General features: G+C 33.3%; 1 pseudogene; it reads left to right on the top strand.

Moving 5' to 3' along the window:
- The first annotated feature begins 27,770 nt into the window (after window positions 1–27,770).
- LOC138347950 (uncharacterized) lies at window positions 27,771–71,358 on the top strand (annotated as a pseudogene).
- Window positions 71,359–72,089: the final 731 nt, after the last annotated feature.

The following is a 72,089-nucleotide window of genomic DNA, read 5'->3' as shown; positions in this document are numbered from 1 at the left end:
TAATAGATGAGTGCAACGGAATAAAGTTATACTTTTTGGTTGGAGAAATCTTTTTTTGATACAACAATCAGTTACTTATAAATGGCTTACACACACTCAACAATCCTCTTTTTTTTCATAACCCGGCCCCCAATTCTCTCTTCTATGGTTCATCTTATCACTAAACAAAAAATTTCAACTTTCTATTATAGAAGGTAGCGATTTTCGCCCAGGTTGGACCAATGATGCTATGTTTTTTCTTGTTTGGTTTGTATAACATATTTCAATTAATAAAAATGACAATAATGTTTTAGGTCACTGAGTGCTAGAAGTGTTTGAAAATCTATATATGGTTCTTGATATTTCTTCATAATTTTGTGTCAAGAAAACATGTTTTTGTGTTGTGCTTTATTTACATGTATTTTATTCTTTGGGATAATCATCAAGCTTTGATTTTCTTTGTCTGTTTCATGAATACATTTTTCTACTATTTTATCTAAAAGGGAAAAAATAAAATCAACAATTTTCATATTGACATTTTATTGTTGATCATCTAAACTAACCACGAGAATTTTCTTAATTATAGTTGTTTAAGTCTTAAGTAATTCAATTTCAAAAGACTCATCTACTAGAAAGTACAATGGAGAGGGGCAGTAAGAGTTTCAACAAAAAAGAACTTGTAGAATATTGGTACTTTGAATGTAAAGATGGAGGAGAGAGCTCACAATTTGTGACAATGGGTAAGTCATTTTACTAAAAAACTAATTTTTTTTTGTTAATTGATGAAATAAAATAGAAATATGGTTGCCATTTTAGAAATATTTTTATGATAACTATGTTACTAGTTTATTGCATCAAATATACCAATTATAAAATTGATTTTCATAGCAAAAGGACTTGCTCATAGTGACAAATCATGACCTCTCCTGTATATTTACATTGAAAACACAAACCTTCAGCAAGTTTTTCTTTGTTGAAAATCTTTTTGATTCTTTTCATCGCAATTTGTAGTAATGAGTTTCTTTAAATTAAATTACCAAAGGCGAGTTCACTATAATCAAGAAAAATTCCTTATGTTCAATTTAGATGATAAAAATTAAAATGCAGATATGATAATTATTATTGTAATTTTTTTCCTTTTAGATGAGATCATAGATTGAAATACATATTAACAAGATACAATACAAAAATAGGTTCTCTTAATGCAAAATTCAAAAAACTCCCAACAATCATAACGAAATTATAGATTTTCAATCACTTCTAGCATCCATTGACGTAAAAAAATTATGAATGTCGTTTTGATTAACTGAAAGATATAATAAAGAATAAAACAAGAAAAATATCAGCAATATTGTCCAGCATAGACGCAATTCCCTAGATTCTTCAATAGAAAAATGAATATTTTTTATCATGCAATACCATCAACCATAGGAAAGAGAATTGGGGGTAATGAAAAAAAGAAAAAGAATTGGGGTTTACGAAAAACGAGAGTATTGAGTGTAAAGAAAAACGAAAGATTTTTCTATGCTTTTTTTTAATAGAAGGGTCCAACTGAACAAAGTTATACTTTTTGGATTGGAAGAATCTTTTCTTGGATACAACAACCAGTTACTTATGAATTGTGCACACACTCAACAATCCTCTCTTTTTTCATTACCCGACCCCTAATTCTCTGTTTTCTTCATTACCACCAACTCTCTCTTGTATGGTTCATGTTATCACTAAATGAAAATTTTCAACTTTTTATTATAGAAGGTAGAGATTTCCATCTAGGTTGGACGAATGATGCTGATTTATTTTCTAGTTTTGATTTGTATGACATATTTAGATTAATCTAATTACATTCATGTTTAAGGTCAATGGGTGTTACAAGTGTTTGAAATTATTTGTTATAATTCTTGCTATTTCTTTAGAATTTTGTGTTAAGAAAAACATGTCTTTTGATTATTCTTTGTTAGTAGGTATTTTATTCTTTGGTCTAATCATAAATATTGATTTTCTTTGTTTGTATCATGAATATTTTTTTCAACTATTTTTTCTAAAATTGAAAAAATTAAACCAACAGTTCTCATATCGACATTTTATATTTGATCATCTTAACTAACCATGAGAATCTTATTTATTATAGTGATGTGAGTCTCAAGTAATTCAATTTCAAGAGACTCATGTAGTGCAAAGTGCAACGAAGAGGGGCAATTAGATTTTCAACAAAGAAAAACTTGTAGAAGATTAGTGCTTTGAATGTGTAAATGGAGAAGAGCTCATGATTTTTGACTATGGGAAGTACTTTTTCTAGAATTTTTTTTTTTTGTTATAATTGAAGAAATAAATTAGAAACATAGTTGTCATTTTAGAAAAAAATTTATGATAACCATGTTACTTGTTTATTTCATCAAATACACCAAATATAAAATTGATCTTCTTAGCAAAAGGACTTTCTCATACTCACAAATCATAAGTTGTCCTTCATCTTTACATTGAAAACACCAATATCAGCAAGATCTTCTTTATTGAAAATCTTTTTGACCCTCTTCGTCGCAATTTGTAGTAATGACACTCTTGAAATTGAATTACCAAAGACCAGTTCACTATAATCAAGAAAATTCATATGTTCAGTTTATATGATGTAAACTAAAATGCATATATGATAATTATTAGGGTAATTATTTTTCCTTTTAGAAACAATATCAAAAAAATATATACATTAACAAATAACTAAATCAAAGCTATATGATTAGCCCGGTAACTGAAATACATATTAACCAAACACAATAGAAAAATAGGTTCTCCTAACAAAAACTTCTAAAGAACTCTCAGCAATTATAATAATATTATAGATTTCAAAGACTTCTATTACCCATTTTGTCACGCCCCAAGCTACCCCCGAGACGCGGACACGGAACGTTGGACCACAAGTCTCCGAGGATAACCTTGTTTGCATTATCATGAACATACTAAAGATAATAAATTATTGCGGAAACTAAATAAGAATTTATAATAAAAAGATATGGAACAAATGATGAGTTTAAAACAATGAAATTACTAACTGAACACTAAGCTGAAAAGGAGTATGTCTGAAATAAGCCTCAAAACTGAACTTGAAATACTGGGACAAGCCCCAGCTGAATCTAGCAAAAACTCACACATAGAGAACTTGGCATAAAGCTTTTTCTCCCTCAACATTTCCAATACCATTCTCAAATGCTCTTCATATTCCTTCTTGCTCTTTTAGTATATCAGTATATCATCAATAAATACGATCACAAAGATATCCAAATATGGCTTAAAAATCCCGTTCATCAAACTCATGAACGTAGCAGGGGCATTCGTAAGACCAAAAGACATTGTTACAAATTCGTAATGTCCATACCTGGTTCTAAAAGCGGTCTTTGGCACATTCGTTGCCCGTATTTTCAATTGATGATAACCGGATCTCAAGTCAATCTTAGAGAAGACACAAGCACCTTGTAACTGATCGAACAAGTCATCAATGCGAGGAAGAGGATACTTGTTCTTTATGGTTACCTTGTTTAGTTGTTTGTAGTCTATACACATTCGAAAACTCCTATCCTTCTTCTTCACAAACAAAACCGGAGCACCCCAAGGAGATGCACTTGGTCTAATAAAGCCTTTGTTTAACAACTCTTGAAGTTAGGCTTTCAACTCTCTTAACTCCGCAGGAGCCATTCTATAAGGGGGTATAGAAATGGGGCGAGTACCCGGTTCAAGATCAATACAGAAGTCAATATCCCTATCTTGTGGCATAGCAAGAAGATCTGCAGGGAACACATCCAGAAACTCACGGACCACCGAAACCGACTCAATCGAGGGTACTTGGGTAGTGTCATCCATGAGATGTGCCAAGAAAACTAAACACCCTTTACTAACCATTTTCTTAGCTTGAAGAAAGGAGATGATACGCACCGGATTGGAAGTGTAGTCACCCTCCCACACTAACGGATCTGTCCCAGGCTAGGCTAACGTCACCATTTTAGCATTACAATCCAAGATCGCAAATTGCGGAGAAAGCCAAGTCATACCCAGAATTACATCAAAATCATCCATTTCTAATATAACCAAATCTACATAAGTGTTGCTCCCTACAAAGTTCACCAAACAAGAAATATATACCTTTTCAACTACAACAGACTCACCCACCGGAGTAGAAAAACAAATAGGCATATCAAGTAATTCTTAATGTAAATTTAGACCATTAGCAAACGAGGAAGATACATAAGAAAATGTGGATCCAGGATCAAACAATACAGAAGCCATGCAATCACAAACCAAAAACTTACCTGTGATGACAGCATCAGACGCCTCCGCTTCATACCGCCCAGGGAAAGCGTAACAATGGGCCCTTTCGTTTGTTTGCCCATTGCCCCTACCATGTTTTGATGTAGGGGCTCCAGTTTGTCCATCACCTCTGCCGTTTTGGTGACCACCATTACTTCGACCACCGCGTCCTCCAGAATAACGACCTCTTCCATAACGACCCTAAAGCGAATGTTGTGGCAGATGCTTTAAGTAGAAAAGCGGGAAGCATGGGAAGTCTAGCTCACTTGCAATCTTCTAGAAGCCCATTGGCTAGAGACGTTCAGAGTCTTGCTAACGACCTTATGAGATTAGAAGTAAATGAGAAGGGAGGATTGTTGGCTAGTGTGGAGTCAAGATCTTTTTTTCTTGACAAAATTAAGGGTAAACAGTTTGATGATGAGAAACTAAGGCGAATCCAAGATAAAGTTTTGCGAGGGGAGGCTAAGGACGCACAAATCGATGAGGAAGGTGTTTTGAGAATTAAGGGAAGGGTATGTGTACCCCGCGTCGATGATTTGATCAACACTATTCTAAAAGAGGCTCATAGTTCAAGGTATTCTATACATCCGGGTGCAACCAAGATGTATCGTGACCTAAAGCAACACTTTTGGTGGAGTAGAATGAAGCGTGATATTGTTGACTTTATTGCCAAGTGTCCAAACTGTCCACAAGTAAAGTATGAACACCAAAGTCCCGGAGGAACACTTCAGAGAATGCCCATTCCGGAATGGAAGTGGGAAAGAATTGCAATGGACTTTGTGGTTGGTCTTCCAAGGACAATGGGTAAGTATGACTCCATTTGGGTGATTGTTGATAGGTTAACTAAATCTGCACATTTCATTCCGGTAAAGGTGACTTACAATGCAGAGAAGTTAGCCAAGATCTATATCTCAGAAATCGTTCGATTGCATGGGGTTCCACTATCCATCATATCAGATAGAGTTACGCAGTTTACTTCTAAGTTTTGGAAAACATTGCATGCGGAATTGGGTACTAGGTTTGACCTTAGTACTGCGTTCCATCCTCAGACCGATTGTCAGTCTGAGCGAAGGATTCAAGTGTTAAAGGATATGCTTCGTGCATGTGTGATAGAATTTGGTGGCCATTGGGATAGCTTCTTACACTTAGCAGAGTTCTCCTACAACAATAGTTATCACTCAAGTATTGATATGGCTCCATTTGAAGCATTGTATGGTAGGAGATGTAGGTCCCCCATTGGTTGGTTTGATGCGTTCGAGGTTAGACCTTGGGGTACTGATCTCTTGAGGGATTCTATGGAGAAGGTGAAATCAATTCAAGAAAAGCTTCTAGCGGCGCAAAGTAGACAAAAAGAATATGCAGATCGAAAGGTTAGAGACTTAGAGATCATGGAGGGAGAACAAGTCTTGCTGAAGGTTTTACCCATGAAAGGGGTGATGCGGTTTGGTAAAAGGGGTAAGCTAAGTCAAAGGTACATTGGTCCCTTTGAAGTACTTAAGCGAGTAGGGGAGGTGGCTTATGAGTTAGCCTTGCCTCCAGGGCTGTCCGGAGTACATCCGGTATTCCATGTGTCGATGTTGAAAAGATACCATGGGGATGGAAACTACATTATCCGTTGGGATTCAGTTTTGATTGATGAGAACTTGTCTTATGAGGAGGAACCTGTTGCCATTCTAGATAGAGAAATTCGCAAGTTGAGATCAAGGGAGATTGCATCCATCAAAGTTCAATGGAAGAATTGACCCGTTGAAGAAGCCACTTGGGAGAAGGAGGCGGATATGCGAGAAAAATACCCAAATCTGTTTACAGATTCAGGTACTCCTTTTCGCCCTTGTTTTCCTTCTTGTGATCGTTCGGGGACGAACGATGGGTAAATTGGTATCTATTGTAACGATCTGTTTAGTCGTTTTGAGCAGCAGATTTTAATTCTGGAAAAATTGGCAGAAGCGACGGACCCTACGATGGACCGTCATGGGCACGACGGACCGTCGCAGGGTCTCGTTTCAAAACACATAGAAAATCTGAAATTGGGTACTAAAAATTAACTCTCTGAACTTCGTAACGGAATGGCAGGACGGACCGTCACAGGTGTGACGAACCGTCACAGACCCTTCAGAGAAATTGAGTCTCTGAAGTCTGTGACGGAGCAGCAGGACGGACCGCCGCAGGCGCGACGGGCCGTCACAGCTTGCGTAATCCAAGTTGAAGTCGGATTTCTGGTTAAGTTTTAAAGGGGCATTTTGGACTATTCCTGCTATAATTATATATTTCATTGGTTTATATTAATAACTCAAATTCTTGGGGGTTAAAAGAGGTAACCTTAAGTTAACTAGTGGGTTATTATTACCATCTTTTACACTTAATTATATGTTAATTAGGGTAAAAGAAAGAGGGTTTGAATAAAAAAAATGGAAAGAACAAAGAGAGACAGAAAAAGAAAGAGAACGAGTAGAGAGAGAAAGAAACGAAGAGGATAGCAAGGATTCTGAGAAGATAGCTTGTTGATCGCAATACTTCGGTGGAGGTAGGTTATGGTTTTCATGCTATTCGTAGTAAACTCTTAATAGCGAATGATATGTGTTAGTAGTATTGTAAACCCTTCTATATGCTTAATTGTATGCTTGCATGAATGATGTGATTATGTAATTATGAATAAATAAGCATGATGAAGCTATTGAATCCCAAATCTTGAAAAGAAACCCTAATCTACTTTGTTAATGATGATGCCTTGGTATAAAAGAGGGCTTGATGAACGAAAGTAGTGAGATTAGGGGATCGGGTGTCACGTTCCGACACCAGGATAGAATATGGATCGGGTGCCAAGTTCCGGTACCAGGATAGTATATGAGGATCGAAGTGTCATGTTCCGACACCAGGATAGAATATGGATCGGGTGCCACGTTCCGGTACCAGGATAGTATATGAGGATCGGAGTGTCATGTTCCGACACCAGGATAGTATATGGATCGGGTGCCACGTTCCGGTACAAGGATAGAATATATGGATCGGGTGTCAAGTTCCGACACCAGGATAGAATGAGGATCGGAGTGTCATGTTCCGACACCAGGATAGTATATTGAGGAGCGGAGTGTCACGTACCGACACGAGGGGAATAAAGATAATGAATCTACAAAAATGTTAATATATTCAATCTAATGAACTGAATTCCCAAATGAGTATGATGAGGAGGCGTGAGTCCTCATTGATGTGCTTGGTGTTGTAACCAAGGGTTATGGTAACTGTAAATGCTGCATGCTAAGGATATTAGTTGATTTTATGATATTGCTTAATATATATTGTTTTCTATTTTGAGTTGGTCGATGATATCTACTCAGTACCCGTGTTTTGTACTGACCCCTACTTTTATTGTTTTCTTCCTGTTTATTTGTGGAGTGCAGCAGACGTGCCGTCATCTTCGACTCAACAGTAATTCGACCCAGTCTTACTACATCGGAAATTCAGGGTGAGCTAATGTCTCTAGCTTGGACTGGATCTTCTTCTTCAAGTCTTGATTCCTTGAACTTCCGGCATGGACTAGCTTCTTATGTATTTTTAGCTTTTTAGAATACTCTTAGTCTAGTAATTTTATTATAGATGTTCTTGTGGTAATGACTTCCAGATTTTGGGGATAATAATAGTTATTGATTTTATTAATGAGTTTAAGTATTCCGCATTACTTTCTGTTGATATTATATTGAAATGTTAAGGTTTAGATTGATTGGTTCGCTCACATTGGAGGGTAAGTGTGGGTGCCAGTCGCGGCCCGGATTTGGGTCGTGACAGAGTCTCAACGTAACTACAGTCTTCACTAGTTGGGGAGATCTTTTTCTTTAGAATTTTTGAGTTCCCCTCAAAAATTTTGTCCCAGTTTTTAATCTAAAGGAAAATAGAAATCTTAAGGGAGATATCACTGAGCCGTTGTGGTGCCTACCTATCCCGTTGAGGCAGCAATCAAGTCAAACGTAGTTACCCCTCAAAGGTTAACAACAGTAAGAAAGTTACTAAAAACCCGACCGAGGACGACATAGGCCGCCTACGTATCTCTTAATTGAGAATTCATGTCGAACGAAGTTTAAATACAAATGAAAAATATTGAGAATATATATAATGGAGTGACTGAAGATGATATATGATGCCTATGTATCTCGTTCTTGATAATTCAAGTCAGACATAGTTCATAACAAGAAATAATTTTTCTAACTACAGAACATAAGATGATTACAAACAAACGATGCAGTTACAAGGATAGAAATAAAAGAAACTGTAAATCTTCAAATATAACATCTTTTGATAGCATCTTAGTCGATTGACAACTTAAGATGAATGTCTATGTTTCACCACGATTTTGTGATCAAACAAATGTATTCAATGTATTTTCTAAGTAATTTGTTGAGTTCTCTTTTCTAAGCTCCTTTCTGATGGGCCTAAATCTGACTTTTTTGAAATAGTCATCCTTTTCCAGATTTACTGTTTTTGTCTCATCAAGATTAAACTTACCTTAAGTCTCAAGTTGTTTTAAATCGTCGGCTATGTGTTTGAATATTATGATCTCCTTGTCATACTCATCAAGCTCATCTTCATCTACCTCATCATATTCATTCAGCTTGTGACATGACTTGATATAGATAGGTTCTTTTAATAAAAAATTTATGTTTTTGTTTCACTGAAACAGATACAAAGATAGTGAGATAGGAGAATAAAAACAAGTAAATAAAAGTTTCGCAATAGATTGAAGGTAAGCAAATACGAACTTTGGTCATCACCATGAGTCATTTTGCCTTTTTAAAAACATCACAATGGATATCAAAACATAATTAGGTAAAACAACACAAAAGGTGGTTTCGATCTTCATTCAAACCACCACCGATTTTGCAAAAAACATACAATTCATTTTTGTCTATCAAGTTGAGGGAGAGATAAAGATCAGAATAGAAGTCAAGTTAAGAACTTTGTTCATTGTCTCAGCGTCTCCGATGTCTGGTGCCTCGATTATCTTCTTAGGTGCATAACCACATTCTTAAAAAAGACACCCAATTCCTTCTTTAAGACCATCATCATGAGCATATTCTTTTACAAGAATGGATTGGCGTAAATGAGGCAAATACTTTGGGGGAACATGATTAATCTCCCTCTTCTTCTTACCCTCTTTTGACACAGAAGCAAAAGTTTGACCGAGTGTCATACTCGTAAAATCGAGTTTCTCAATTATGCTCGGAGAACTTGCATGGACTAGTTTGAATTAACATCATTGCCATGTGGAACTCATCCTCCGTCTCTATCATATTGATAGTGGCGCCTCCATAGTTCAGCAAAAGATTAGTTTTGACGTTGGGTAGAACAGTCATGACCACATTCCGGTCGATCATTCTTTGGATCTTGTGCTTTAAATTGGTACTGTCTTCAGTATCATGCCCAACACATTTGGTATGATATGCACACTTCCGATTGGCTTGGTAAAATTGAGGGCTGGTATAAATGGGCTTTGGCCCAACTGGATGAATAATACATGCAACATTCAATTGCTCAAACAACTTCGCCTGACTTTCAATGAGAGGCGTAAAACTCCAAGTATGTTTCTTCTCGAATTTCGTATGAGGAGGATTAAAATGACCTTGTTGAGGCGGAGGAATTTAATGATTATTTGGGGCATTTGGACAAAGAGGTGCTTGAGACTTTGGGTCAATCATATTAACAGTGAATCCTCCATGATACGACGGTGAAACACCATTGCCTTGGAAGTGAAAGTTTGAAGAGTGACAATGCTTTTATAATTCAACTCTTCAATTTCATGATTAAAATTAATGCAAGCCTTAATGTTATGTCTAGAAGATCCTGAATGGTAATAACAATGAAGATTGGCCCTATATAGGCAGGGATTCACACTAATTATTTTTTGGTCAATAGTTTTTATAAGACCAGCTGCTTTCAACCTCTTAAAAAATTTATGACAAGAAAGATTATGATCATTTCGTACAGATTGAGATACTTTGCGGTAACTCAGAGGATTACGGTTAGTAGGTGCTGGTGTTTCGAGATTTGAGTATTGTGGAGCTCGGTAGCAATGGTGGGTCTTTGGGTAGTTTTGCAATGCAGCCTGGTAACTTAATTTATCATTTGGGTAATTTGGAGATGGAGCTAGGTAATTTGATTGAGCATTTGAGTAACTTAGAAATGGAGGTGGTAATTTGGATTATTTGATGGTGTAGATTGGAAACTTGGTTGGATGGGGTAACGATTTTGTCAATCTAAAGGGTAGGTTTTGGAAGGTAAATACTTTCGAACATTAAGACCAGCATGTCTTTTTGATTTGTGTCTTGATCAAAATGACACAGAAGAAACATAATCCATTTTCCTCCTTCAGTGTCCTAGGGATTCATTTCGGGGAATCATTCAAATGATTTTTCTAGTCCAAAGACCATATTCAATAACTTCACCAATTCTGACTATCGCACTGAACTTCCCCCCTAAAATGAGTAACATCATGTAGTAATACACAGGCTCTTGAATGTGCACGAAGATTTAAATATTCTTATTCTCGATCATGGGATTCCTAACCCTTCGGCCTCTCTTCTCCAACGGTAGGCATACACGCGATAGCTTTCAGTACAATTCTGTTTGAGTCTTCCCAAATAGTATTGATCGCGAATGATTTCTATATTATAGCCAAACCATTCAGGAAAGTCATTAACCAAAACATTCCAACTTGGCCATTGTTTGATTTCTTTAGAAATAAACCATTCCAAAGCTTCTTCTTTCAGAATTAGACTAAAGAGCCGCATCAGCAAAGCCTCATCTTTCCCAAATCTAATGAGTTGAGCATAATAAGACTAAAATGAGTCAAATGATTCTCAACTCTGGTAAATGCATTAAACTTTGGTACTTTTAAACCTTTGAGAAACTCCAAATGTGGATGAGCACACAAATCTTCATAATTGAACCCTACAATTTTTGGAGTGTGTCGAAAGTTCTTCATTGCATTCATGATTTCCTCTCTCATGCTTTGCTAAGTTTTAACTTTCCTGAACATCCGATCATTTTCCTTCGTCTCAAAATGTTCTTGTTCAAAATATGTGGTAAGATGAGTGTACAATTCAGGTAAAATTAGAAGATAAAATGTGGTTTTTAGAGGTTTTTGTTGAGTGATAGGTGGGCTTTGGACAATTTGAGTAGGAATATGATGATTGAGAGGAAAATTCTGAAGAATGTTCGTATCAAGATTTTGAGAAGCAAGTGACGTTTGATGTGAGGAACGAGAATGTAGTGGGTTAGGGGTGGTTGAGTCAATGATTGAAGGTTTTGGAGTTGTAGAGGTGGTTGAAGTTTTTGGGAAATGTTCATACGTTAGATCTGAAGAAGGAAAATGGAGCGGAGGCATCTCGTATTCCAGAGTAGGAGTTTTAGCAATGATAGCCAAAATTTTCTAATCTGGAGGCTTGTCCATTTGTGCTAAGAGTAGCCTAGCAATTCGAGGGATATATACGTCATTCGAAATATTTCATTGCCCCTGAAGTAAAATTTATAAAAATTTTGTTAACAAAATAAATGGGGATACATAATAAGGAAAAACGAATACAAAATAATCAGTCCCACGCAGGGGTACGGCCCTAAACTATGCCTCCACGAAACGTCTTGCTTTTTTCGTGATTTGTTGTCATCTTCGGGTGCCAACATCTTAGGATAGTCTAGTAGCGTGTGAAGCTCTTTCTTCAACCTAAAAAAACTATAATCTAATACTTACACTATTAGATAATGATTTTTCAAGCAACGTATACATCCTTCAAATTAAAACACATAAGTATGAGCATTCGTTTAGGCTGCGAGCCATTTTCGACTTAGGGTGGTCTTCTAATTGTCCCAACACACCTTAGGTGTTGGGTAATCTTAGTTCAAATGCTCCTTAATTTGGACTTGGTAAAGCTCTATCCTATTTGACTAAGAGTGACTTTGAAACGGCGGGGGACCCAAACAGACATTTGGGTTGGAACTAGCAACAACCATTGGATGCATGACGAACAAATAAATTACCTCTAATTCCGGAAAAGGTTGAGTATACAAAAATTTTGTTGTGGTTACACAAACCTTCCTTTAATATACTATACAATATATATCAGAATATGCCATGAAATGCAATGCTAATTTTATAATTAAAATACATTACTCACAAATAAGCAATTCAATAAATACAATTAGTCAAATAGTCAAATCCTTTTAGTTAGAACTTCATTAATCCCCAGTGGAGTCGCCATTTGTGTTTTACTTAATAAAATATAATAGGAAAAAAATGACTAAGTTTCGAAAAATCAATTAATCTTATAATTTAAGAGAAATTAATTTTCTTAATTGACAGAGTCGCCACTTGATTTTTTAGTAAAAATTGAGAAAACTTATATTCATTTTCAAAAGATAAAAATCAATTGAAAAGGGTTCGAAGTTCAAATATACATTCCGAGAAGGTGTTAGTCCCTCTGAATGGCCGCTAACTCATGGTTGATCGGCGATTTCACTAAATGACCTTTTAAAGTAATTTTTTTAGATTTTCACTATATAATGTAAATTCAATATTATATTTATGTATTGACCAATACTACTATTCTATTTTGATTGATTATTTTAAACAGAATGAACTTAGAAGGAATCCTCTAAAAGGGAAAGTCAAGTATTTGACAAATCTAATAGTGAAAAAAAAGTGAAATATAGAGTATAAAAATAAATAGTTTTTTATTTAAATACAAAAAAGACAAACAATTAACTTTAGCGAAATTAATTAAGTCAAATAAAAATTTAACAAATGAAACATAAGTTAACAAAATAGTAAAATAAAAAAAGAGAAGAGGAGAAAGGAGGAGTTTGAACTTGGGCTATTTGCCCACATTCAGCAAAAAAACAGACCCTTAGACCCAATTCATCCAAAAATCCTCCAACAACTTTGCATGGGGATTTTGGTCCATTTCTCTCTTAAAAATCTGGTATAAATTTTGATGCATACTCAAGAATATGACTTGTATACAATCCGTTTTAGTGTATATTGGGATGTATACGGAATGTATGCTGCGTCACATCAATTTTCCAGCACATGTATACTTTTTTCAACCTGTGTAACATATATTCATACTCTATATCGGTGTATATTTGCTGCTTTAGACCTGTTCATCAGTTTTGAGGGGGTATGGATGACTCTATAAAGATATTTTGCGCCGTTGTGGCTCAAAGAGAAAGTGCGAGGAGACGGATTAAAGCCCATGAGGACTCGAGAAGAGTTTTACATGCAATAACACAAAAATGAATTAGTACTTGAAGCGCTAAACTAATAAAATGTTTCGTAAATAAAACGGCAATAAAAGACGTGAACTACTTTAGAGATTCGTGTTAGAGGGAATATATGACACAAAAGGAAAACCCAAATGAACTAAGAAATACAAAAAATACAAGTCTAATAACAAGTATGACAGTAAGTAGTGGCACACATTGCATGTATGTGTACTTATGAACCCATCATATACATAGGAATACATCACTGGTAGTCAACAAATGAATTCAAAATATGCTGAGGAAACATGCTACATTCACTACACCATTTTCGGCCTACAACAACATTACGTAAGTGTAGCCTAAACTAGCAAAAAGTGTGGCTTTTGATAAAAGGCTACACTTCTGGACATTCAGCAGCACTTTTTAGGGGCTGCCCAAACGAAGCGTAACCTTTGACATTAAGCAACACTTTTTAAATGTTGCCATCTTTGGCTACACTTATAAACCCTAGCCAAATAGGTATAAGGGAACGCTTTGAAGACGTTCATTAGCAACGCCTATTTTTTGTTCGACTACACTTAAAAGCGTTGCCTTTTCAGATTTATTGGTCACACTTAAAAAATGTTGCCTTTTATTGGTCATCTATTACAACACTTTCAAAGTGTAACTTTTTATCTACCTAGAGCAACACTTACAAATTGAAACTTCAACATTAATAAGCCTACATGTAGCACAAATATATATAATATATTTACATACACAAGTGACCTAAAACACAAAATGAACTAATTAATCATTAAATTGAAGCTATATGTTTCAAATAAACTTCGAGAAATATTTCATGTACAACAAAAAGATAGTATGTGTTGTGTACATACCCATACTTATACATCAATATTGTAAATGTGTACACAATAAATCAAATATGTATTTAAACTGTTACAATAGTTCAAAAACTCTTCATCATCCACTTAAAATTTGATCACCTCCATTTCCCTACACAAATAAGATATTGGCATTATATAGAAGAGGTAAGAAGTTCAGATTGCAACAATATAGAGAGGCAAGAAATCCAGCTGTTACAGAAAATTAGATTGCATCTTTTGATTTTCAAAGTAGATGCCAACTTGTCTTTTAATGTTCAAAGTAGATGATCTTCGCTTAGGTGTCTAGAATTCCAAATGAGTTCAACAACAATGAATAACTGCATTAGGGTTCAAACTTCATATGAAACAATATAAAATATTTGGTGTTATACAATAACCATGATGCAAGCAAAGTAACATGAACACTAAAGAAAAAAGGAATTAATGAGGAGACACAAACAATTAGATCCTCCTAATAATTGTTTGTTTATTTGTTTGTAGTTATGGAAGCATGCCTTCTACTAGGATGTCAAAAGTTATGGTTATAACATGAATATTCTATATAATAATAAAGGAAATACACTATACTGACAGAAATATTTATATATAGAAGCAGCAGTTACACAAAACATTAACAACAAATCTGCATATTGCAGATTCCATACCATGCCAATGTTCTATAAAAATGCCAAAAAACAGTGAAACAATAGAAGCAAGACATTAGCTAAATTTAAACCAAATACATTAACAACAACTAAATAAAGAAAAGTCCAGATTGTAGATTACAGTTGCAGCAAAAATTAAAGAAAATTAGATTAGTTTGCTTGTGTAGTTAATATGTTCCACACGATCAAACAAGGAAACTAAATCTGACATAGCAAACCTACACTTCAACCATACCAAGCAAGCAAGATGAATGGTGGTCAAGAGAAAAAAAACTTTAGCTCAATTAAAACAAAAGCCACTAACAATAAATTACCAATGATGAAATAGCAAAATTAATATATAAGTCAATAAGCAAGGTCAAAGATCTATTATACATACCCTGTGCAAATACGTTTCTGAGTTCTTAGGAAAATCACAATTAATAACAACGTTAAATGCTTGAATATCAATTCCTCTAGTAAACAAATCTGTTCCATCATGAAAGAACACAAAATTAGGAAATTTAACAATTAATCAATTTGAAATTTCTGCTGTGACGGACCGTCGTAGCATGACGGTCTGTCTTGCATGTTCATCATCAAGATCAAAGAAGTAGCAGAAGAAACTTGCAAGTATGGGACGAAGGAGTCCATGACGGCCCGTCATGACCACGACTGCCCGTCATGACCACGATGATCCGTCATGACCACGTCGGCCCGTCATGACCACGGCCCGTCATGACCACGACGGCCTCTCATGACTACGACGGTCCATAGCGAGGTCCACGGTGGCCCGTCTCAAGGTCGACGACGGCACGTCGTGACCACGACGTCCTGTCACGAGGTTCGTCGACCCAGCCGCGTTTTGATAGATTTCCAGCAAATAGAGTTACTATCTATACTTATGGCCAAAACGACTGAATTAGCTAAAGTTACTATATATACTTGAAAATGCACTAGACAAACCAAGCATAAGATGATGAAACTATGAACTCAGGAAGAAAAAAATTGTTTATCAATGTAAAGTTTGCAGTAAAAGATTAGATAAACAATTGTGGGTTCTATGGCTACAAGTGACCAATTTGATCAGGGTGAAGTATAAAATTGAGTTACCATAATGCTTAATGTTATACCAATATAAAACATTTGACTTCACGTGATGTTAGAAAAGTGACCTTCCTCCCACTGCAAAATAAGTGATGCATATGGTTCAGTAATTGGCATGTGAACTGGAAGATCTCGAAACAAGCGATGGAGAGTATACGCTGCAATCTGTTTTGTGCATCCTTAGCAAATCACAGTTCAAAAAAGAAGAGAACCATGTTTTTGAATCAAATCTTAAAACAAAAATCATGGCAAACCTAAAAAAAAGTTAACAAGTGTTTTTAAAATAGAACTCTCCAAATTCAAGTAGATTAATAAGATCTCTGGTTCCTATAAAAACCATGCTTATGTATGCCCATTGATACGTAATACAACTATAAATTAAACTCCCAAATTTCGTCGCAACAACAGAAGAATATAAAAACCCTAACATCAATTTTTGACTGACATACAAGCATATAAAAATCTTAAAGCTATAATTTAGACTTTTAAAGGTAAAATCTCTTACCTGATAAACTCTATTCAAACAACCTAAAGCTTTAATACATGAGACATGTTGATTTGTGAAGCATTTTCTTTCAATTTTCAAAAGGAAATCTGATGGAACAACAGTTTACCCAGAAATCTTTGAAGAAAATCGTCTTCTTCATCTCTCCAATCTTGAACAATGAAGCTGAGAGGAAAATCGTATTCTTCATTTCATGTTCAGAGAAATCGCAGTGCTCTTTTATTTTTTAGCTGAAAATGGTGTTCTTCAGTTGAAGTTTAACATAAATGTGACAAATGGTGTTCTCCAATCTTGAACAACAGCTGATTTCTTCCGTTCTTCAATCCTTCTTCAGCTACCGCGAATGGTGTTGTTCAGCTGAAAATGGAAGCTTCAGCTGATGTTTTAGGAAATGTGGCCTTTTTTTATTTCTTTAATGTTTTATTCTTTTCAATTTTTCTTTAATGTGTTATTATTTTGGACAAATAAAAATGGGAGGTAGATGAAATTTTAATGTTAAAATGTTGGAGGGAATATAAAATTTTGGTGAAAACACTAAGGCCACATTTTTAATGTGTTGTATTTTCAATTATAAAAATAACACACTTTAAATGTGTGACCATTCATGTAAATAGTTGTTGCCAACTATAACAACACTTATAAAGTGTAGTATATCCCATTAAAGAGTACACTTTAGAAGTGTTGCCAAAATTAATGTAGCTAAAAGTCAAAATCATTGGCCACACTTTAAAAGTCTTCCCAAAAGTATTTTACGCAACACTTTATAAGCGTAGTCAAAATTAAGTGTTTCCGTAGACCTAAAATGGTGTAGTGATTTCATCAAATAAGCATACCCAAATTGGCGAGATTTTATTATGTTAAATTCCTATCTTTTAAACAAAAGATTGAGGAGCTACGGGGGTGTTTCCAAATCATCTAAGGGGGAGTGAAATATAATAGTATACAAGAAACAAGATTGTCCCCAAACTAACATATTGACATAAGCACAAATAGATATAATATGGAATGTAACAGAAGAGTTGGTTCTCTGTATATTTGTTTTTAAAACAGAACCACAAATGACACAAATCAAGTCGGCATAGCTCCGACTACACACATGAAATGATAATACTTAGTAGAAATCATGATTCAAACGATATAAAAGACTGAACCCTGATAAAACCAAGACTAAGAGAACTCATATTTAAAATCACTCGACTTGAAAGTGTAGGCCTTTGCGATTGATGTTCGAATATCAGGGAGACAATCTTGCTACGGGTGAATCTTATCAGGCAACAAAACAAATAAGAAAAATAATTCAAGAAGTGGACAAAATTAAAGGATTAGAACAAATAGAGAAATATATAATGTAGGCTAACCATATAAGTGGATTTGAGAGTTCATGCCTATATGGATACGAAAGTTAAACAGTTATCAAACTTCACCCAATGCTACCATACTTATAAATGGAATAGATCAGACCCCTCATGTCGCTAAGCAGTAGTCCAAAATAGAGAAATAACAAACAGAAATTCAAAGAATAATCTAGAATATCAACGCAGGATGCAAATCCACAAACTTTTGTTGTGACATAAATCTAGAAATTACAAAGGGACGAGTAAATCGTGTGGGAACAACAAAACGTCAAAAATGACTACCAACAAAAATCCACATAATAAAGCTTTTACTACACAAGTAATGTAACTTCTTGAAAAAGAACAGAAGGGGTTGAGAATTATTATAACAGGAGAAAAATTACCTTCTCCCGGGCAGCGTACGACGAGCAAAACGAGCTTGAAAGAGTAGGAGTTTCCACGCTGAATGAGAGACTCCAAGGAGACTGGGATGAATTAAATTGAGTGAACCGAAGCCAAGACAAAAGGAATATCTCCAAGAACTTTGAATTTCAATGATTTCTTCTTCTTAAAAGGTAAAATCTCAAGATATTTTTCTATACTTCATCAAATTTTAGTATCTCACTATTTCTATCAATAATTCTTATTGATATTTTTAGTGCTTGTTCACAAGAAATTTTTTCTAAAAAGATCACTTCTTCAACAGTGAACCATAAGGACTATAAATTAAAATAGGTACTAGGTTTTTTTTTTTGTGGGGAGGGGGGAGGGGGGGAACCCATCTAGAATTGAATGACAATATGCCATTTTTGAGTATTGAAATTCCAAAACTTTTACTATTTTGGGACGAAACCCTTTTTCCGAAGCATTCAACCTTATTTTGGATGGGGAAAGGTGGATGGACGATCTTGATCGATCTCCTGTCCTTGCATCCTGACGTGGAGCTAATCCACACGAGCAGGACGATTCGCGTGCCCTTTTTTTTCTATTGCCCTTGAAGGCCGTCGTTTGCTTTCCGCGAATTCATCCTGGCGTGGAGCGTGTCGGGTCAATTTTCTGGGCTGCTAAACTGTCCTGGACGTCATGTTCAATTTTCGTTTCTTGGTTTAAGCGATGAAGAAGAACAAACAGGGGTGTGTTGTGGAGTCTTTTGTATGGTATTCATGGGTAAGGGTTGATGTATTGTTAGTTATTGTTGCATAGTACTTCTAGGAATTGGGTCATTTTAATTGGATGAAAAGAAATGTTATTCGGCTTGAGGAATGTCAAATGAAGCTGAAGAAAGGCCCAAATTTGGTCTTATCACAAATGGATTTATGAATTTCATTAATAACTAAATAATAGGAATTAAAAAAAATTAGAAACTAATTCAACCTAAAATATAAGCTATTATTTAAGTTAATATTTTACTAATATTATAATCTTTTTTAGATGATTTTTGAATAATCATAAACTATATTAATTATATAAATAATATATAAAATATATATACATTATATAAAAATTATAAAAGTGACAACTAATTAAAATAAACTTTAAAAATATTTTTCATTTTATAGAACTAATTATTGTAAATCGTTATGGAATTAAGAAGCTCGATGATTGATTTATAGTGTGGATGGTAAAATGTGGGTTTCAACAATGTTTTGTTAGTCTTTATTCTTTTGATGTTATTGATTAATCAAGTTAGCCGCCATAAAAGTAGTGTTTACTTTCTCTTGTGCGTATTCGCAAGCATGTTAACTTGAGTACAAGTGTCGGTCATGTGTTTATTGTTTGAATACAATAATAATCCTCTTCAAAATAATTTAACGTACCTTTAATAATAATGTTCTTTCCTTTAGGATGAGAAACTAGTTAACCTTAGTTTCCCATGGTTAAGGTTAGATTTGGATTGTGACAAGAGATTTCTCATTTAATAATTATGTGGTAGTTTTGTTTTAGTAATGTGGTTACTGTTTGGTTTATGATTGCTGTTTTCCTGAGATTTAATGTGCTCACGCCTCCTTGGCTTGATAATCTATATTCAAAGGGTATACATCTTCTTATGTTGAGTGGGTGTGTTCTTTTATATTTATTTTCATTAATATATTATTTTTTAGCATGTAATTTCTTTTATTATATGTATATGAACAATTATCTGCTTTCATGCAATATGTATCCATGTGGATTATTTCATTTAGATTATATGTTATATTTATTTCATTTTGGTTGTTTTTTTATTATAATTGTTGTTATTATTATTTATTATTATTTTGTCTTGTATTTTGTCGAATTGGATGAGGTAGTACTAATTTCTCTTTCTTAATCTCATGTAAAATTCCCCCTCGAGTCCATTGTGGACTGTATTGGCCATCTCTCCCACCTTAATTTTAGCCAAGGGCTCAATCCTTCCATCGAGTCAACTCAAAAATTGGCGTACAGGTACGAAGTTTAAAGAATTGAAGATGATCAAAGAAGTTGAATTAGAAGGCCCCTTTTATTCATATATTGCATTTGGTTATCTTTGGGCTTAAGTCCTTGTTGTATCGCTTATTATTTTTGCTAGAATATTAGGACACGTACAATGAGCCTAAGGCATAAAAATGAAGTGTGTTGAAGGCCCAAAAAATCAAATGGGTTGAAAACCCAAAACAGGTTGGTCAAAATTTCTGGTCAAGGCGTATAGGAAACCTGAATTTAGACCCAATTATCATTCCCTCTCTCTTGTTTATTGTTTATCTACTTGTTTTATTTGTCAGTTGTTTTAAAGTTCGAAAACTACAAATCCCTGTAAAACAATGTAATGTTTTTAACAACATAAAATTGGGCACACTTCGAATATGTTTAACATAATAATTTTTTTAATTAGACGTTCACTTAGATAAAGTGCTAAGAATTCATTTTTCAAAAAGTTTTAATAGATGTTATTTCGAAAATTAAAAGTTGACATTTTAGCCAAATAGTTAGTTGCCGGAAAACCGCAAGTAGGTGGATTTTTTAGGTGCTTGACACCTTCCGAAAATATAATTGGAATCCCCGAACCCTTTTTATTTTGTTCAATTGATTCTTGTGTTAAGTCTTTTGAAAACAAAGTTTTCTTAATTTTTATTCAAAAATTAAGTGGCGGCTCTCTAAAAGGCCTCAAAACTAAAAAAATAATATTTTTCCTTTTTTCGATAAAACACGACCTGCAATCCATCATTTTGAATTTTTGAAGAATACTTTTAGTATATTTCTTTTGAGAAATGAAAATTTCTTATTTCACCCGAGAAACTTTGATGCCCATAAAATAATTTAGCAACCCAAGATCACTCATTTCATAATCTTGCATTATATCTTGCTTGAGTTTTTGCATCATCTGTACATCATTTCCTGTAAAGAGTAGATCATCCACATATAGATAAACAATGATCATACTGCCATGTTCTTTTTCACATAAAAAGTTACTTCACTTTTACTTCTCTTGAAATTACTTTTTCACATGCTCTCGGAGCTTGCTTCAGTCTCTAATGAGCTTTTTGGACCTCTACACCTTCTCTTCTCCTCTTTGAATAAAATATTCTTGATATTGCGCAACATAAATCTCTTCATCAAGTTTTCCATTCAGAAATACAGATTTAACATCAAGTTGAAATATCTTCCATTTCTTTTGTGCAGCAACAACAATTGCGCTTCTAGTTGTCTCAATACGAGCAACTGGAGACAAAGCTTCATAAAAATAAATATCTGTCTTTTGCGTGAAGCCTCTAGCAACCAACCTTGTTTTGTACTTTGGAATATCTCCTTCCTGATTGAGTTTTATTTTGTAAATCCGCTTTAGACTTACAATTTGTCATTCTCTGGGTATAGCCACAAGCTGCCAAGTATTATTTTTTTCAATCATCCGAATTTCTTCTTCCGTGGCTTTCTTCCAAACATCATGCTTTATTGCTTCTTCATAATTTTCTGGCTCAACACCGGCAAAGTTACATCTTTCATAAATGTCACACAACATTTTTGTTCCTCTTGGAGGTAGTTCTTCATTATTTGAATCTCGGATTTCTCCCCCTTGAGAGACATCTTCATCTTTCTCATCCTCTTCTTTATTTGAAGATATGATAGAAGTATTCTCTCTCTTTTTATCCTCGCAATTCCTTATTTTTTTAATAAAAATCGACATCTCTAGTAACAAGAAGTTTGTTAGTTTTGTCATCGAGAATCCTATATACTTTTGTCACACCACTATAACCAAGAATGATACATTTTTTAATTTTTTTATTCTATTTTTTTATTTTCTCGCACGTACATGAATATAAATACACCCAAAAATTATAAAATGACTTACAGAATGTTTTATTCCACTCCATTCATAAATGTCACACAACATTTTTGTTCCTCTTGGAGGTAGTTCTTCATTATTTGAATCTCGGATTTCTCCCCCTTGAGAGACATCTTCATCTTTCTCATCCTCTTCTTTATTTGAAGATATGATAGAAGTATTCTCTCTCTTTTTATCCTCGCAATTCCTTATTTTTTTAATAAAAATCGACATCTCTAGTAACAAGAAGTTTGTTAGTTTTGTCATCGAGAATCCTATATACTTTTGTCACACCACTATAACCAAGAATGATACATTTTTTAATTTTTTTATTCTATTTTTTTATTTTCTCGCACGTACATGAATATAAATACACCCAAAAATTATAAAATGACTTACAGAATGTTTTATTCCACTCCATGTTTCTACTAGTGTCTTGTCCTTTAGTGCGTTTGTTGTACAACCGTTAAGAATTTGAACAACTGTATGCACTACTTCTGCCCAAAAATTATTTTGGTAGTCCTTTCTCATTCATCATAGTTCAGGCAATTTCAACAATTGTTCTAATTCTTCTTTCAGATACACCATTTTGTTGAGGAGTATATCCTGTTGTAACTTGTTTGTGAATGCCTTCATTTTTGCAATATTCTTCAAAATCTCGACTTGTGTGTTCACCTCGCGAATGGTTTTGATGCTGCAACATTTTTTCTTCTCAACCAGGGCTTTATATTTCATGAATGTAGAAAATGCTTCTGAATTTTCTTTCAAGAAATAAACTTAAGAAATAAAACAAAGTAATTCTTGAGAAATAATCAATAAAGATTAGAAAATACCTTTGACTTCAAAAAGATGGAGTGTTCATTAGTACGCAAATATCATTTGAAATTTGTTCCAAAGTACACTTGCTCTACAAGACACCCCTTTTGGAAAAGACTTCCTATGTTGGTTTCCCATTATACAACATTTACATGGATCCACCTAAGTATGTATTTCAGGAAGACCTTGCACAATGTCCTTTTGTGCCAAAGCCATAAATCATCTACAATTTCATTTTTAATGCATTGTAATAATATTGCAAAGAAAAGTTTCTTTTTATCATCTTTACTTCAACAATGACTTGATTTGACTTAATTTTATCATAAATACTGCAATAATTTACTCTAAACACTAGAGAATAACCATTTTCCATGGGTTGACTAACACTAAGCAAATTTTCTTTCGTGTCAGGAACATAAAGAACATCATGAATTTGTTAACTACCCTTTAATGTTAACGGAAATAGTACCTTTACCTTTCGCATCTACTAAGGCTTCATTCCTCATTCTCACTTTTGTATTGATGCTATTATTAATTGAGATAAAAGTCTTTTCATCTCTAGTCATGTTATGATTACTACAACAACTATCAACATACCATTCGTTGCTTTGTGTTGAAGCATCAGATTTATATGCAAAGGAAAGGTTTTCTTCCCTTTCTTCCTCAAGTTTTTCACAAAACTGTTCTTGCTCCCGTTTCTTGTGCAAAACATATTTTTCAACGTGGCCAAACTGTTAACAAAAGTTACATTTGGGCTTGCCTTTGTGCCGATATTTTTCTGCATTGTGATTAGTCTTTTGGCAAAGTTTACAAAAAAAAGACTAAAGTTTTTCTCACCTTTTTCTTCAACATTCTTGGAAGAACCATCATGATCCCGCTTCTTTTTTGTCTTGTAATTCTTCTTCTGTTGATTTTCAGAATTCTCTTTTTTTAGACTGGAAAGTCGTCTGTTTGGGTTGATCTTCACGAAAAAATATTCGCTTCTCGTGTGCACGAAATGATCCAACTAGATCTTTGATGGAAAGCTTAGAAAAATATTTCATCTCCTCATTGATAGCAACAGTGTACTCATACTTTTCTGTGACACTAATTAGAATCTTTTCCACTACTTATTGGTCCAAAATTGTATCAATATGATTTCTCATTTCATTAACAATATTCACGACTCTTGTGCAATATTCATCAATTATTTCAGATTCTGTCATCTATAAATTTTGAAACTCTCTTTTAAGAGTTTGAAGATGTATAGTGCGTACCTTTTCATCACCACACACCACAGTTTTCAGAGAATCTCAAGCTTCCTTTGCGGTTTCAGAAGTACCAACTTTTACAAAATATGCTCTTGGGATACAGATTTTTATTTTTTTCAAGGCTTTTACTCCTTGACAATACTTAGCTTCAAGATATTTCATCTCTTCTGCTGTATGATGACCATCGGTGTCTGGCTCTTTAAAGCCATTTTCAACAATAGTCCACAAACCTTCAGCTTTTAAATGTTTCTCATTTTTATCTTCTAGTATTAAAAATCAGTTCCATCAAAAAATTAAGTAAGAACAACTGAAGATTAAACACCTTTATTTGTTTAGGATGCGATATTTTTTTCTTCACCTAACCCCAGATTAAGAAGAAAAACTTGTTCTTGATACCAATTTGAAGGAAATATGGAAGGAAAATAGTATCTTTAGAGAATGCTCAAGTTTATTATATGCTACTTAAGGCTACTTGAGATGACTACACTCATCAACTACATCACTATTTATACTACTAAAAATAGAAAACAAAATGTCTTGCACAAATAACTAAATACATGTAGCATAATTTACTAGAAACATGTACTACGAAATTGTAAAGAGACTTCTTAAAAATCTTAGAGACAATTTTGAAGACTAAACATTTATGCATTAATTCCAACACAGGTAGCTTCTCTTTTTAACATTTTGATAACCCATGTTATGGTCTATTTGAATAGTGAGAAGATGTACTTGAAATGTTTCACCTGCTCTTCTTTTTAAAAATGTATGGTCGTGACCATGATGAGGGTATGAAGAACTTAGCATTTGTTCATCCAAACAAATAATTTTAGGTAGTTCCTTTTACTGGAATCTATAATGTCATGCAAATGTGATTCTTCCAAAAAATTGAGCAAAGATGATCAATTTTTTTTTGATTAAAATAGGACCTAATCAAATGATTCTTTGTTTTGAAGGATATTACGCTCTTATGTACTCGAAAATATCACACATTTTTTCCGAAGGAAGAGAATCAGTTAAACAATGTACTTTCTTATTTGTCATTGTTAAGGAGAATACATAACAAGAATGGTACTCTACTTTTCGGGAAAAAAATTGCTGGATAGATTTAAAAAACTCCACTTAAAATAAGAAAATGAAGGAACTGATTGCTTCCATATGTGAAAGGCATGGCATGAACATTCTTACGTATGTGTAATTTTTTGCGCATATAGTGGCTTCTTTAATTACTTGTAAATTATGTGTTGCTCTATATTTTAAGCTTTTTAAAAAAAATTACTGTCACTACTATTTCATTGTTTTTAATAGCTAATATTTTTTTTGTTACTTCTCCTTTCGCTGAAAGTTATAGATACATCTCATTAATTTCAAGTTTTCTCTAAAATTATATATAAGGTTCAGTTAAAGAGGCCGAATTTACTCTTAATTTTAAGTATTCATGTCTGATGTTTTTGACTCCGTCATTCCCTCTTTCATGTAAATAATGTAGAGAGGTAGAAGGCGTAAAAGTATAAAAAGAAATGGTTATAACAAGGCTGAGACTAATTCATTTGATATGATTTGGATCTTTTGGTTGGCATAAAATCAGTACTGATATCATTAATTCTATTTACTCAATTGGAATCTGATCAAGTAAAGTGAGTGATGATGTTTATAATTCAAAACATAAAACATGTTCTTTTACAAGCCCCAAATAAACATTCAATGAAGTCATGCATATAATTAAATGAGTGAAGGGATAAGCAATCAGCGGCTGAAGTTGGTTTGCTATTTTATGTTGTATGGTTTTTACACAGTGTCGTTAAATTGTACAAGAAATACTGATGTACCAGCTTTCTAGAGAAAGAAGTCGTAGTTGATCTAGCTGCCAAGTTCATGGAATTTTAAAGAACTATGTAGTAATAGTTTTTGGGAATCACAAGAAGACACTATCATTTTACTTGTACTACTTGTGCATAATTTTTTTTAAAGATTTGTATTTTGTTTTCCTAACATTTCACATATATGATTTCCACTATCCCAATCATTTAAGCTTATGCAACTTCAACTGTATGATTTTCATGTGGTATTCCCCCCTCCCCTCCCCCTGCCCTTTTAGGTACTTTGGTTGCGATCATTTGGTTTGTCACCAAATGACTATGCAAACCATATCATTACATGAAATATCCAGTGCCAAAACGGGCGATGCATATCTAGTCTACTACTACTAGACACTTAGGGGAACAAGTAAAGTATGACAAGGCAACAATTACACAGATCTTATTCCTATTTTATGGATAGAGAAACTATTTTTGATTAATCCTCAAACATAATAAAGAGTATAAGAAAAATAAATTGTATACCTGTATTAAGAAAATACACTTCAACACTTATAGGATTTATAATGAAGGAATAGTACATGCCTTGCTTCCATAGTACATAATAAAAGTTATAGTGTCATATATTTGAGTACTCTAAATAAACAAACTAAAGACATATATTTACTTTAATTGAGAATCAATTTTTTTCTTATGGAATAAGATGTTATGTTAATCAACCAAATCATTTCTTTTAACTCTTTTTTCTTCTGGTGTTTTTTAAAAAATAAGAATAAAGTTTGAATAGAGTCTACCTTGATTTTGTCTCTAAAACAAAAAACAGGGGTTATTGATAACTACATATGTAATATGAAGAGATGATATGGTTTTTTGTCATTAGATATACTAGGTAATCTATCCGGGCTTCGTGCAATAATAAATGGTATGGTTTCATAATTATATATTTAATATGAACAGATGATATGATTTTTTGTCTTTAGATATACTAGGTAATCTATCTGGGCTTCGTGCGATTAAAAATGATATCGTCAAGCTTATATACTTCATTCAACTTAGCATATCTATATCATGCATGCTTAGTACATTCAAGTATTGATGCATTTTCATAGTGTAGGTTTAGGCACTCAACATATATATCACACTTAAATATATTGATTCTCGATTCAACCTCAAAAACTTCAGCTGTGAGTCCTAATACATCGAGTTTAAGAGACATTCTTTCTTGCTTATTCTTTATTTATAGTTATAAATTTTTTTAGGTTAGCGTGGGGCAAGTCTCAACAACTCAATTCGATAGATACTTCTTAGACAAAGTAGTACATTCAACTCGAGTTGTTAAGTGTTGTTTCAGTCATTACTAAACTCTTATTATTATATCATATCTATTCATACTAGATAGATTCCCCAGTACAAATATCTAATTTTTTTTAGCTTCCACATAGTACATATTTTAGATAATCATTTTCAGTATGCTTTATATATGCAAGACTCAGAGTTAACTTGGAATGACTCATGATATTAGGAACCGTGTGACGTCAAGGGGGTAGACTCAAGGCGTGACATGGTCTTTCCCGTTGAGATGAGGGAGGGAAAAGGTACATGAGTTCATTAATCTTCAACAAGATAATATGTGTGTGAAGGAGTATGCTTTGAAGTTTATCCTATTGTCCAAATATGCTCAAACTATGGTTGCTGATTCAAGGGCAATCGAGAGTAAGTGTGTGTCAGGTGCTTCTCACTTGGTGGTCAAAGAAATCCTAATTTCCAACTTGTTAAGGAGATGTATGTATCCCGTTTGACAGTTCAGGTAAAAAGAATAGAAGAAGAGAAGCTTAAGGATAAAACAAGGGAGTCAAAGAGGGAAATAAGGGATATTTGTAATTTCTTGCATTCAAGATCTGGTGGAGGTAATCGTTACTAAGGTAATAGTTCTAATGAGCTAATGGAACACATGTTTCAAAGTGGTGGAAAAGGCCCTAGAATTGAGTGTCTAGCAAATTCAAATTTATGTTTTGGTTGTGGAATAACGTATCATAAGGTAAGGGATTGTCCTTAAATTGCTAAGAATGAGGGAGATAATCATTTATGGGCTCCACCTTACCCTTCCTCAGGTTCAATGGTGGTTAGAAATAGAATAGGTCTTATGCACTAGGGATCAACAAGATCGTGAGGGTTCCCGGATCCAATGATTAGTAAGTTATGATATTTTACATAGTTGTTATGAAATACTTGATATTATGTATTTCATTGGCTATTGTAGGACTCCTAATGCAACTAAGACAAATCATTGGTTCATGTTTAAAAGCTGATTGTTACTCAAAGTAAAAACCTTTGTTTAAGGCAGTACATGCTTTCATTATTTGGTTCATTTATAAGAGAAGAAATTTTATTAGAAATTGTAATTGTATGTCTAAACATACTTTGATCCTAGGTGTTAATAGATGGATTTTATTTTTGTCTAAAGTTAGATATCTATGGTTGAATGAAATACCTAATACTTGGCCACTTATTGTTAAGAACTTCGAAAAGTATACTTATTTACTCTGATTGAGGTAGCAAAGAAAATCTTGGTCTTAGTGCATTGAAATTTTGTATTACGAATGATGAAGGTGTTTTTGTATATGTTGAATCATAGATAATAGGAGAAGTTTCAGCAATTGAAGCTGAAATAAGAGCAGTAAAAGAAGTTTCAAAATATTGTGTTCAAAAGGGTTGTTTACCATTAATTATAGAAATGGATTCATTGATTACAAAGAAAGTCATGGATGGGGTTTGGGAAGCAACATAAAGTTTTTAATGCACACTGGGAATGTGGAGGTGGTTCACACATTCAGAGAAGGGAATAAAGTAGCCAATTTTCTTGATTCATAAAGTTATTCAGTGTTGCAGACATAGATACACAGAGATATTAGCACATACATAAATTATCAGAACAAGCACAAGCCATCATTAAATTTGAAATTAATTAAATCCCACATTTGAGAATAAAAAAGATGCAAAATAAGGAATTTACCACATACGCACAAATCAAAAAGTTGATACGCAGGGCTATGACAGGAAGAGTTACATGAAATAATATAAAAAAAATTGAGACTACACTACAACAAGAAAGAAATAAAGTCACCAGCATAAGTATTGTGCATTTTAAATTTTTATATCAGATTAATATTAGGATGCTTACCTCTCTAGATCTGAAATCATCCATGGTGTTATTAAATACGACGGATCCAACCCGTGTAAGATCGATGCTTTACGGAGAATAATGCTCTAACATTGGTATGGACTTAAATAGAAGCACAACTGATTCCTTAAAAAAAGTAATTTCTGTGTGGTCGCATCCATCACGCAGCATGATCCCAGCTAATATGTTCACTCAGCTAATTATCGAGCCTTTTGACTTATAAGTGATTACACTTCCAAATTGGTTTATTGATTAAATTAGCTGGTCTATTGGAGTCGATGCTAGTGAAGGTAGACATTGGGGTGACATTCTATCGGAGAAGATGAAGCCTCATCTGATGTGATTTTGAGGACTGTCAGAAAAATCAATTATGAAAATTTTTTGAACCGTTTTCCAAATTGGTTACTTATTGCTTGTTTAATTTTCTTTAAATTATTTTTTGTTGTTTCATTCATGTTGGACACTTTTGGGTCTTTGATCATTTATTATCTCTTCGTTTTTATTTAAAACAATACATATGTTTGAATTAATAAAAAATCAAAAAGTAATGATATGATTATAAATTTTATTTACGTACGAAATAAATGGCTAGTAGATATAAATGTGGAGTTGTTTTAACATAAAACATACTCTGGGGTCAATATTTGAACTAATAGTGGGCATCAAATTTAGTGATCACGCCATAATCATGCCTCTTTATCCCTGGCAAGGAATATTGGGTCCTCTAGATGGGATGTATAGATCGGACTCCACATTTAGCTCACATGGTTTATATTGGTGAAAAGTAGTTCCCACAGTGAGACTCTTAATGCATTGACCGAGTTATCAGAATTTTCATTAGTATACAGTTCAACATGTTACCCTCATGATTAGTAACATGTTGAACTGTATACTAATGTAAATGCTGAAAACATGGTCAATGCACTAAGATTCTAATAGTGGGAGCTACTATTAATCGACATAGATCATGTGAGCTAAACGTGAAGTCCGATATATACAACCCCTCTAGAGGACCTAATATGCCTTGTAAGGGATATAGAGGCAGGACTATGGCGTGATCACTAAAACTGATGTCGAACAGAGGGAACTTATAAGCCTACTCGAGCGCATAATTCTAGGACTTTGAAGGTACGCTAATACTTAGTACAACTATTGACCCGCAACTTTATATTTTGTTTAAAACCCCCGACATATATATCTACTAACCATTTACTTCATATGTAGATAAAATTTATGATCATACCATTACATTTTATGAAAATTAATTCAAACATATGTCTTATTATTAAATAAAAACAAATGGATAATAAATGGCCCAAGACCCAAAAGTAGTCGGTAGGAAACAAGCAACTGTACAATAAAATAAAAAATTAAAGAAGCAGTAAGTAACTAATTTGGAAAATGGTTCCCAAAATTGGTGTGTCTGTGAGGCTTCATCTTCTCTGATTGAATGTCTTCCTAATGTCTGCATTTACTAAAATCAACTCCAATAGACTAGCTAAAATAATTAATGCACCCAATATCAGAGTGTAATCACTTATACGTCAAAAGGCTCGACTGACGCTATGATTCAACACCCAAGAAGTTTTCTAAAACTTGATGAGTTAACATCTAGCTGGGTTCAAGCTGCACGATGGGTGCGACCACACACAAATCACTCTTGATACGAAATATATTGGACTTCCATTTTAGTTCGAACCAATATTAGAGCATTATTCTCCGTATTTTATCTATATTACAAGGGATTAGATCCGTCGAAGCTAATACCACCATATATGATTTTAGATCCGGAGAGTTAAGAATTCTAATATTTATCTCATATCAAAATTGAAAACACACAATAGTTTTGATGGTTACTTTTTTTTTTTCTTGTTGGAGTGTAGTATCATTGTCTTGATGTTATTCCCTTGTAATTGTTTTTGTCATACCCTTGCGTATAAACTTGTAATATCTGCATCTGTTGTAAATACCCTATTTACTATCTTTTTATTCTCGAATTAGAGATTTGATTCTTTTCCAATTGAATGTCGAATTTGTGCTTTTTGTGGTAACTATTGTATGTTGAAGTATCTCTGTGTATCTATGCCTGCAAAATGAATATCAATCCCCTTCTTTTAATGCATGAAACACCTTCACATTCCTATCGTGCATTGAAAACGTTATGTTCCTCACATCCATAAAAAAAATCCAAGGAACCTCCATCAAAGTTTTTCTTTGTAATCAATGAAAGTTTTCCTATTTTCTCTGTTTTAGCATATAATAAATCACCATAATCATTCCTAATAATAATGTCAATGCACTAAGACAAGGATTTTCTAATGGGCTGCACCTACCGTATAACATTTGATACTCCCCAAGGAATGGAGTTTCCAAGTCTTCGTCCTGCAGCAATTTTAAATGACCATATTCTTCCATATGTTTAATAATTAGTGGACAAGTAATAGTTATTTCATTCAACAACAAATATCTAACTTTGGACAAAAAGAACATCATTCTATTCACACATAAAACCAAAACATGTTCAGACACAGAACCACCATTTCTAATAACACTAATTCTCTTACAAATAAACAAAATAATAACACCAGGGACTGCATTAAACAAAGGTTTTAGCTTTGAGAAACAATCAACTTTCAACCATGAATCAATGACTTGTGGTAGTTGCATTACGGGTACTACAATTGCCAATGATACAACTAATATCCAGTATTGCATAACTACTAGCTAAAATATCATTACTTACTAATAAATTGTATACGGGGAAGTCTCATGATCTTGTCGAGCCCAAAGTGCATACGATCGGAAACCATACCTTTACCTTAGATCTTTACCTCATGTAACCCTTATGCTTTACCTTGTTCAATGTGTGTATAGTGTCCCATATCACCATCCCCACAAAGGAACCACATTTTCATAAATTAGCAATTAAGACTAACACAACACTTTATAATCCTATCAAAGCATATTCGTCCAATGTGTGGATAGAATCACATACTAATACCCTCACTTGTAGACACTCTCAAGTAACTATAGTTCACATCTCACATGATGGGAATAAGATTTTTAATTGACATAGACCATGGATCTAGATCATGGAATCCGGTATCATAAAGCCCCACACCTTAAGAGATGGCTTACTTGTCTAAGGTAAACCGTATTTAGCTTAAGTGGATCAACTAGCTAGACCTATGTGGGCACACAATTTATGGGATAACGGAGTGCTACTAAATACCCTGCCTCAACCCATGTATTCTCACCCATCCCAAGATATTTCTACTAGATACCCCACCTCAACTCATGGATGAGCATTCATGTCATTCAATATCCACTCGATGCTTAGCCTACATTCCCATAGAGTACTTTATTCTTTAGTTCAATATTAGAACAAGATATTGATACTAGATACCCCGCCTCAACTCACGGATGAGTATCCATCAACATACAACATTTATTCATTGGAACCATCAAAGAAGATACAGAAATTTCTACTAGACACTTCGCCTCTACTTACGGATGAGCATCCATCTCAAACCCCACTTTTCATTCATTCGGAAGGAATGTAGAAATATTTATTAGATACTCCGCCTCAATTTACGATGTGAATCCATCTCCAATTCCACATTCATTCATTTTTCATTTATAGGTCCATTTCATTCTAGGCATTACACATTAATAGGGATCTCACACACATATAATACAATAGATATATACATTAAGTAAACAGCTCCATCTTTCAAGTGGATAAACATCAAGTTCACAATTCAAAATCAACAAGTTACTTCTCATATCTTTTCTTCAAGGTCATAATCTCCAATTCCAATACAACAAAAATTCACCACAGTTAATCACGGCTAATGACATACTTGAAAAATCTAAAGCCATTTAAATAAGTTCTATTCACATGTTTTCATTATAAACCAACCCAATTCTTAAAAACATAAATTATAAATATAGACAAATCATAGGTTCTGAGAGTATTTGCATATGAAATCATAAATTTAGCAAAAATATAAACATTATATGCCATTAGGAACCTATTAAAATCATTCGGTGAAGGAATCAATCAGATTGAGTAAAACCCTAAATTTTTCATAAGCTTGAAGAGTTTGAAATTGACTCTGGGGTGAAACTTAACCCAAAGTGAAGGATCACCATACCTTGCTTAAGATTCCCCAAGAATTTTGAAGAATAAAGCACCTAGAATCCAAACCCTATCTCCATCTTCTTCTTTTTCTTTGAGTTAGAGAGAAATATATATAGAGAAAGAATTTTTGTGTTTTGATTTGGGAGTTTGAAAATAATGAGTTAAAGGAATTATTCAATACCTAATAATAGATATATATATATATATATATATATAAATTTTAAAATTAAACTCACATAATAAAACCTTAAAATGAAATTACTAAAAAAACCCAAAATGAGGCAGCTCCTTCAGGCACCACGACAAACTCCAAGGCTCGTGAAGAGGGACCACGACCCCTGGTCGGCTAGGAAGTGAGTCACATTGCCTTGCCAAGCCCTAAAATTCTAAGGCATCTTCACGTAAAACTTTACGGGCCGTGGTCAAGACCACTGAACGTGTAGTGGTCTGTGAAGTTTGGGGCAGTAGCTTGACAAAAGTGCCTTACCTCACATGCCACAAAGTGACCTTCACGACAATTTCTATGGTCTTTTGTGAACACAAGTGACCGTGAAGTGGTTTGTGGAGCCGTGGGATAATGTGTAGCAAAGGGTGGAAACTTTTCCCTTTGGCATAGGGTTTTCCTTCCTAGGCTTGCCACAAGCCCTAGCACCCTTAAACAATATACAAAAGGCCTTTTAACACAGAGTCTAAAGGTTCCTCTATGGTGAATCATGAAACTCCTTAGCTCGGGACAATATTACAGATAAGAAACCTCATTACAAACTCAACACAAGGTCGTTAGGCTGTAGTTTCACTTATTGATTTTATGGGTCGTTATAGTTAGACTCATATGTGAAAACCCAACAAAACTTATTAACTTATTCTATTCTTTATTATTCATTTTGAGATCATTTCAAGATATGTAGGGGATTGTTGAAATAATAAGATAATATCTCAAATAGAAACGTTATATAAATAAATTATTAATTATTATCTTAAACATTATCATTATTTTTATCATATCTTTAATGGTATGTTATTATACTGTTTAATGGCGTAACCATTTTTTGTCATTAATATATTATAATGCAAGACCTTTGATGGATAAATGATGATTAGTATTTTACCATATTTTATGTTGGGAGGTTATTGTTTGAACGTGGAATTGATTTGACTATATATGTATATACATATCTCCTATTCCTAAGGAAATATATAGATATGAAAATAAGGAAAGGAACATATTTTCCTCCTACGTCAATATTTATTTTAGTTCTAGGTTTTCTTTAATTAAATCTTTAATTTGTTAGTTTCTGGAACCTGGTTTTATACTAGAAGAACTTGTTGAATCTTGGGGGATACACCTATACAGGGTTAAATATCCTTATGGAAAGTGTCTCTCAACATACCTCAATCTATGAGAAGTTCGTACAAAAATTCATGGTGAAGTGTATAGCTTAGTTAATTCAGTACAAGTGTTGGTGATGAAGGTATTTTCTATAAGACATTACAACAATTGTATTGTAAATTTTACGAAAAATACATTCACTACGAACGCTTGTACAGAATTCACCAATGTTTGTACTTCACCAATAACTCTTTTAGGAAATTCTCATAGTTCAAGGCGTGCCGCAAGAGAATGTCCTAAAGGATACTTCACCTGATATGGGTGTATCCCCCAGGATTCAACAAACTCTTCTAATATAAAATTAAGAACCATAAACTAACTAAGATTCTTCAATATAAAACCCAACAGATAAAAATAAAGGAGGAAGAATATGAGGTATACGAAAAATCACTTTCTCTCTTCTATTTCTATTCTCCGCAATAACTTATGAGAAATATACATCCATTAAAGAGAATATCCTAACGTTTCTATAAAAACAGTTACAAATATGAGAATGAATGTCATTAATACGTTTATTACAATTAATTTTGGACAATTGAAGACTATTAATTTTGGTCAAAACAAAACATTGCAACAACCATATTTTTGACTAACACTCAACATTCAATATATTTATATAAAAGAGAACCCTAGGCACACCTACATGGCGCCACCACAATCTAGAATTTCCTTTTAAATTTATTTATTTTCAAAAGTAGCCTTCTCATTTTTTTAAAAGATGTGACTTTTATATAAAAATGTAATTTTTATGAAGAGTTAGACTTTTATAAAAACTTACCAAAAAATAGTCATCCTCTTGCATGAAATGATGTGACTTTTATTAAAAATTGTGACTTTTATGAATAGTCTCGACTTTAATGAAGAGTTGTAACTTTAATGAAAAGTTGTGACTTTTATGAAAACTTGCGACTTTGATGAAGAGTTGTGACTTTTATGAAAAGTTGTGACTTTTATAAAAAGTTCTCACATTTATGAAAGTTGTTACCTTTCCAAATAGTCGTAACCTTTACAATTTTAAATACACAATAAATATTTGTTCAAACTACCATTTATTTGCAATAAATGGAGATGTTTCCTCTCATTTTAAACAACAAAAATTTTGAACCTATTTTGCTTTTTCTTGTTCATCATCACAATTATATATTTGTCTACCTTTCTCAAGTTGAGTGACTCATTCATACCATTGCGTATGTCGGAGGTCATAGTACATATTTTACCATCATAAATTTATGTTTATGTTACTAAGGTTAAATGATAAGATGCAATAACTTTTATTTTCCTTTACATTATTCATCTTTCTTTTAAGATAATATAGCGTTTTAATTTTAGTAACAAATCGATTTTAAGTATTATTAAATTCTCGTGCAAAGAGTGGGTAATTTTCTGTTGATTCATTAGATAAATTTCCACAAAGTTCATTCTCTATGTAAATTTACACAAACTTTTTACATTACTTATAGTTCAAAGTCTCATATGGTACCAAAAAAAAAATGAATGTACAATTAAAATCTATTTTTTATTTTTTTACTCGACAAAAAAAGTACTACCTGATCTATTTTTCTTTACAACTGTTATGCTGGGTGGAAGATCTTCCCCCTTCATCAAGTGAGTAGTTTTTATTTTTAGTAAGTAGCAATCCCTTTTTCATGAGCTGAATTTGGGGTTGAAGTGATTTTGTCTCCAAATAATTGTTGTTGCAATGAAAATGTATGCATTCCTTTTAAATTAATTTTCATGTTTATGACTCATCTAGAAATAAGTTTATTTTTTTCTATCCTTTACTTTCAATTAAAAATGGACCCTAGCAACTTACAACTTTTGCACAACAATACAATGGTATTTTGAAATCGAAAAGTAAACTAGAGTTCATTACATGATTTGCTATAGGTCTTATTATGTTTATGCAATTTTCATTGTCAATCTTTTTTTGTATTGCTACAAATTATTTAGCTTTTAGGTGTTTCTGCTACGCTCATTGTTGCATATGTGTAGGAGATAATAAGTTATTTTATTCCCTCTTTGGCAATGTGCTTTTTTGTAATTTTTCTTGCGAATCAAGTTGATAATAATCAATTTTAGCATGAGGGAATCTCAACTTTTAGAACAAATATTCGAGAATGTATGTCATATAATTGCCAAATGAGACGAGGAATATCGCATACATTTTTCATTTCCTTCTGCCATACAAGATACCTTCAATTTAAATGGTGTACAATGTAAAAAAGATAACCATCATGGATAAACTTAATAAGGATAATTACAAAGACTGCAAACATGCATATGTACTGAAAGAAGGATATTTGGAGTTTCTCAGTTTGCTTACTCTTGTATAAGTTTTGCTTTGTCTTAATTTTGACCGTTAATGCCTAGTTGAGTTGTGAAGGAAGATTGTTTTGGTTGACAAGTGATTTTCTAGGCCGTAGTTTGTGACTTTGAAGGACAAGGAAATAGTGGTTGACATTTAAGCTGACATATGCAAGGAATTTGAAGTAATGCACTTGAACCTTTAAATTTTAAGGAGTAATCACATTGCATGAAGCTTGACAATTTTACTATCCTCGAGTTAGGTATTGACCATTTACTATGCATTATTTTTTAAAATTGTAACACAGGTAAAATTATATATTTATTCCTTCTTGTCCAGTATTGAAACGATGAAGGGTAGTTGTAATTTATCTATTTTATTTCTCTTCTATAGTCTTTATAATAAATAAAGTTACAATGTTGGAATCACATTAATTTGTGAGGGCAAACTGTTTGAATAATAGGTGAATTCACATGTCCTGGGGTTTTTTTTTATATAAAACTAATTAATCATTGTTTAAAGGAAATTTATTTGAATGTTTTTTTCCTATTTATGTTTCAAGTTCAAATAAAGTCATAGTTATTCAATATATCTCTCTTCTCAAAACAGTTAAACCAAATAGACTAAGAATGTAACATATTGAGAAACTTTTGTAAATTAAAGATGTTTCATTAGGTAGAGTTGTCATAATCATTTTCACGTATGCAACCACACACAAATATTTGTGAAGTAATTTAAGGACATTATTTCCAAATTAACTCATATATAATATAGAGGAAGATAACGGAAATATTTGAGGCAACTAAAATATTTTTGTAAGTGAAATTAGAATGTTTTTGCAGTGTTTAAGTGTTCATTGAAATATTTCTAGCAAATGGTATTTTTGTTTATGATTGAAATTAAATAAGATAGACCGTGCTTTACAACATTTTAAAAGATTCATTTTCTACTTAATAAAAAAAATATGCACTACAAGAGTACCATTTTAATACTGGGAGTGTTTAATTAACATGAAGGGTATGAATTAATGCATTTAGATATAGTGACTTCAAATCAGAGTATTTATTAATTTAAAATTTAAAATAAATCTTATGTTTTTGTCAATATCTTATCTCGCAAAAAAATAAATAATGATGGAAATATTATAACATTCTAATCTTTTATTAAATAAAGGGCACAATCATAATGCAGATTGTATGCTTATAAAAAAGTCCATTTTCATGCATACAAATTAGTCAGACCCAACATAAATAAACATGTTTTTTTAAAAATAAGATTAAAAATCGCAATGATTTACAAGTTTTGAATGTATTGGTCAAAACCAAAACAAGTCAGAATGTCTTTCGACAATGCAAATTAGTACCATACACGATTTTGAAGGACTTTTTGTGACGTTAATTCAAATGGTCATACGTTATTTCATTAAAATCAAAAGAGATGTAAGTTAATAGAGGTAGTTTACTCTCGCACGAAACGCAGTTAGTTTACCTAGTATTTATAGAAAGAGAACATTAATCCCACCTATGTGGTGACACCAGAAACCATAATTCCCTTTTAAATTTATTTATTTCCGAAACTAGCGTTCTCTTTCCATGAAAAGTTGTGACTTTACCAAAGAGTTGTGACCTTTCTGATAAGGCACAATAAATATTTGTTTACACTACCCTATGTTATTTATAAATAGCGGAACTTTTGCTAGTATAATTTGTAGGGTTTTTTCGTGACAATAGGGTAGTAAAATTCAAAAACATGAATCGATAACTCTTGAAAGTTTTCATGGATTTTATCTTTAGAATAAGTCATAGTGATTCATCTAAGTATGATAAAAAAATTTCCTATTTTGGTGACCTTTTTTTAAATATGTGAAAGTGTCAGCAAGGATGATTGGAAATTGATCTTATCTTTTGTCGCTTTCCACAGGCCTCTGCATAAAAGCAAAGCACATTGATTTCAATTGCAATGTGGCATTACGACATTTGGACCTCTTGGTGTACAACTCATAACACTATTTAAATGGCTAATGGTTGAATGCATTACATTTGTTTCTTTATTAAACAAATCTTTTATTTCAGTCATTATTATTTTATGTGGTTTTTCAACTTCAATTACAGTAATTACGCTTCTTATAAAGTTTATTTTATTTCTCAAATTTTCTTCTACCTATTTCCTGAAGCTCAATTTTTCTTACTAAAATCATAGTGATTCATGTATTTATTGCAACATCTTTGTTTCTATTTTTTTGAATTTTTTTGGATTATCTTCAAAATTCCAGTAAGGAAGATTGAAAATTTATATTCTTTTTTGTCCCGTTTTACAGGGTTTCGTCATGTACTTTTGGGAAAATTGTTTGTGGGTTGTGCTATATTTGGTAGCACACAACAATAAATATTTGATAACTAATACGGAACCAATGATGAGGTTTGTTAAATGAACCAAAATGATTCCTCTCTTGCTTGCCACATTTAGTATATTATTTTGATTGTTTTTTCTTAGGTACAAATATTTTGTATGCTATTATACTATTTCTAGAATATTTGTATAGATACAATTTGTCCACATCTTTTAGTGCACGTTAACTAATTTGTCATACTTCTTCTCTTCTATTTTCAGCATAATAAGAGATCAAGTTTGCGTAAAACTAACAAGCGTCCAAATTACACTATGACAAAAATAATTTCTATCGGCAATAAATATGCATATTCACAAAGATTTCTACAACCTTTAACAACATTATTTAATTTGCCGTTGAATTCAATATTGTTATAGACTTTATGGACATTTAAAGAATGTACCGATTGCCTCTGATTATACATATTTAATGATAATTAAGCAATTAGTTATAATTAAAAATCATTTTTGTTGTAGTGATAACTCATTCTTTTGATAAAATTTTTAATTTTTGATAAAGAAGTAATAACTCTTTCAAGCTTCTTTCACTTAAATTTGTGAACAGTAAACTTAGTTACTACCCGAAAGACTTTCTTTTTGTAAAATATATTAAGCATGTGCCTTTTTTTCTTAATTGTTTTGAAATTAAGGTTGTATTTATTACTATTTTTTAATATTTTTGTGCTCAAGTGCTCACAAAATTACGTTGTCAGATTCTAATATGTCATATCTCAAAATTCTGGTTTAGTATATCCCATTGTGAACATTCAGATGCTAACTACTACTTGGTTGACAATTGCATTATTTTTTTGTAACTGTATACTATAACTATAACAATAACTATCTTTTAATCCAAATAAGTTTGGGCCGGTGATATGAAACCTTAAAAGTAGTACTCCATCCGTTTAAAAAAGAATGACCTAGTTTAACATGGAACGGAGTTTAAGAAAACAAAGAAGACTTTTATATGTTTTGGTTATAAATTAATGTTATGTAAAATGTACCAAAATTCCCTTTAATCTTGTAGTCTTAAACATGTCACGTGGAAAGTTAAAGTCAAAGTGTTGCAAAAAAAGAGAAGGGGTCATTGTTTTTCAAATAGAATGAAAAGATAATATGGTCATTTTTTTTCAAACGGAGGTAGTAATTACTATTTTGAGACAATGACAAAAAAAAATATTTATGATAATAACAATTTTTTGTCATTTTTAGCATATACTTTATATGGCATAAATTAATTAAAAAAGAGATTGATTGAGGTTCATAAAAAAGGAGTCAAAGATCGTCCATTTGAATTTAGTTAATTATGATCTTGTATGGATTTCATGTTCCACTTTACTTTGGAGTGTTATTGTTCAACATTTTCTGGTCTCTTTTTCAACTTCTAATATAGTTCATTATGACTTCTTAGAATTTAAAAATTTTCATGACATCTTACCAACTATTTCCAGTGAGATTTTCTTAGAGTTCTTTCTCATACTTAAAATCTATGTATGACTCATAGTTTATGTATGACAAAGATAATTTCTTTCTTTAAATGTAACAATTTAACATTTCGGGGAAACACTTTCCCTTAAGATAAAAGTTGTTTACAATTAAATATAAAAACTACAAATATTATCAAATTATTAAATGCAGGCCTAATAAAATAGTTCAATCGCGTGAGAAGCGCGGGAAATTTTCCAAGTAAAGAAAAAGAGTGAGTCACTCAGAGAAGAGTTATGCAAAAACTAAACTTTGGAAAACCAAGGTACTATTCACTTACGAAACTAAATATCCATTCCCTAGCCTGAGCCTATATTACAAGCCAATAAAGTCTTACTGTGACCCTATTCCAGGTATTGAAAGATAGTGTACAAACCATGGGCAAGCCTATGATAGTTTGTTATTAGTGTTACAAGTTCATTGAGAGCAGGAGCATAGTACTCAGTCCCAACTATCATGACTGAGGGACTTATTTGGTGTGAGGACTCACTGTTTGCATTTTAAAGTAGATTGTAAGAGCTGGTAATTCACAGGTATAAGCATGATTGTCTTTGAGTAATGAGATGACATATGCTGATCCTTGCATGTTAGATTCAAGGCTTTGGGCTACAAATAGTGTTTTGAAATAGTTGTTGTGTAGTGCCAAAAGTTTGTTAATGAATTGAGGGTTGATTTTAATGATTTCTCATCACTTGAGGACAAGTAATGGTTCTAAATTGAGGGTGTTTATGTAACAAGTAAAATTGGCACATTTGACACTTGAATACTGAAAGTTATTACTAAAATAAGGCGTGTTTATTTGGATCTGATGTGTTTGGTGGTGTTTGTGTAGGTGAAAAATTGTTGTCGTAAAAGAGAAGAAAAGAAGAAAATGCAGGTCGGGATCTGAGAAATTGATGTCCAAATAGAAGACCACGGATCCCTTGAAGGTTTGGTCCTTCTAACGAGCCGTGAGAGTGCTCGTAGTTGATATGCAAAGGTTTGTAGTTTAGGGAAGTTTTTTGATAATTCATGTAAAGATCCCAGATGCCTATATGTGCCGTGGGAATCAAGAAGGATTGTGACATGGTCTGTAAAAGGTGAACCAATGGCTAGGAGTCAACGAGTGGAAATGGGATTTAACCAAGTGAAGATCATGAACACCCAAACACACTGTGGTCTCTTTAACGGTCCGTGGTCTTGTCCATGATGCCATTTCCTGTATGGTTGCATTGAATACACAAGTTGGGGAATTCCAAGTGAAGACCACAGACACTCAAACAGACCGTGATTTCTTTAACTTTCTGTGGTGTTGTCCATGGTGCAATTTCCAGAGTGCAAGCATGGACGACCCAAGTTAGGAAATTCTACGTAAAAACCATAGAAGGATTAACAGATTATGAAGCCCTTAACAGGTCATAGAGCTGTTCGTGCAGGGCACGACATTACATTCCTACTTCGAGTAGGACTCTATTTTAAATGATTATTCTGAATATATTAGGGCGTTTTTCATGTGTTTATCTTATCTTTGCTTGACTAACTGACATGTTTCAATTATCATCAGTTTGTGATATTCAATTTTGGATGTTGAATTAAGTTTCAAGTTTACAAATTATTTTAAGTGACTGTTGGTTTTCTTATTATTCTCCTATGTATTCATATCATGTATTTATTATTTATTGTTGTTTGTTTTTGTGAAACCATGAGAGGCTAAACACCACGTCTGAGGTTGTGGGATCCATGATGTAGTTATAACTGTAATTTCATAAAATGAGTTAAAGGCATTTAGTGTTTATAATATGTAGTTTTAGATTTTATTATCTATAGAATTTGATGAGTGCACGCATTAGATTGAGCTTTTATATGGCATTTGTTTAAGACAAAAATATCAGTTACAAAATTTTTAACCTAAACTAATGAATTGGAATTGATGTTTTAGTTTGAGAGAAAATTACTTTCACCAAGAACCATTGGATGCAAGGATCAATGTTAGTACAAACCTAAGGATGAGAAGAAGTGAGTTAAAGGTGTCTGATTAGACACGAGAAGTATCAGATGAAAATAAGTCACAATGATTTTTGTAAGTATCGAATAACCTAAAACTAAATTACGGAAGAACACTAAAACTAAATTTATGGTGAACAAGATGTCTATTTCACTTAATCAATGGAATCAATTTTACAATGAAATAGTGTGTTAGTCATTAATCAGGAGATCGATTGCATCTTTTGGCACATATAAAATTTCAACTAAAGCCAATTTACTTTCCGTTATTATTTTTTTTGGCGATAATAACAAGATTCGATTAAACGTGTCAACGAAACCTTATCTTTCAAGAAATTTTTTGTGGGATCGACCTCTACTCTAGTTTAGTTTTGTAAATCGACTTCGACCATTTACACTTCTTATTGAAAATTTGATGATTGTTAAATTCAACTATTTATGCATAAATAAAGGTAACCATGATTGAATGAGTTCAAGATGATGTTTCAAGCAAGTAAAAGATAATTCCAGCGCTACAACATGCAACAAATCTCATGTATTATATTCTTTGCTTAGAACTTGTTTTAGTTATCAAATTACTTGGTTTACATGATTAATTGTATGAATCGGGTTAGCACCTCTAGTCGCCTACTCCATTTAGATACTAATTACATCGTTGAGGAAGGATATAGAATAATTGCGGGCATTTATATTTCATCCTGTTTCATAACCAAGCAAGTTGTTCGTTCGGGCGTAACTTGTCGCCTCTGAAGTCTCCTCCTTGGAGCGTCGCGCCTAGCAGAGCAACATTCATGTGCATCATAACTTCCCACCTTGGCATGTAACGACTAGAAGAGTCACAAGAAATCGAATCTAACCTTTCAGTCCTGGCGCGACGCGTCTCTCAATAAGTCGTGCCTAGGTGATTCCATACTTAGTCTATTTTTCGTCTGTTTTTCGTACGCCTTTGTATCTATTTTCTTCAATTCGACTCCAAGATTCTTGAAAGTTCCTGAATCTTTTAATTACATGTTTAGGTCATAATCATTGCAAGTATAATAAAATCATGATAATAGACTCAAGATTATTCATTACTTAAACAAACTTATGGTAAAATATTGACAACTTAGGGAGATAAATACACCTAATAAAACACCCCTAGACATAACACAAGATCACGAGTGACCCCAAGATGACCCTGAGTCTTGAATAAATAAGGCATCATGAAAATGACTAAGTATGACATGTACTATGTGGAAGCTAAATCCAGTGGATATCTGAACTAGGGAAAAACCCAACTAGTATGAATATATTTGATATAATCATACACTTTAGTGATGATTGAAACAACACTTTAAAACTCGAGTTGAATCTACTACTATGTCTGCAAAGTCTCTACTGAATTGAAATAATTGTATATGCCTCCAGCTAATCCTAATTGTAACCAGGTAATCAAATATAGACTCAATGTGGATTTCCAGAATCTGCAGGTGCAATGCACGGTTTCCATCCATGTATTTAAGGGTGACCCACGACCCATGCTCGTGGTCTGTGACTCGCATCTGCAACCTTCCGATAAAGCCCCCTAGGAAATTGTTGAAGTTTCGACCAATGGTTGGACCCATGGACCATGGCCCTGTCAATGGATCAACACCCTTAGTCAAAACACCAGTCATGACTGACGATTAACAAGCTACAACTATCAATCAATCGAAAGTCCGTATGTCCCATCCATTAGTGACCCCGATAGTAGTTAAGTTAGGGTTTTTTGGTAATTTCCTGATGTGTTAAACATTTAATCTATGTCAGTTAAACTATAATGTAAATATTTTTTGTAAATTTATCCTTAAATTATAATAGAACTTACCTAAGTTAGATTATTCATCAAAACAAAGAAAATTTGAGTGTAAGAGGAGAAAGAGGTTGACCAACGCTAGTTCAAAGTGGTGGGTTTCTTTCACCCATTGGGTCCTAGATTTCTGTAAAAAAAAATTGATTCACTTAATGTTATCTAGACCTAGGGTTTCTTGAATATTAAAATTTTTGGGCTTCGCTGTTAGAATGATCTAAATCGTATTATCATGAATTCAGTATCGTTGTTGTCGGTTTCATGCATAAAATCAGAACCCTAGCTATGTAGTTCTTTTAGTTAATGAATTACACATGCAATGTCAATTATTATTAGTTGCATACCAGTTTCAAATGCATTATTATGACTACATAAATGTTGCATTCTCAGTTTGCATGTCAGTTTGAGCTATCTAATATTACTACTTTTAAGTCTTAGAGTGTTAATTACTTAATAATATGGGAAGCTTAATATTGAGGGGACTACGGTCAGATACCTTAATCTCAGAAATACGTGCCCCGTAGGTTGTATGTAACCTCTATGCGTATCATTTTAGTAATCACACCAGCATGCCTTTATAGCTTTTGGCAAGTTATATTGGGTCCTCTTATTGAGGCATATACATCGGACTCAACATTTAGCTTCTGTGGGTTTATGTTAGTTATGATTATATTCCTTACAGTTCATTCAAATTTCATTTTATTGACCATGTTATTACTGTAGTTCAATATTCAGTCTTATCATGTTATAAACTTTGTCACTCCATTCAATTTAGTCATGTGCAGTTCTTTCAATAAATTTATCATGTTCAGATTATGTTATTGATTTATTTCTTGTTCAATCATAATTATTATTCAGTTGTACTCTATCCAACATGCTTACTATTCAAGTATTGATGCATACTCTGCGCTACATATTCCCGTACTGTGGGTCTATGTCCTCAGCACTCATATCACACATAGATCGGTTCCACATCTTTAGTTCAGTAGCACATGGGAGTCCTCATTCTTCCAATAATAGTGACATGATTGTTTTCTTGATTTTAAATTAGTTTTAGGTTCAATTTGCTTTAGATTGAGCTTTAGTCATGTCCCAACACTTCTAGTAAACTTAGAGGCTTATTTCAGACATATTTAGTTACAACTTTAGTGTTAGAGTTTGACTATTCAATTGTATTTCAACTCTCCGTTTTCATATATTCAGATTTAGTATATGGGTTTTCCCATCATTTAAGATTATCTCATGATTGGCTTCCGCTCAAAATTTATTGCTTCAATTTACATTAGTTTGCTGATGATATGCCATGAAGGTTAGTTTGAGGTCACTTGTAATCCTAGGCCCCATGTATGTGTCTCTGGGGTATCTTTGGGGAGTGACACTAACAAAACTACGAATTAGAAATAAAGACTAAGATAGAAAGCATCTATATTATGCAATGGTGAGTCCTCATTCTTCCACGATTACTGAAATGATCATTTTCTTGCTTTTACTTTTAGTTTTGGTTTCAATTTTTTTTTAGATTTTGCTTGGGACAGGTCTCAACAATTTTAGTATGTTAAGAGACTTATTTCAGACATTGTTAGTTTCATCTCTAATGCTATGACTTTTCTATTGTATTTCAAACTATGAGTTTTCATATATTCAGATGTAGTATATGGGTATTCCCCATCATTTCGGATAATATCATGATTGGTTTCCGCTTAGTATTTATTGGTTCAGTTTACTTTAGTTTGATCATGACATGCCAACAGGGTTAGCTTAGGGTCACTCATAATCCTAGGTCTCATGTCCATGTCCAGGAGGTAGCTTTTAGTAGTGACAATAAGAAGAAAGAAAGGTTAAGAGATAAAGCATTTAAATTAACCTTGAAGTATGAGGAATCACAATTGAAGCTGCAAAAGTCTAATCAAGAATCCATCTAAGCGTGATATGGATGTTAAGTGCCGAAACCTACATCATGAAATGATGTAGCACAAAGTATGCGTCAGTAATAGAAATGTAGTGAGCATGCAGGATATAGTTATTCTAAGTTAAATAAAATATATAAGTTGAACAATATATAAATCAGCAATAATATAATATAAACAAGGATATAATATGTAAAGAAGTAAAACTGAAAACTAAACATTGCAATGACTGAATACTAATCATGACTGTAACGCGCAGAACTGTATCCTAATTAAATCATAAAAACATTGTCAATGCAATAAGAGTCTCACTACGGGAGATAATATTAACCGACTTTAATTATATGAGTTAAATGTGGAGTCCGATGTATAGGCCCCATCTAGAGGTTCCAATATGCCTTGCCAGGAGTATAGAGGCATGATTGTGGCGTGATCACTAAAACTAATGCACAACATAGGGGGCTTATAAACCTATGTGGGCACGTAGATCTAGGACTTTGAGGGTACGTTGAATCTTCGTACAAATATTGACCCACATGTTTATATTTTGTTAAAACAACCCCACATTTATATATACATGAATAAAATTTATAATAATATCATTACTTTTTTTAATTCAAACATATGTCTTATTACTTAATAAAAACAAAAAGATAATAAATGGTTTAAGACCCAAAAGTGGCTGACAATAAACAAATAACAAAAAAATATTAAAAATTAAAGAAGTAGTAAGTAACCAATTTGGAAAATGTTTCCCAAAATTGGTCTGCCCGATATTCCTCAAAAATCACACCAGATGAGGCTCATCTTTCCAGTGGCATGTCGGCCTAATGTCTGCCTTCACTAGCATCGGCTTTAATAAACCAGCTAAAATCAGCAATGCACCCAATTTCAGAGTGTAATCATTTATACGTCAAAAGGCTCCCACTGACGTCATTATTCAGCACCCAAGAGCACTTCTTCGACTTGATGAGTGAACATTATATCTTGGATCAAGCTGTACATGATGTTAACACAGAAAAATCACTCTTTGTAATGAATCGGTAGGACTTCAATTTGAATTCATACCAATATTAGAACATTATTCTCCGTAAATCATCAATCTTACATGGGATAAGATCCATCGAAGCTAATACCATCATGTATGATTTAAGATCGAGAGAGGTAACCATTTTAACATTAATGTCATATCAGAATTTAAAATACACAATATTTTTTATGGTGATTTTTTTTCATTCTTTTTTCATTGTATTATCATTGTCTCGATATTATTACCTTGTAATTGTTCCTGTCATAGACCTACGTATCAATTTGTAATATGTGCATCTATGGTAAATCCCCTATTTTTCATTTTCATTATTCTCAAATTAGGGATTTGATTCTTTTTCAATTGAATGTTGGTTTATGCATGTTATGGTAACTTCTGTATATGTATATATCTCTGTATATCTATACCTACAAGATAGACAACATTATTAGTTTAATAAATCAACTAGTTTATTCCCTTCTTTGAATGTATGAACCACCTCAACATCCATATTGTGCATTGAAAACTTTATATTCCTCACATCAATAGAAACAATCAAAGGAACCTCACAAACCCAATCCAGGATGTCCTTTGTAATCAATGAATAAGTTTCTATAGTTAATGCTAGACAACCCTTTTGAACGCAGTCATCCAGACCTTGTTTAACTGCTCTTATTTCTGCTGCAATTGCTGAAACTTCTCCTATTTTCTGTAGTTCGGCATATACCAAATCACCTTCATTATTCCTAATACAAAATGCCAATGCACTAACACCAAGATTTTCTTTGCTACATCCATCCGTATTACATTTGAGACACCCCAAAGATTGTATTTTTTAAGTCACCACCTTGAAGCAATTTAAATGAGCACATTCTTCCAAATGTTTAATAATTAGTGGCCAAGAAGTAAGTATTTCATTCAACCATGGTTATCTAATTTAGGCGAACAACAAAATCCTTCTATTCGAACCTACGACCAAAGTATGTTTAGACATAGAACAACCATTTCAAATAACATTTCTTCTATTACAAATGAACCAAATATTTAAAGTAGTGACAACCATAAACAGAGGTTATCGCTTTGAGAAACAATCATCTTTCAACTATGAGTCAATGACTTGCCTTAGTTGCATTAAGTGTCCCAAATTTTCCAATGATACACCTAAAATCAAGTAATTCACAACTACTAGCTAAAGTGTCAAGAATTATGAATCATTGGATTAGGGGAACCCTCATAATCTTGTCGATCCCAAAGTTTAGCAATCATGATTATCTTTCTAATTCATAGAAATCAAAATACAAAATCTCTTATCTCATGATCCATTTTTCCACAACTAAAACATGAATTTGTATCGTCTCGACACTCACTTCTATTACTTTTTCCACAACTGTCAAACTGAGTTACCATTTTCACACTAGAATCATTACTTTGGGAACGATAAGTCACTGGACCTTGAATCTCAGAAATTACGATTATGCTTTCTTGCCATCTTTGAATCCCTATTTTTCTCCTTAAATTTCTCTTCTTAAATTTTATTGTGAACGAACTATCAAATAGGATACATCAATCTCCTAATAAGCATGATAGTTAGTCATTCTTTGATATCCAACTTCTAAGCAACCAAGACAAACTTACTCATCCTTGCCCTTGAATTACCAACCATAGTTTGAGCATATTTGGGTAACTATATGCATTTCAAATCATGCTCCTTCACCCTCTTATTTCCTTGATGAAGGTCAATGAAATCAAGTACCTTTGACTCCCCATCTCAAGGGGAAAGAACATGTCACGCCCTGAGGCTACGCCTTGGACGTAACACGAAACCTAAGATCACAAGTTACCCAAAGCTAACCCTGAGCATCACATATATCAAGCATACTGTAAATGATTAAGTAAGACATGCACTATGCAGCTAAAAACAATGAAAATTTGAATTGGGGAAAACCCAACTAGTCTGAATATATATGATATAATAATAAGAGTGTAGGATGACTTAAACAACACTTAACAACTTGTGTTGAATCTACCACTATGCATAAACAAATTATTGAGTTGAGTTATTGGGTCATGCCCCCACCTAACTCTAAAAAACTGAAAATTAGAAATAAAGACTAAGAAAGAAAGCATGTCTATTTGCCTACAAGCATGAGGACTCACAAATGACGCTACTAAATGGAATAGAGAATTTATCTAAGAATGATTTGGATGCTAAGTGCTTTAACCTACATCATGAAATGTAGCACAAAGTATGTGTAAGTGCTTGGAATTTAGTGATCCTGCATAGGGAAAAAGACAAAAACAACCAAAACTTAAGGTTGAAGAGGTGCCCTTCGCAAGATGGCTCTTTTGAAACGAGCTTAAACTTTTAATCTAAGCTTTGATTTTAGCAAACTCAGTGGCATAAGAGAGAGGATTCAATTATCTTTAATTTGGAAACTCATTGACCACCTAATTCATTTTCTACGAAAAAAATATGAACATTTAAAGTTGACCTGACATCCTTCATTTCCAAATAACTATCGACCCTCACCAACCACAAGATGTTATAGCTACCTATTCTTAAATATGGAGCGCTTGAAACTCAGGTACACTACTCTACTCAAAGTGCCTTATCAAACATCCTAAGACTTTTCTAAACCTTGTGATTTGAATACAATGTTTTTAATGACCCAATGTATACCCTATACGTGACAATATGTATATGTCACGCCCCGAGAGAACCCCCTAGACGTGACAGAGCATACTTGATCCCAAAAGGGATACGCGAACCTCTGCCTTTCCCGAAAGAAGGCATCACCGATCATCGCTACCCTATTGGTGCTCAGTATAAAGTTCAATTTCATCCAACTCATGCATCATGGAAGCTGGTTTCTATTATAAGGACATCATAGCTCCAGATGATTTCACATCTCATCTTTAGTATTAAGTATACATTAGTCTCAATACTTCAATTTGAGTGTACAGAGAGACTGATCTCTTCAATAACTTTACACTCTCATAGGTGAGTACGTTTGGGTAACATTTACTTAGGGTCATTTGAGATTGCTCTCATCTTTCACGTTATCCTCTTATCATGTTGTCACCATTTTCTTTAGCATTATAGATTAATATAATTACTCACCTCATTACGTGAATGTTCATTTCATCTTTATCTTCTAGTGTTGAATTTAGCATTATGGAGTCTTGAATCTAGATTTAGATTTACAATTCTTTTGATGACTTGTTATCCTTACTTTACATTGATGAAATGTGAATTGTCCTTACATAACATCCTTACTTTACATTAACGAAATGTGAATTGTCCTTACATATCATCCTTACTTTACATTGATGAAATGTGAATTGTCCTTACATATCATCCTTTGGTGTTAATGTGACTAATCTCACACATTCTAACACCTTTATTCGTGAATATTCTTTTAACATAGCAGCTTAGGTGTAAGTAAGTCTTGTATCACTTCCTTTAACACACCATTCTGGTCACATACTTAATTTAGACCCCTTTAATTATGTTATAACTCACATTACTTACTTAGTTTAGTGTAGTAGCTTCATGTCACCATTTATGGACGATGAAAACTTCATTCAATGAGTTTCATGTGTTCCCATGTCATTCTTTTAGAGCATGTTGGGAGTTGTACCAACGTGTGGCATGCCCTTGATTATGGGTTCATTGAATTAATTTGGAAGTTCTTATATTATCATTTGATATTATAACTACACAAGGTTGGCATATGATTAATATTGGGATCAACTTTTTAATATTAAACTACATATCCATTTTTGTTGGCATATGTCAGTTTTAAGTATGTTCATATTAATATGTATGAAGAATTAGCCAATCTTTTTATTATTAAGCATAATATTATATCCATTTACATGCATCGCTTTTAGAAAATGTATTGTTAGTCATTTTATTGGCATACTATTATTATTGGCATAAAAAAATGGGCGTACATTTCATTACCATATTTGTTAGCATAAACCAATTTTCATGTGCAACATGCTTAAGGTTTTATACATTATACATTAGCCAATATTTTAGGTATTTAACATACTATTATAGCCATTAAAATACGTCAATTTTAGAAAATGTATTGTAAACCATTTTATTGGCATAAGATTAGTATTGTCATAAACTATTGAGCATAGATTTCACAACCATATTTGTTAGCAAAAGCCAATTTTCATGTGCAACATGCTTAAGTTTTTATACATTTTAAATTATCCAATCTTTTAATTATTTAACATAATATTATAACCATTAACATACATCACTTTTAGACAATGATTGTTAGCCATATTACTGGCATACGATTAGCATTGGCATAAACAATTGTGTATAGATTTCATAACCATAATTGTTGGCATAATCCAATTTTCATGTGAAACATACTTATGTTTTTAAACATTATACATTAGCCAATCTTTTAATTATTTAACATAATATAATAGCCATTTACATACATCACTTTTAGACAATGTGTTGCAAGCCATTTATTGGAACGAGATAGCCAATTCATTTAGGATATGATTTCATAATGGCCCTGTTAAGAAAATTTTAGTTAATGACTTTAGAGAAAAAAATTTAAGTCGTAATGGATTGCATCATATTGACATTTGATGAATTTAATATCTTCATGACGTCATATTAACATCAAGTATGCACAACAGACTGTAACATCTTCACACATAACATTTTTGGACATATCTTTAACATAGTATCATTCTTTCAATTCGCATAATAAAACATAGAATCAAACGAGTCCAATTAATAGGTTAATTCAATCATTTTTTAATAAAAAAACATACACATTAAGATCAGCCAGAACCATGTACCAATAACATGATTTCTAACCTATTCAACATTGAAATTGTAACAAGGGTACTAAGGAATGAGTTCGACAAGAATTATGGGAAATAACCTAGTTTACAAGATCTTTGAATTATTCAAAATAATGTTACCTTGGATAAAGAAGTGTAGGAGAGAAACCGATACCTTAAGTAGAACTTAATCAATGAAGACCATCTTGAACGAAAACTTTGAGAAACAATGAAATCGGCTAGGAGAATCAATGGAATTTTCCGTTTTTCTTTCCCTCGCTTGCTTATTGTTTTGCGTCATTTTTTTCCTATGAGTTTGAACGTGATTTTAGGTTTAAAAACAGATCTTGAATTACCAAAAAGCCCCTCCTAAGTTTATTAAAGATAGGAAAACGTAACACTTAGTCAAATCTAGAAATTGGTGTTGACTATGGTTTTGGTCAATATTTTGACTTTATATTAATTAATTGAATACTTAATTCAATAAATTTAGGTACCTATGGAAAGTACTAAAGTACCTATGGTTGTCTTTTTAGAAACATGGTTGTCATTTTAGAAACATGTTACTAGTTTATTTAGTCAAATATACCAAATATGAAATTGATTTTCTTAGCTAAATAACTTGCTCATAGTAACAGATCATGAGCTATCTCCCATCTTTACATTGAAAAAACCAATCTTCAGCAAGCTCTTCTTTGTTGAAAATCTTTTTGACCCTCTTCGTCGCATTTTTTAGTAATGACTTTCTTGAAATTGAATTACCAAATACAAGTTCAATATAATCAAGAAAATTCATATTCACTTCAGATGCTCAAAATTAAAATGAAGATTTGATAATTATTAGTGTAATTGTTTTCATTTTTGAAAAAATAGCAAAAAAATATATATAGATTAACAAACAAAGAAAATCAATGCTAGATGAATAGCCCAGAGATTAAACTACTCATTAAACAAACACAATTGAAAAGCAGGTTTTCTTAACAAAAAAATCTAAAGAACTCCGAACAATCATAAAAAAAATTATAGATTTCAAACACTTAAGAACCCATTGAACTAAAAAATTATGAATGTCTTTTGGATCAACCGAAAGATATCATACAAAATAAAACATGAAAAACATCAACATTACTGGTCCAACATAGACGCAAATCCATACATTCTTCAATAGAAAGCTGGATTTTTATTTCTAGCAATAACATCTTAATAGAAAAGTGAATTGAGGGTAATAAAAAAGAATTGGGGGTAACGAAATAACAGAGAATTGACAGTAATGAAAATAGAAAGATTTTTAATTAAGGTTTTTTTTCATAGAAGAGTTCAATTGAACGAAGTTATACATTTTGATTGGAGGAATCTTTTCTTGGATACAACAATCAGTTACTTATGAATTGTTGTCAAACACTCAACAATCCTCTCTTTTTTCATTACCTGGCCTCCAATTCTCTCTTTTCTTCATTACCACAATTTTATTCTTCTATGGTTCATGTTATCACTAAACAAAAATGTTAACTTTCTATTATAGAAAGCAGCGATTTCCGCCCAGGTTGGACTAATGATGTTGATTTTCTTATTGTTTGGTTTGATTGACATATCTCAATAAATAAAAATGACATTCATGTTTTAGGTCACTGGGTTCTAGAAGTGTTTTAAAATCTATAATTTGTCATGATTCTTGTTATTTGTTCACAATTTTGTGTTTAGAAAACATGTTTTTGTGTTGTGCTTTGCTTATTGGGTAGATTATTCTTTCAGCTAATCATCAAGCTTTGATTTTCTCTATCTGTTTAGTGAATATATTTCTACTATTTTTTCTAAAACGGACAAAATTAAACCAATAATTTTCATATTGACATTTTAGTTTTGATCATCTTAACTAACCATGAGAACTTTGTTCATTATAGTTATGTGAGTCTGAAGTAATTCCATTTCAAAAGACTCATCTACTATAAAGTGCAACGAAGAGAGGAAATAAGACTTGCAACAAAAAGAACTTGTAGAAGATTGGTGTTTTATATGTAAAGAAAGAGGAGAGTTCATGATTTGTGACTATGTGCAAGTCATTTTGCTAAAAAAATAATTTTTTCTTTATAGTTGATGAAATAAACTAGAAAAATGGTTGTCATTTTTCAAACATGTTACTAGTTTATTTCATCAAATATACCAAATATGAAATTCATTTTCTTAGCTAAATGACTTGCTCATAGTTACAACTCATGAGTTATCTCCCATCTTTACATTGAAAAACTCAATCTTGAACAAGGTCTTCTTTGTTGAAAATCTTTTTGACCCTCTTCGTCGGAATTTTTAGTAATGACTTTCTTGAAATTGAATTACCAAATACCAGTTCAATATAATCAAGAAAAATAATATTCACTTCATTTGCTCAAAATTTAAAATGCAGATTTGATAATTATTAGTGTAATTGTTTTCATTCTAGATAAAATTGCAGAAAAATATATATAAATTTACAAACAAAGAAAATCAAAGCTAGATGAATAGACCAGAGATTAAACTACTCATTAAATAAACACAATTTGTGAAGCAGGGTTTCATAACAAAACAATCTAATGAAATCCCAACAATCATAAAGAAAATTGTAGATTTCAAACACTTCTAGAACCCACTGAACTAAAAAATTATGAATGTCTTTTTGATCAACTGAAAGATATCATAAAAAAATAAAACAATAAAAACATCATTATTACTGGTCAAACATAGACGCAAATCCCTACAATTTTCAATAGAAAGATGAATTTTTATTTCCAGCAATAATATCAACCATACAAAAGAAAATTGGGTGCATTGAAAAAAAGAAGAGAATCGGGTGTAACGAAATAACAGAGAATTGTCTGTAAAGAAAATAGAATGATTTTTCTATTAAGGTTTTTTTCATAGAAGAGTCTGATTGAACAAAGTTATACTTTTTGATTGGCTGAATCTTTTCTTGGATAAAACAATCAGTTACTTATGAATTGTTGACACACACTAAAAAATCCTCTCTTTTTTCGTTACACGACCCGTAATTCTCTCTTTTCTTCATTACCACCAAATCTCTCTTATATGGTTCATGTTATCACTTAAAAAAATTAAACTTTCTGTTATAGAAGGTAACGATTTTCGTCTAGGTTGGACTAATGATGCTACATTTTTTGTTTTGATTTTGTATGACATATTTCGATTATTCAGAATGAAATTTATGTTTTTGGTTAATGGGTGCTAGAAGTGTTTTAAAATCTATAATTTGTTATGATTATTGTTATTTCTTCAGAATGTTGTGTTAACAAAATATTTTTTTCTGTTGTGCTTTTTTAATGGGTACTTTATTCTTTTTTTATTAATAATCAAGCTTTTATTTTCTTATTCTGTACAATGAATATATTTTTCTACTATTTTTTCCAAAAGGGAAAAAATTAAATCGATAATTGTCATATTTGCATTTTATATTTTATTTTCTTAACTAACAATGAAAATTTTCTTGATTATAGAGATGTCAATAATAGGTAATTCAATTTAAAGAGACTCATCTCCTACAAAGTACAAAGGAGAGGAGCAATAAGATTTTCAAAAAAGAAGAACTTGTAGAAGTTTGATGCTTTGAATGTAAAGATGAAGGAGAGGCTCATAATTTGTGACTATGGTCAAGTCATTTTGCAAAAAAAATAATTATATTTTTTGTTATAATTGATGAATAAACTAGAAACATGGTTTTCATTTTAGAAACATTTTTATGATAACCATGTTATAGTATATTTCATCAGATATACCAACTACAAAATTTATTTTCCTAGCAAAAGGACTTGCTCATACTCACAAATCATGAGCTCTTCTCCATCTTTAAATTGAAAACTCCAATCTTCAGCAGGATTTTTTTTGGTTAAATATTTTTTGACCATTTTCGTCGCAATATGTAGTAATGAGTTTCTTCAAATTAAATTATGAAAGACGAGTTCACTATAATCAAGAAAAAATCTTATGTTCAATTTAAATGATCAAAACTAAAATGCAAATATGATAATTATTAGTGTAATTTTTTTGTTTTAGAGAAAATAGCACAAAATATATAGATTAACAAACAGAGAAAATCTAATATAGAAAACAGATTCTCTTGACCCAAAATTCTGAAGAACTCTTAACAATCATATAAAAATATAGATTTTCAAACACTTCTAGCATCCATTGACCTAAAAATTTATAAATGTTATTTGGATCAACTGTAGGATATCATATTAAAAACAAGAAAAACGTATCAGCATTACAGGTCCCATTGAGACTCAAATCCCTACATTCTTCAATAGGAAAATGAATTTCTTTTCAAGAAATATTTCAACCATAGAAAAGAGAATTGGGGGTAATGAAAAAAAAGGAAGATAATTGGGGGTAATGAAAAAAGAGAGTATTGAGTGTAATTTAAATAGAATGATTTTTCTATTAAGTTTTTTTAAATAGAAGAGCTCAATTGAACAAAGTTATACTTTTTGTATCGATCAGCTACTTATGAATTAATGACACAAACTCAACAATCCTCTCTTTTTTCATTACGCGGCCCCTAATTCTCTCTTTTCTTCATTACAACCAATTCTCTCTTTTATGGTTCATGTTATCACTAAGAAAATATTTTCAACATTCAATTATAGAAGGTAACGATCTCCATCTAGGTTTGACTAATGATGCTCATTGTTTTTATTGTTTTGATTTGTATAACATATTTCAATTAATCAAAATGACATTCATGTTTTAAGTCAATGTGTGCTAGAAGTTTTTGAAAATCTATATTTTGTTATAATTCTTGTTATTTTTTCAGAATTTTTTGTTAAGAAAAACATGCCTTTCTGTAATGCTTTGTTAATATGTATTTTATACTTCGGGCTAATCATCTAGCTTTATTTTTTTTGTCTGTTTCATGAATATTTTTTTCTTTGTATATTTGACGAATAAACTAGAAACATGGATTAAATATACCATAAATAAAATTGATTTTTTAGCAAAAGGATTTGTCCATAGTCACAAATCATGAGCTCTCCTACATTTTTATTTTGAAAGTACCAATCTTCTACAAGTTCTTCATTGTGAAAAATCTTCTTGCCCCTCTTCGTTGCAACTTGTAGCAGATGAGTTTCTTGAAATTGAAATACCATAGACCCACTTCACTATATATTGAAGAAACTTCTCTTGTTTAATTCAAATGATCAAAACTAAAATGCAGATATGACACTTGTTAGTGTAATTTTTTTCTAAATATGTACATTAATAACAAATAAAATCAAATCTTGATGATTAGCCCAGAGAATAAAATCCATTAACAAAACATAAAAGAAAATCATGTTCTCCTAAAACAAAAATCCAAAGTACTCCCGAGAATCATCACAATATTATAGATTTTCAAACACTTCATTCATCTATTGACATAAAAATATAATTTGATACTTTGGGGACATAACATTTTTTTTATGTGTTGAGTGAAAAAAATGAATTCCTAGTTTTTACTGTTTAATCGATTCTTTTAGTTTTTAGGTTAGAGTTCTTTGATTTTGTTTTTCATTCTATTTCATAGGATAGTCCCTTTAAATTGAGTGTCTTTTAATTTATTTTTGGGAGAAAAGAAAAGACTCTTTTGTGTAATGTGATAATTATTATTTAGGCCTAATTTTTGAGTAGTATTTTCTTGAGAATGCTTTATTTATTAGGAAATTGCATACTCTTTGACACTTAAGATCGCGTTTGTGACTTTATATTTAGTTTATTTTATGTGTACTTTTATGATCCCATATCTCTTAGAAATAAAATTTATCCATTTTGATTGATACATGTTCCATGTGTGCTGAGAATTTTCTCATTTTATATTTTGCATCTTCGTCTAGAATTTTCCCACCATGTTATTGAAGTAATAAAAAAATTGTTGCTTCTTTAGGAGATTTTAATCGACTTTCATTGATTTGTCTTGTAAATTTTAGAGTTTTTCAGATATTTTATCACTAAATAGCTCTTTTGAGAATCTAGTCTTTTGTTGGTAGTCATATGTTGCCCTTCACTATTTTGTTGAATCATTTAACTTCTCGTAACTTGAAATAGCAAGGAAGAAGCTTAGAATTTGAATTAATAATTTTTGGAAATAATTAAAAATGTAGAAATTTGCTAATGTTAGGAAAAATTGAGCTTTTGTCAACTTCAAGCGGTCATAACTTCTAGCACCAAATGAGTTAGCTGTATTTCCAACAATGGTTGGAAGGATTTTCCCAACGCCGTTGATTTAATACTATTTTGAGTTCGTATTAGTAAGTTATGCCCTTAGGAAATTGGGTTATTCAATTAAGGAATTGGCCAATCCGAATTTTAGAAGAGTAGTTTGATCCTTTCCTTACCCAACTAATTAGATCCATTTTTAGTAAATTAATTGGGGTCAAAACTAAGTTAGTTAAGTCTATGGTTTTGAAAAAGAGAGTAAGGGATTTTTGAGAAAGAACGCAAGAGAAAAGAGTATAGGAAAAGCAATAGTCACCAATAACGATCGATTTTGATTGTGGATTTGCCAAGTTCCTACAAGGCATGTGAGTGTTTAATAGCATTGTATTCGTTCACCCGCGAGCCAAGAATTTGTAGTTCAGCGTAATTCCTCTTAAAAAAATTTGAAATGTGATGTTCTTGACATGTATTCTTGAACTTATGTTGTTCTTGAATTTTGTTGAATTATGGAGCTTCGGAGATCTTTACGTTGAGTTTTATTGCGTTAGGTTCTGGAGTACATATGCTGGGCATCAGATTTTGAACTAAATTTAAGAAAAATATTGAGTATAGGAGAATTGGTGCTGTAGAAGAAATAAGGAAAAAGTCGAGCAGGATCTTGTACACATGTACATGTCGCAGACTTGCTCCCCTTATGAGCAAAATGTTACATGACATCGCGGTTAGGACGTGGAACCCTCTGTCTCAAAATTAAATTTCACGAAGAATTATTTAAAACATATCTACTTCACGGACTGGTTCCAAAACAGTGTCGTGACTTTTCTCATGTTTAGCTAACTAAAATAAAAAAAATTAAATCTTTCCAAACACAAATCATAATATTTGAATCCATAATCCAATTCAAGGATCAATTAAGAGTCAAGTCAAGAGTAGTTAATATCAAAGTGAAGAGAAGTCAAGAGTCAAGTAAGAGAAAGTCATTTCAAGTTTTCATAGGTCTTTTTACAAACGTTTTGACTTTCTTTTAAGACTTAAGTTTTGAGGTTGAGTAAAGAGTAACAGAAAATTTCATTCTCTTTAAATGAAATATGGGAACTAAGTATTCCCAAGAGTAAATATTTTTCACATCAAAGATGAGGGAAACTAAGATTCCAAAAGCTTTTTGAACAGAAAAAGGATAATTAATTTTATGAAAAATTCTAAGATAAGTTTGAGTAACTATCTCAAATGATAGAAGATGTTGTTTTTTAAAAAATTTGAGCTGAGTTTATTTTGGGAGTAGTATTGAGAAGTGACATGAGGACGCGAGTTCATTTAACTCAAGCCTCCATAATCCATGTGGGCATCATGGGCAGAAAAATGGTCATACTTTTTCAATGATTCATTAGTGTTTTTAAACATAGACTAGTGGATACACTTAGTAGTTCAACTTATATACCGATGTCAAGGCTAATGATGGTCCTTTTCAACGTGAGGTAAAACTTTGTACCATCACTTTGTCTCATAGTGATGGTTGCCGATTAGATAATCTCTCACACAAGTTATATTTCTTTTATATAAGTTATGTTAAGTATGTTATTGTTTTATGTTTAAAGAACTAACATTGTTTTGAGTTTTTTTTATAGAACTTAATATATATCACATGTTTTTAATTGCTCTATATTCAGTTGAGTTATTTATAAGTTGAGAAGAGCCAAGATAAGTGTTACTTTCATAATCTTTTTCAAGCGTATGTTTGCTAGCATTCCAACTCTCAAACTTGTACATGCAATGTACTGATACTAGTTGTCCTGCATTGTATTATGATTGAGACACAGCTAACCAGGATCAACATCCAGCACTACATTGATTAAGCTTGAGCATTTAGAGTCAGTTGAGGTAACAAGGATCAACATCCAATGCACCGTTCATTCAACTTGAGCATTCAGAGTCTGTTGCTGAGACTCCTTGAATTCCGGAGGACTGTTTTATTTGCTTTCTTTTTTAGTTCACTAAGACGTTGTGGGGTTTGTCCCAACATCCATCTTATTTGTTTGGAGGCTTCATAGTCCATAAGATGTTAGTCCTTTAGTCTTTTGATTGTAATTATCTTATGTTAAGACTTGGGTTTGCCTTAATGATCAAGTTGAATGTTCAATTATAACATTCCAGTTTATCTTATACTTATGTCTTTATTGATTTATGTCTTCTGCTAAATAAGTAAGTCATGCCAATGGTCCTCTCGAGTCCAACAATGACTTTTGAGTGTCAATCATGCGCAGGGTGTAGGATTAGGGCGTGACAAATCCCTAATTTTGACACCTTTAAACCATGATCGTTATAACATAGACTTATTCTAGTTGTTAGTTCCAAAGGAAAAAAAAGAGTGGTTAGTGAAAAAATTAATCAATAGTGATACAAAGGGATTCAGAAATTCTCTCTGAAAGAATGTGATGAAAAAAAGTAGAAGAACAAACGAATGTGACATGTAAAAAATCCTATGAAAACAACTTTGAAAGAATTTTTGAGATAAGAATTACTTGTCAAGTAATTGTTAAAGAGAGGACTTAAAATAAAGAGAAGAAACTAATGGGTGAATAGGTCTTAAAGTGCAAAGTTCCTATGGAAATGAAAGTTATTATTATATAGTTTTCCTACTCGTCCCCTAGCCTACATTACCATTGGTTAAAGTCCTATTAGATTATACTCGGTCATGCTTAATTAGTGGAGATTTACAAAATGGGCAAGCATATTATTCTTTATGCACACATGTGAATTTTCTTTGTGAATGTGAGAGTTGTTCTTGATATGATGTTCTTAATTTATATTAAATCTTTTGAACTGAGTGCGTGGACTATTTTTTTTGTGCGGGCACTTGTTTCATGATTGATAGTCCATTTTATTAACTTTCTTTGATGAGAATAGGCAAGCAAACTTACATTTGATTAGTTCAAAGTCCTTCCTTGAAGTTAGAAGGTTAGAGGTGTGTTTTATATTTGGATGCCTTGTATAATGAGCAGAAATTGCACTTGACGATTTGGAATATTCTATATGACCTAATTATTTGTATCAACCATAATTATAACATTCACAATTTGATTTTTTGAGATGCACTATAATGTTTGCTCGAGGACGAGCAAAAGTTTAAGTGTGGGTGTTGATGTGAGGCAAAAAATAAATTTTCTCATCACTATTTGTCTTACATTTAGCATTTTTATTTGTCCTTTTTGAATATAAATTTAATATATTGTGCTAATTAGTGTACTTTATTTGTAGGATAAAATGATGAAAAAATGAATAAATTTGAACTTAAAACGAAATAAAATAAAGGATTATAGAAGAAATTTAAGAAGACAACTTAGGAGATTAAATTTAATATTATAATAAATATATAAAGACAACTTAAAGGGTTCTCTTTTGTATAAATAGTAGGTAATTTGCGGTCATAAATTATAATTGCATTGGACTTGATAATAATGTTTTTAGTAATATCCATTCTTTGAAAATAATGGAAAAATTAAAAAATATATATTAGCAATATTCCAAAATGAATTTTATTATTTGTCATTATCTTTTAACTCAAGAACCTCTAATCAATGAATTATTAATGAAATAATAAATCATTGGTTCTATAATCAACATTCAAAGGAAAAGAAGAAGAAAATAAGAGTATATATACAAATACATTTCGTAATTAAAATAAACATTTAAGGTGCATAAATTATGCGATTTTGATATTTGTCTTAGTGTATTATTTAAATTTTTTTTAACATAACCGAAAAAGAAATTACGCTTGAACATTAAAACAATTATTACTTTGGAACATGCATATTGAATCTCTTCGATTAACAAGTGAAAAATTTCATATCTATGTAAAAATAGATTCTATGTAAGCTTATATAAAGTATTTTTAAGTTATAGAAATTAATATAGAATATCAAAACATGAATAATTGGAACCGAGTACAATAATATTTTTTGCACAATAAATATACATATTATATATGTATATGTTCAATTTAACCGGAGACAATAACATTGCAGAAACATAAACAATAGAGTTTAAAACTTGTACTGAAAAACAACAACCAATATAAACAGCATGAATTAATGAGTTAAAAAACATACCAGGATATGTAAAAACTAGGTAAAATGTTAGCGTTCGCGCAATGGTGAACTACATCAATAATGTATTGATGAACATTTCATAATAAGTAATTTTAACTCGGTAAAATCAAAAGGATTTGATTCTATATGTGTATGCATTTTGGAATCAATTCATCATTTTATTGTAGTTACACATCACCAAAGTCTTTAGAAAATATATGTATTTGTTTCATTGTATATATTTCTATTTTCAAAAAATGTTACAAATATTTTATTAATCAATAGGGAATGTTTTTCTTCTATTAAAGACCTTTACATAGAAAATATAAATACTATACATATTATATAATTAGTTGTATACTTGATAAATTAATATAATTTAAAAGGACATCTCTCGGAGTTAAATTCGTATGTCACTCAAATAATGTAGATTAAATTATGTATATTCAACTTCCTTATTCAAAATCATTCGTAGTCGACATCAGTACTTTGATATCCAAAAGACATATGTTGTTGTTTATGTTTCTATCAGTATGGTTGAAATTTTATATTTAAAACTTTTAATCTAATATATATAAGGATATGACTATTTCTTTAATATTTGATTATTATGGATTCATCCTACTTTGAGGGGTATTTCATTAACTTTAATCAACCATTTGAACGCAAACTTTTTATTAAGGTTGAGAACAATACATACCATTCTATTACATTCCTTTATTTTTTGACTGTCACTAACGTATTGAATGTCTTGATAAGATAGAAAGTGTAACGACCCGCTAGGTCGTTTTGAGAACTAGGACTAGTTTGACTCCTTTTGAAAATTTAAAGGGGTATTTTTAAACTATTCGAAACTAAGAATATTTAATTGATAAAATTTTTAGTGAAGAATTAATCTAGTTAATAGTTAGTGGGTCATATCCATAATTCATTTAATACCTTTTTACTTGACCCATTAATTGATTTAGGGTAGTGGGGTTAGTTTATTTATTTTTCTTAATTAACATTAGAAGGGCAGAAAACAAAAGAGGTAGAAACTGATTTTTTGGGCAGCGTAGATTACAGAACAAAGAGGAACGAAGTAAAGTATTGAAGGTAAAAGTTTTTCCTAAACCGATCTATATTCTGCATAAGCATGCATTAGTGGTAAAAATTGTTGGCGTGAAGAATCTGTTGATATCGTATAGATTGTCGTAACTTGTTAGTCTGTAATTTTCTCGTATATATTTTTTTTATTAGTATATTTTTTAAGATCCATGTGTTAATCTAGCGCGAGGGAGAACCAACTGAGGAACAGATCTTTCACTGATAAGCAAGGACAGAAACCAACTGCAGTTCACACTTTTTCGATTCACTGCTCTACACTTGCTCTATAAATCTATCAGCGTAGTCATATTTTAGGACTGCATATATATGTCTAAAGTATTAAAATGGTGGGGAGGGGAATGGAATTCAAGCCAATCATTGGGCAATCATGCCAATGATTGGCAACTAGGGAAATTGGCATGTTGCATGCATATGTGACGTTAGGAAAAAGAAAAAGAAAAGAAAAAGGTCACATTGGAGCAGTGGTAGTGTTAATTCTTATTTTATACATATATAAAATTAAGATATTAGTTTGATATATTGAGATAGGTAATTAATTATTTTGGTGTATATTATATAATTTAACATTGAATTCAAGGGTATTGGGAGATGTAAAGTTAAGTTCTTGGCTTGAAATTTAGCAAGTATGAAAAATTTGGCATACCAATATATATCAAGATTGGGAGTTTGGTTGGAAATATGAGTGGGTTTAGCGTCTATGATAGACATATAATAATTTGAATATCTACAAAAATTTACTTACTTATGAATATTGCATAATTGGTAGATCGTGAATGTTCTGAAACCTTGCGGAAGGGAAAGGAAAAATCTTGAGGATTGTGACGCGTGTTCTACGTTCGAGGTATGTTAAGACTTTTTAGACTTGTTGAAGGACTTTTTTTCCTAATTAAAGATTAAAAAAATGAAAATAGACAAAGGGGTAAGGGGGAAAGATGGTGGCCTCGTATCAATGGTGTGACGGGCATTGGTACGAGTACCGGTGTTATAAAAAGGAAAAATTACTATTATAAAATGTGGATTGAAATTTGAGAATGCCAAAGCATATGGGCATTAGCTGATATATTATTGACTTAAATTCCTTGTGTGATTGTGTTTTATTTATTTCACCTGTATAGTTGTGATAATTGAGGTGGTTATATATTATGTTCATATTGATTGATTGAGATGCATCATCATCCCCTCTATTGAAATAATATGGTGCACATGCATAGACATGAGACTGAGTATAAGTTGGGCACGTGGAGATCGTCCGTGCTGGGGATGGTGAGATGTTAAGATTGTAAATTTGGGCACGTGGAGACCGTCCGTGCGAAAATTGTTGATATTATAATAATGCGTTAAGATCGTCCGCACAGACACGTTTAGATCGTCCGTGTCGGTATATGGACCTCGCGAGTCCCCCATGGGTCATGAACTCTCTATGTATTTCCGAGGAGTATCATGTATATACGGTTGAGTGAGTACTGGGTATTCTGAGACATATCATTACATGGCATCATATTGCATTGCACTTCATCCCATCATTCATTCTTGATGACTATATGTTTCGTTGGTGTTTGGAAAATATTAAATGTTGGTTTCCTTTATTGATGAGACTTAAATAGTAAGTGTAATATATATATATATATATATATATATATATATATACTTGTACAATCTAAGAAATTATTTTCTTATATAACTCCCGTCACTACTTCTTCGTGGTCGGTCAATGAGACATACTGAGTACACGTGGTTTCGTACTCATACTACACTTGTTGCACTCTTTGTGGTGCAGATTCGATTCCAAGTAGGAGCACATCTCGAGGAGCAGTTTGAGTCCGAGTTTGGAGTGTCTTGGAGTTGTGGTGAGTTGCTTGGCTGTTCCGTGGCCCACACCTCCCTTTATCTTTTACTTATTCTGTTATTCAGTATTCAGACAGGATATTCCTTATGTTAGATTTGCCTTTTTGGTTTCAGACTTGCATCGTATTTTAGAAGCTCTTGTACTCACGACACCATTTCTTGGGTAGTATTTTTTTCAGTTTTCCGCATTCGTACTTATAAGAACTCAGTGTTGGAGATTTGGAAATTGTTGTCTTTTCACTTCTTGTTAGTTAAGTTTGTTAAAATATGTTGGTTGGCTTACCTATTGGTTGGGAATATAGGTGCCATCACGACTCGTGATTTTGGGTCGTGACAAATTTGGTATCAGAGCTCTAGGTTCATCGGTCTCAAGAGTAGAAGAGCAATGTCTAGTAGAGTCTTGCGGATCGGTATGAAGACGTCCATACCTATCTTCGAGAGGCTATAGGACATTTAGGAAATATTCTGTTCTTTTATTCCTTATCGTGCACACTTGACTTTGTAGAAATTCTAATCTTGATATCTCATTCTCTCTCAGATGGCGAGGAATCGTACGTCGGCAAGTGGTGGTCAGGATCCTAATCCTGCGCCTGCTTCTGGGAACCCTATCCGAGGTAGAGGTAGGGGACGAGCTCGAGGTCGGGGTAGGGGCCGTATTGCAGCACCTGTGGGTGGTCAAGTACCAATAGCTACCCAGGGTCATGATAGGACCGTGCCTCCTGATGCAGATGTTCTTCATGGGGATGTGCAAGATCGTGTCGAGGGGGATGGGCCAGCTCAGGCTCCAACAAGTACTATTGTTCCCCCAGTGCTTCAAGATACCCTGGCTCGTATGCTAGGAATCCTAGAGGGGATGGCCCAGGCAGGAGCTTTGCCTGTCACTTCTGATGGCTCACAGACACGTGTTGGAGGTCAAACTCCAGATCCGATAGTTGCTCCAGATTCTCAGACTCCCAGGACTCAGCCAGCTGCCGCTGTAGCTCCTCGTTTGGATAGTATGGAGTTTCCAGATATGACATCACATTTGGTGAACAGGCCTTCTATGACTATTGATGAGCAAAAGATGTTTGGGAGGTTCAGACTAATGAATCCTCCTACTTATACTGGTGACTTAGCTGAGGATGCATATGAGTTTATAGTTAGTTGTCATGAGAGGTTGCATAATCTTGGATTAGTGGAGTCTCATGGAGTTGACTACACAGCGTTTCAGATGACTGGCTCTGCTAAGCAATGGTGGAGGGATTATATTAGTAGTAGGCCAGCTGGATCTCATCCACTATCCTGGACTGAGTTTACTCAGGTATTTCTATCCAAATTTGTTCCACGCAGTGAGAGGGAGCGCAAGAGGGCTGAGTTTGAGGGTTTGCAGCAAAATGGTATGTCAGTTGCAGAGTGTGAGGGTAAATTTCATGCCTTGGCTAGGCATGCTTCGATGATACTTCCCACAGAGGCTGAGAGAGTGAGGAGGTTTGTTAAGGGGCTGATTATTCCAATTCGTCTAGGAGTTTCTCAGGTTTCTGCTTCTGGTGTTCCATTCCAGAAAGTGGTAGATGCTGCTAAGGAGTTGGAGATGATTCGACGTGAGGGATTTGAGCAGCGAGAGGGCAAGAGGACTCGTTATTCAGGTGATTATGGTGGTGCTCCGTCTAGGAGTCGGGGTTACTTGGGCAGAGGTTATCACCCTCAGTCCAGCAGACCCATTCATGCTGCCATACCAACGTCTGAGGCTGGTTACGCTGGGCATAACTCTTCGAGCTCGGTACATACTTCGCAGGGTTCATCTTCTAGACGTGTAGTTCGTGGAGGGCATTCTGGACATTCCGGTTCCTCTCATCAGCCGGCGTCTCGTAGGGGTTGCTTTGAGTGTGGTGATATGGGACACTTTGTGAGAGACTGCCCTAGGACCAGACGTGGTGGCTTACATCAGAGTTCTCAGGTTTCGACTTCCAGGGCTGCACAACCTCCAGCTAGGGGTGGTGCACAGAATGGTAGAGGTGGTTCTCATTCAGGTAGAGGTGGTTCTCCTTCTGGTTGAGGTGGTGGTCGTGGAGGTCCACAATCTGATGGAAGTCGTTCTCACTGTTATGCTTTTCCAGGTAGGCCAGAGGCTGAAGCCTCAGACGCTGTTATCACAGGTATTATTCCGGTTTGTCATCGACCAGCTACTGTATTATTTGATCCAGGCTCTACTTATTCTTATGTGTCCACATATTTTGCTCCTAGTCTGGATATATTGTGTGAGTCTCTTGATTTGCCGATACGTGTTTCTACTCCTGTCGGGGATTCTGTAGTTGTAGATCAAGTGTATCGTTTATGTACTATTACTTTGATGGGGTATGACACTCATGCAGATCTAAAGGTCTTAGAAATGATAGATTTTGATGTGATTCTTGGTATGGATTGGTTATCTTCTTACCACGCAATTTTAAATTGTCATGCCAAGACCATCACTCTAGCTATGCCTGGAATTCCTATAGTAGAATGGAGAGGTACTCTTAGTCATCCTTCTAAGGGTGTGATATCATTCCTTAAGGCTCGTCAGTTGGTACAGAGAGGATGTTTGGCTTACTTGGCCCATATTCGAGATACTAGTATTGAGACTCCTATGCTTGAGTCTATTCCAGTGGTGAGTGAATTTTCAGAGGTATTCCCGACCGATTTGCCAGGTCTTCCACCAGATCGTGATATTGATTTTTGTATCGATGTGGAGCCAGGCACTCGGCCTATTTCTATTCCTCCTTATCGTATGGCACCGGCTGAATTGAAAGAGTTGAAGGAGCAATTGCAGGATTTGTTGAGCAAAGGTTTTATTAGACCAAGTGTATCTCCTTAGGGTGCTCCAGTGTTATTTGTGAAGAAAAAAGATGGATCTATGCGTATGTGTATTGACTATCGACAGTTGAACAAGGTAACCATTAGAAATAAGTATCCGATACCTCGTATTGATGAGTTATTTGATCAATTACAGGGTGCTTCAGTTTTCTCCAAAATTGACTTGAGATCGGGCTATCATCAGCTGAAGGTTAGGGCGGAGGATATCCCTAAGACGGCTTTTCGAACACGTTTTGGTCATTACGAGTTTTTGGTGATGTCTTTCGGATTGACTAATGCCCCAGCAGCTTTTATGGACTTGATGAATGGAGTGTTCAGACCATATTTAGATTCCTTTGTTATTGTCTTCATAGATTATATTGATATACTCACGCAGTAAGGAGGAACACGAGCATCATTTGAGGATTGTTCTTGGGATTCAAAAGGAGAAGAAGCTTTATGCAAAGTTTTCAAAGTGTGAGTTTTGGCTTAGTTCGGTAGCATTCTTGGGACATGTAGTGTCCAAGGAGGGTATCATGGTGGATCCTAAGAAGATTGAGGCGGTTAGAGATTGGGTCAGACCTGCTTCAGTTACTGAGATTCGGAGTTTCTTGGGCCTTGCAGGTTATTATCGACGGTTTGTTGAGGGTTTCTCATCCATTGCATCTCCATTAACTAGACTGACACAGAAGGAGGTGACTTTTCAGTGGTCTGACGAATGTGAGGTTAGTTTCCAAAAGCTCAAGACTTTATTGACTACTGCTCCGATTTTAACCCTAACCGTGGAGGGAGAGGGTTTTGTCGTATATTGTGATGCTTCTCGGATTGGTCTTGGTTGTGTATTAATGTAGAAGGGAAAAGTGATAGCTTATGCTTCGAGACAGTTAAAGGTTCATGAGAAGAACTACCCTATTCATGATTTAGAATTGGCGGCTGTGGTGTTTGCATTATGGATTTGGAGGCATTATCTTTATGGTGTGCATTGTGAGGTGTTCACGGATCATCGTAGTCTCCAGTATATATTCAATCAGAGGGATCTAAATTTGAGGCAGAGGAGATGGTTGGAGTTGCTCAAAGACTACGATATGACTATTCTTTATCACCCAGGCAAAGCAAATGTTGTAGCAGATGCCTTGAGTCGGAAGGCGGTAAGTATGGGTAGCCTAGCCATGTTACAGGTTGGCGAGCGTCCCTTAGCTAGGGATGTCCAATCCCTGGCCAATAGCTTTGTGAGACTTGATATTTCAGAATCTGGTAAGGTGTTGGCTTATATGGAGGCTAGGTCATCCTTGTTGGAGCAGATTCGGGCTCAACAGTTTGATGATGGTGATTTATGTAAGATTAGGGACAAGGTGTTAAAAGGAGAAGCCAAGGCTGCAATTCTTGATAGTGAGGGAGTTTTGAGGATTAAGGGTCGTATATGTGTTCCTCGTACAGGTGATTTGACTAGATTGATCATGGACGAGGCTCATAGTTCGAGATACTCTATTCATCCGGGGGCTACTAAGATGTATCGTGACTTGAAGCAACATTATTGGTGGTGTCATATGAAGAGGAACATAGTAGATTATGTATCCCAGTGTCTGAATTGTCAGCAGGTGAAGTATGAACATCAAAAGCCTGGAGGTGTGACACAGAGGATGCCTATACCTGAGTGGAAGTGGGAGCGTATTGCTATGGACTTTGTGGTAGGATTACCACGTACTTTGGGTAAGTTTGATGCTATATGGGTCATCGTGGATCGACTGACTAAGTCTGCACACTTTGTACCAGTTCAGACTACCTATAACTCAGAAAGGTTAGCCAAGATTTATATTCGGGAGATAGTTCGGTTGCATGGGGTTCCTATATCTATTATTTTAGATCGTGGCACCCAATTTACATCTCTTTTTTGGCGGTCTATGCAGAAGGAGTTGGGCACTCGGGTGGATCTTAGTACGGCCTTTCACCCTCAGACTGATGGTCAGTCTGAGCGGACTATTCAGGTTCTTGAGGACATGTTGCGGGCGTGTGTGATTGACTTTGGTGGTCAGTGGGATTAATTCTTGCCATTAACGGAGTTTGCTTACAATAATAGTTATCATTCGAGCATTGAGATGGCACCATTTGAGGCTTTGTATGGTAGGAGATGTCGATCTCCAATTGGTTGGTTTGACGCATTTGAGGTTAGACCTTGGGGTACAGATTTGTTGAGGGAGTCCTTGGACAAGGTCAAGTTGATCCAAGATAGACTTCTCATGGCTCAGAGTAGGCAAAAGAGTTACGCAGATAGGAAGGTTCGTGATTTGGAGTTTATGGTTGGAGAGAGGGTTTTAATTAAGGTTTCACCCATGAAGGGTGTGATGAGATTTGGAAAGAAGGGCAAGTTGAGTCCAAGGTACATTGGTCCTTTCGAGGTTGTGGAGCGTATTGGTGAGGTGGCATATCAGTTGGCTTTGCCACCTGGGTTGTCAAGTGTCCATCCTGTATTTCATATTTCAATGCTTAAGAAGTATCATCAGGGTGGTGATCACGTGATTCAATGGGATTCGGTGTTACTTGATCAGAATTTGACTTTTGAGGAGGAGCCGATCACCATTTTGGATAGGCAAATTCGGAAGCTAAGGTCCAAGGAGATTGCTTCGGTAAAGGTTCAGTGGAAGCATCGTCCAGTGGAGGAGGCTACATGGGAGACAGAGGCAGACATGAGGAGTAATTATCCTCATCTTTTTGAGCGTTCAGGTTAGTTCTTTTCTTTTCCCGTTCGAGGACGAACGTTTGTTTAAGTGGTAGGTGATGTAACGACCCGCTAGGTCGTTTTGAGAACTAGGACTAGTTTGACTCCTTTTGAAAATTTAAAGGGGTATTTTTAAACTATTCGAAACTAAGAATATTTAATTGATAAAATTTTTAGTGAAGAATTAATCTAGTTAATAGTTAGTGGGTCATATCCATAATTCATTTAATACCTTTTTACTTGACCCATTAATTGATTTAGGGTAGTGGGGTTAGTTTATTTATTTTTCTTAATTAACATTAGAAGGGCAGAAAACAAAAGAGGTAGAAACTGATTTTTTGGGCAGCGTAGATTACAGAACAAAGAGGAACGAAGTAAAGTATTGAAGGTAAAAGTTTTTCCTAAACCGATCTATATTCTGCATAAGCTTGCATTAGTGGTAAAAATTGTTGGCGTGAAGAATCTGTTAATATCGTATAGATTGTCGTAACTTGTTAGTCTGTAATTTTCTCGTATATATTTTTTTTATTAGTATATTTTTTAAGATCCATGTGTTAATCTAGCGCGAGGGAGAACCAACTGAGAAACAGATCTTTCACTGATAAGCAAGGACAGAAACCAACTGCAGTTCACACTTTTTCGATTCACTGCTCTACACTTGCTCTATAAATCTATCAGCGTAGTCATATTTTAGGACAGCATATATATGTCTAAAGTATTAAAATGGTGGGGAGGGGAATG

Source organism: Solanum lycopersicum, chromosome 4, assembly GCF_036512215.1.
Source record: "Solanum lycopersicum chromosome 4, SLM_r2.1".
NCBI classification, from domain to species: domain Eukaryota; kingdom Viridiplantae; phylum Streptophyta; class Magnoliopsida; order Solanales; family Solanaceae; genus Solanum; species Solanum lycopersicum.
Note: the sequence above shows the minus strand (reverse complement) of the source record. Positions and strands in the feature narration are given on the sequence as shown.